At 48.6% G+C, this 71,507-nt stretch overlaps 1 protein-coding gene across 1 annotated transcript; it reads right to left on the reverse strand.

Moving 5' to 3' along the window:
* Nucleotides 1–11,635: 11,635 nt before the first annotated feature.
* LOC136309435 (uncharacterized) lies at nt 11,636–19,284 on the reverse strand. The gene is made up of 5 exons (XM_066237575.1): nt 19,258–19,284; nt 18,910–19,013; nt 13,071–13,547; nt 12,009–12,738; nt 11,636–11,806 (listed from the first exon to the last, which is right to left on the reverse strand). Exons 1-5 carry the CDS (start codon nt 19,282–19,284, stop codon nt 11,636–11,638), a joined length of 1,509 nt encoding a protein of 502 aa, XP_066093672.1.
* Between the last annotated feature and the right edge of the window lie 52,223 nt (nt 19,285–71,507).

The following is a 71,507-nucleotide window of genomic DNA, read 5'->3' on the forward strand; positions in this document are numbered from 1 at the left end:
AGCCCCTTCCCAAACCAAAGTTTCTATTACTCCTTTAGGAACTATTTATTAAGGGCCTATGATGTGTCAGGCATATTGTTGGGCTCCACGAGACAATCGGGAAAATAGAACAGGGAGGCGAGTAATCAATAGTTGAACACATGTAGCAGATCTTGTTGCCGAGTAAAGTACTAGCCCTCCATTCACACCTCCTGGGCCTGGCATCTCTGGAAATCCAGGTAACAGCAGGTCAGGAAGGTGAAGCATGCAGTCTAAGTAATCAGAGCAGATTTACTGGCAGTTGAAGCGTCCCATGGTGGTGGATTCCAACGGTGTTTTTGTTCCTGTGTGAGGTCGTGTCATCCTGTGGTGCTCATGTCTTCACCCACTTTCATTGGCAGCCCTGGACTGGGCAGGAGTGACTGACCACTGGGCAACCATGGGAACTGGAAAAGGTGTGGCCTCTGGGTCAGGGTGAACAACGGTCCAGGTATCAGGAAGGCTGTGGGAAGCTGGGGACAAGGGTGTGAGCAGTAATGGGAAAGAGAGAGTCTGGCTAGTGTACCTGGTGACTCCAGAGTGGCTCCCTGGATGATGGCACATCCCATGGACAGCTTGGGGAGCATATGACCAGAATACCCCACCTCCACCCATTTCTCTGCCATGGTGAGGTACTGTGAAGTACACAGTTGAGATCTGTTGCTTGTTGCCGAGTAAAGTACTAGCTCTCTTGTCTTCTTCTTGTGTTTGCTTGGCCTATTTATTACGGACTGTAACACCCCCTTCCTTGTCTGATAGGCATATTCAGCTAGAGTCGTAGTTCTGAGATCTTTGAGCCACTCAGCATCTGATGGCTCCTGAGCAAATCATTTCAGCACCCTGGACAGCTCCCTGCACCTAGTGAGCACTCCATCAATATCCATGTAAAGACAATATTTGATGGGCACTGCCACGTGGTGCTGGGGGATGTGAAGGAGATGTGGAGTGAGGTCCTCAAGAGTGGCAAGGGCAAGAAGTCCAAGCCAGTCAACAAGGACCCCTATATCTCCAAGATATTCCTGCATAGGGATCTGGTCATTGCTGGCAAGTAGGGGCCATCTCCCTGCTGTCAGAACTCATTCCCCTGTCCTGCAGAGACTTGCTCTTTGACATGAGAATAATAAAATCCTGTTTTTTTTTTTGTTGTTTTTTGTTTGTATTTTTCTGAAGTTGGAAACGGGGAGGCAGTCAGACAGACTCCTGCATTCGCCCAACCAGGATCCACCCAGCATGCCCACCAGGGGGCGATGCTCTGCCCATCTGGGGCATCACTCTGTTGCAACCAGAGCCAGTCTAGCGCCTGAGGCAGAGGCCACAGAGCCATGCTCAGTGCCCGGGCCAACTTTGCTCCAATGGAGCCTTGGCTGCAGGAGGGGAAGAGAGAGACAGAGAGGAAGGAGAGGGGGAGGGGTAGAGAAGCAGATGGGTGCTTCTCCTGTGTGCCCTGGCCAGAAATTGAACCCAGGACTCTTGCACGCCAGGCTGACACTCTACCACTGAGCCCACCGGCCAGGGCCTGTGTGTTTTTTTCTTAACCAGAAAGGACTGATTTGCTGTCCTTGAACAAACCAGGTGGGGCTCGTGGTTTGTTAGTTGATGGTGCTGAGGAGAAGTGTGGTCTCAGCACAGTGGCTTCAGGGCTTGTGATCCCCTTTTAGTGAAGTGGGTGAAAGGAGAAAGCTAGGTTTTAGACATGAGAGCCACTGGGAAGGGCCCCCAAATTTGAAAACAGGGGTTTCCACCCAAACGTCAGGGTTGTGCATGGGATGTGACTTCGGTGGCATGTTGGTAACCTGGTGCTTTGGGGGAAAAAGGACCCTGACTTATAGCAATTGCTGACCTACCTGATGTGAATTCTCCTACCTGATTCCAAGTAGCAGTTGGTAAAATTTCTGAACATTTCACAATCAGCTCTCTGAGCTGTCTGTCTTCTGCACACCACTGGGTGTGAATGACCAGGCGAGTCACCACTGGGGGTCCCAGAAGATGTGGGGTTGGGGGCACCATGAGGCTGAGGGTGAGCTTGTGTGTCTCATCACACCACAGGGAATCTCGGCATCTCCTCAGTCTCCACCGCAGCCTGTTGGCATGGATGAGAACTTGGGTGGCTTGGCTGACTTCTGTCTTAGGGCCCTGGTCACATCTCAGGAGAAAACGGAGCAGGCGGTCAGGAAATACTGAGGAAGAAAGTCTGGAGTGGGCAGCAGGGGTCTGAGGGTCAGTCGGCCATGGTATCTTGTTCAGGGTGCCCGTCCTGGTGTAGGGCGTCCAGGAGAAGCCTCAGGGTGCGTCAGGAGTCACACGGGCCATGGAAGGACCGGACATGGGGCCACGATGAAAGCACCTTCTTTTGAGAGTGTTGGTTGGCAAGCCGCAGCCGGCTGGGTATTTCAGATTCTACCAGGGCTGCGGGTTGGCATGGGGAACCGGGGGGCACAGGGGCGCCTCCACGCAAGTAACCTCAGTGCCCATGGTGTGTGTCCCCACAAAGTGTTCAATTAGTGAAGTTCCTCTAGGGGAGGAACCCAAGCCTCTCTGTTTCATCTGTGTTAACTGTGGGATGAATGAAGTATTTCATTAAGTAACACAAGGAGCGTTTGGAGTAAAAAATGGAGAATTAACTAAGAATAGGTGAAGCGGTGAAATTCAGCCACAAGGACGTTTATGAATAATTAAGGGGCCGACGCGTGGCTGTATTTCAAGGGGATCTCATCTCTGCCTGTTGCTTCTCCCTGCATGGCACAGGCAAGACTTTGTTGTTCAGCATGAAGAGTCTCTTAATTAAATTTTACTTGTCAAGCAGGCAAGATGCATTTATGTTTCCTTCGGCTTCCATTGTTATAAACTTTGCAATGTCTTCTCTGAAAAAAATGCTCCTTTTCTGCTCAAAAGAGCTGGATTTTGCTTTTTCCCTCTTGCATTGTGGGGAGGAAATGCTTCGAGTTCTTTGTCAGATAATCAATTATCCTCCTTAAAGGACCCCTGAAGCCATCATCTGAAAATTATAGCCTCTGAAAAATATGAAAATGCCCACTTTAACATGTTGTCATGTGTGAGTTTTTATCCCCTCATAGTCACAGAGCCTGTCAATTGCCTGTGATAATGACCTCTGGCTTCAAATGCGGTCACTTCCTGTCACTTCTGGGGTCTCAGCGTGGAAATCATGTCTCTTTTAGCTTCTCAGGCTCCTGTAATGAGCCCAATTAGTAATGCAGCTTTCTCTTTCTTCCAACTAACTCTAGTTGCTCTAATTTTGTCCCTCGACAATAGTTCCACCAGGAAAGTCATCTGTATCTCTGTGTGGAGTAGGAAGTTCTCAAGTTCAAAGTCCCTGGTGGGTAAACAACACAATTTCCAATTCATGAACATCATCCTCAATCAACATCAACTACCCTAACAAGAACACAAGACCTTGGAACTGTTGGTGGACAGCAGACAATTTATGAGCTTCTCAGCATAACCCACAGTCCCTGGTCTGTATCAGTATGAAATAAGAAATCATTTAAAGAGGTGTCAGAAAAACTTGACATGGCCCCCCCCCCTTCTCCCTACCATTTGACATCAAGGCATTCATGTATGGAAGTGGGTCTTTGTGATGGGGAAGTATTAAAGATCCTGTGTAGTCAAATTAATATCATGGAACCAGAGAGTGGAAGCAGGGTTTTTTTTTTTTGTTTGTTTGTTTTTGTATTTTTCTGAAGCTGGAAATGGGGAAAGACAGTCAGACAGACTCCCGCATGTGCCCGACCGGGATCCCCCCGGCACGCCCACCAGGGGCGACGCTCTGCCCACCAGGGGGCAATGCTCTGCCCCTCCAGGGCGTCGCTCTGCCGCGACCAGAGCCACTCTAGCACCTGGGGCAGAGGCCAAGGAGCCATCCCCAGCGCCCGGGCCATCTTTGCTCCAATGGAGCCTTGGCTGCGGGAGGGGAAGAGAGAGACAGAGAGGAAGGAGGGGGTTGGGGGTGGAGAAGCAAATGGGTGCCTCTCCTATGTGCCCTGGCTGGGAATTGAACCCCGGTCCCCCGCACGCCAGGCCGACGCTCTACCGCTGAGCCAACCGGCCAGGGCGGAAGCAGGTTTTTAAATGTCCGCTAGTTCACCCTGCTCCTAACAGGCGGAGAAAACACACAGAAGCCTTAGGTGCACGTGTGGATTCATTGCCAAGAATTTACAACAACCGATGTAGACTGAGAAAGGAGAGCTGGGTAGAGGACCCAGGGAATTTGGGTTAAAAGGACTTTTATTAGAAGCCATCATGGTCATTCAAGCACAGCTTACAAGCTGTCTTCTTGGGAATGAACCTCAAGGCTCATGCCAGCATTTACGGCACATGTCACAGCGTCACTGAACTTCCCTGAGCCACAGGCAGTTCAGGATCACACTGGGCCACATGGAGAGTTCTCCCAGACGGGACGTCTCTGAGGTTCCTGCTTTCAGGGCTGACTTTCTGGGATGGGTTGGGGTTTCCCTGAGGACTCGAGGAAGGGGCGGCTAGTAGAGGCTGACCATGCACATCTCCAGGGACACCCCTCACAGCCACCCCAGTGGGAGTACACTGCCCCCTAGAGGTGTGCGGTGAACAATCCACATGGTCGCCTCTGCCGGCCTCAGAGCCGCTCTTCAGGGGACGGGGTGCAAGGCACCCCAAACGGGCTGCTCGGCACCAAGCCTCTTGGGCCTGAAGGAAGGAGGTCACTACAGAGAAAATGGAAATCTGACAAATGACACCATTTCCCAAGAAATGTTGGCAGCGAGATGTGCATGTTGGCTGTGTGTACACAAGGCGATACAGCAAGTAATTTGTCCCTGATCTAATTGTGTTATGGACAATTTAAGGGACAGTCTGCAGTGGAATGGACAGTCTAGATGGACATCTGGAGGTGGGGGGTTTCCTGAGACCCACTGTTCTGACATGTTCTGGGCACTGACCACAGCACTGGAGCCACAGAGGGGACCAAAGTGTGCAGATGACTTGATTAAAGCCATTTGTACCCATTAGCCTCATATTCTGGTTTGTTACTCTCAGAAACTGTAGCTTTTTCCCCCAGAAGATGTTGTTGTGATGGCCAGTTTGCTGTCAGTCAGGCCCTGGGACTGTGCTGTCCCCTTGAGAACTTGTATTTCTGAGTCTTTCCTTCAGCAATGGAGGGATGTGGGTTTTTAGATTCCACACTTTTCGTAACCAAGTTCCTCTAAGTGACAGGTTTTTGTCCGTCAGGTATGATTTCACTCATTCACTCTTTCATTCATTTGCTCCCTCACTCATTCACTCCACAAATTTTTATGAAGTGTCTGCTATGTGCCTGACAGTGTCCTAGGTACTTCGAACAATGCAGTGAACAAAACAGAAAGCTCCCTAGGAGTTTATATCCTAATGTAGAGAGAGGAACACAGACGTGTCAATCAAAGACACATTGAGTCAGGTCCTGGTCAGTGCTTTGGTGAGAAATAAAGCGGGAGGTGGCTAGTGAGTGTGGAGGATGTGTTATTTAAAGAGTGGGATCAGGGAGTCCTCCCTGAGAAAATGACATTGAAGGAGCAACCCTGCAACTACCTAGGGGAGGAGCTTTCCCAGCAGAAGGAATGGTTGTGCAAAGGCCCTGGGGTGAGTTGACCCAGTATTTTCAGGCACATCCAGGAGGTCATCATGGCTGGAAAAGAGAGAGCAAAAGTAGAGGGGCTGCGGGAATCAGAGCAGCGAGGGGGGCCAAGTCAGCCCCACCCTCAGCCACTGTAAGGACGTGGCTTTCACTCTGAGTTGGCTGGAGTGGCAGAGAGCTTTGATCAGAGGACTGACTGGATTTCACTGCCACTGTAGGCTCAGTCAAACTCCCTTCTTTAGCAGGACTTGGACTTGACGGTCCCGAGTCTGGTGGCTGAGGGCTGGGCTCTGGTGTGGCAGCTGACACGTCCACTCCCGGCTCCCGTGTGGCTCGGTGGCCCAGGGGCTGCTCTGCCCCGGCCTCTCATTTGTGGCATTTCTCACATCCTCCTCCTGAGTCTGGCCCTTTATGAGCCTCATTACACCTTGGCATGGGGAATGAGGCTCAGCAAATGGCTCATAAAGCATCGTTTTAAAGGTTAATGGTCACTGGCGAGGGAAGAAAGGGCCACTGAGCATGGAAGCTGTCTTTGATGATGTGGATTTTTCAATTAAGTGAAAGGAGAGTCACGCCTCCTTACAGGTGCCTGGACTGATTACCCACAGCCGGGGAGGCCTGGGGTGTCTTGGACCTCAGCCCCGGGTGAGCTGCAAACGCAGCTACATCAGCGGCTCCCGGCTCTGTCTGCAGTCTGCTCAGCCCCTGTGAGCTCCGTGTGTGGGGATGTGGTTCTGGAGGATCCCACGCCCCGGCCAGGGAGATCCAGGAGGGCAGGGACAAAGTTGGTTTTCAGATTCCTTGTGCCTGGTGCCCGGGACCTGCTCTAGCCACGGCAGGTGTGCAGCAGGTCGGCCGGAATTGGGTTGATCTCAGGCCTCCGGGTCCTGCTCAGTGGACCTGGGGCAAGGAGAGAAATCAGCCTGGGTGGTCTCCTGGTCACACTTCCCCAAACTTAGCATTTTCTCCTAAATTATATCATCCATTCTGTTGTTTGGTGATGACTTATTGGATACCCCCTATATTAATGATGCATTGTTTTGTAGTGCCAAATTATCATAAATGTAGCAACTTAAACTATGCTCATTCATTTTTCATATTAATAGTTTCTGTGGGTCATTCCTCTGAGCAGTGCTTTTCTGGGTCCTCTGCTCAGGGTCTCTTGCAGGCTATAATCAAGGTGATGGCCTGGGCTAGGGACTCACCTGAGGCTCAAGTGAGATTGATCTGCCTGCCAACAGCGGAAACGTCATCCGCAGAGAACGGGCTGTGAGGAGGGAGCCGTTTCCCCCTGTGGAGCAGATGGAGCCCTTGGCACCGTGCCGGCTGTGCGGTGGGTGCTCTGGAATGTCAGGTGCTGCTTACACTCATCATCTCTGCTGCTGCCACCACTGGCACCATGACCGAAACCGCCATGTCTGCCTCCGAGGGCCGTCGTGAGCCTGGGCTGAGGTGACACGTAAGGGACCCAGCACTGGCTGGGGGTGGTGAGCTGAGAGTAACCACATGGTAACAGTAAGAACAGCTCTGACTAACAGTATTAACACCCACATTCTGCCTGTTTCTCTGTCTGCAAGCTCCTGAGAGCCCGGACCCCAGTGTGGGTCAGGGGATGGGTCCGGGGTTCTGGGGAAGGGGTGGCTGGGCCCAGCTCATGGCCTGCTGCTCCCCCAGGGGCATGTCTTGGGGGCCTGCTCCCTGCTGGGTCCTGGAGGCTTCAGGGCTAAGCGGCCACAGGCTGGTTACTTCCTGGCTTCTGCCATCTGGTTTGTGCCTCTGGAGTGACGGCCCCACCCCAACACCAGCTACTGCCATGGCGCTGGAGGTCGTGACCTGTCAGGGTCTAGTGGTCACAGCCCTCCTCTTGTTCCCCCACTGGGGAAGGAGAAGGTGCGTCTCAGGGTAACCCGGCCCCCCACTCTAGGATAAATGGCACTTGGTGGAACATCCACACCACTGTTTCCCAGTGCAGAGTTGATCAGATCACAGCTTGTGATTCATTAGCGGGTCTTGGAATCAATGCAGAGGGTTGTGCTGGCATTTAAAATCCGCAACGGACCGGGATAGACTAGACTAGGAAATACCAGAGTGCGAGGCGTGTGGTGAGGGAAAGCAGTGTTTGGGGAAACGTCTATATAATTAGATGTGTATGTACCTGCGTGTGTGGGTTGTGTTTTAAAAATGTTTGAAAAACTCCGACTTGTGGCCTTACTGTCACAGGACCCAGAAGTCACCCTGGGAACTGGACTTTGTTGATTTTGGGGAGGAGATGGTAGAGCCTGGAGGATAAAAGAGAGGAAGATGGCAGGATGGGGCCACAGTGAGACGCACGTGGTTGGCATAGTACCGAGTCCCTGGGCGTCTCCTCAGTCCTCCCTGGTTAAGCCGCTCGGGCCCCTTGTTGTCCTACTTTGTACCTCAGGTCCCTGCCTTCCCTTCTTCACAGTGCCTGTCACAGTGCTGGGACATTAATGGAGGCGCTGGAAAGGTAGTGCTCCCTGGGGACCCCACCAGGGCTGGTGGGGTGACACCTCGCTCTCTTGGCACTCGGATGGGTAACCCTGTGGCGTCTGTCTGTGCTGGTGGCTCACCAGCGGGACTGGACTCTATTTCCCACGCTGTTAACTTGCTGGGGGTGGCACGGCCAGCCCTTGCCAGAACCTTAGGCCCATCTTCTGCCCGTGCCTGCCGGCCCAGCCCTGTGGCCTGCAGACAAGCCCGTGGCTGTTTCTGAGGGAAGCAGGCAGCATGCTTATTGGCCACATCCTTTCCTGTCTCCCTGCCCCACTGGACTAGTATTGTTTGGGGTCACCTGCCTAATAAAGTACTTGAACTTGAAACCTTGCTTCAGGGTCTGCTTCTGGGGAAGCCAAAATTAAGACATAGGGTAGAGGGCTAGCTTCTGGTCTGTGTTTACATTCTGTACATGTGACACATGCATGTATGCACGCATGTGCATGCACACACATGAGTGTTTCTGTGTGCATATATGCAAGTCTGTGTGCATGCATGTATATATGTTCATATGTATGTTCTTTCCTGAGTTGGGATGGATTGTTAAGACAATAAATGGGCACAAACCTGTGTCCGGGTTTCTATATGACAAGGTGGCAGGATGTGAATCCAAGGACAAAGAAGGATGTGGCCAGAGAAAATGAGAGATGGAAGAGGGGAGCCCAGGAAGGCGAATGGAGGGGAAGAGGCTGGTGAGAAGGGGGAGGGGCCGGTGAATGTGAGAGGGGGCGGGGAAGGGGCACCTGTGGAACTGGGAGGAGCAGCTTTTCTTGGTGCTGAATCAGTAGCCGCCCTGACCCAGAGCAGGAATTGTCCATTCAGTGACCCCTCAGAGCTTAAGCCCTCGGTTAGAACAGGAACGTGTCCAACAGATCTTGGGACCGTTCAGTTTTCCCCCTGTACATGTGGGGTCTGGACATACATGCGTGTAAGCTTACACACACACTCACGCTCTCTCACACCCGGACACCTTGGTATACTCACAGCAGGTCAGGTGTCATTGAAACGCCAGGTCATGCCTCTGCCTCCCCCCAGAGCCCCGTGTGACCCCGCTAATCAGAGGATGCCATGAGTCCCGAGGGTGGGTCCTGGCATCGGTCCACCTGCTCTCCATGGCAACCCAGCCTGCTACCTGTTTGTAAGTCGAACAGCTTCAGGGCTCCCACCATCTCTCACGTTAATCCATGCGGATCAGCAGCTCACTACTCAGCACTCCCACTGTTATGTGAGGCAGCGGAGCACAAAATTGGCACCTGCTCAGTGTGTGTGTGTGTGTGTGTGTGTGTGTGTGTGTGTGTGGTGAGTTTGACACACAGGATGAGGTTGGGGGTGAGGTAGCGTGCAAAATACAGCCACTAGTGATTGGATTACAGTTGTTGATTGCTTTCAAAGCACTTGAGATGGCATATTACATCCCAATGTTATGTTACATCCGGTGAGTTCTGAAGAGTCCCACTGGTAGCAGGTGGGAGAGAAAGAACATTCTTGCAAACTTGATTGAACCTCCCGTGCCGCCCTGAGATGACTGGGGACTGAGCGGTTAACATCCAGGGACACGATGTGCCAGAGAACCTGGGCGTGTCCATCAAAGGGTCTGCAGTGACTGGCAGTGACCAGGACCCTGGCAACCCGGGACTCCCGGCAACAGGGCTCCAGGCTCTGCTGTCCTCTCCCTCTGGGTGAGGAACACAGTGGGGGTGGGGGTGGCGGAGGGGAAGGTGAGGAGGAAAGACCAGAGAGAAATGGCTGGATTTGGTTCCTCCGTCTACTGCAGCGTCTCAACCCCAATGCGAGTAACGAAAGGAGGGAGGGGCCGGACCCAGCCGGCCAGCAGCCAGCACTTCCGGGGGGACTGCCAGCTGCCAGACCCGTTCCCAGCAGGTTCTGGGTGTTGACTCAGCCCAGCCAACCCCCCAACCCTGTGGGGGGTTATATTACAGTTCTTGTCATAGAAGGGGAGACACCAGGACGGGATAGGAGCTGTCATATAGCTAGCACATGACATGTGGATAGAACTTTGGGTGACAGATCCTGACCCTCCATGATGGGAGACACTGGGGAAGGGTAGAGACTGTGGCAAACTGCACAGCACAAACTGTCTTAAAGGGCAGCCTGGACTTTGTGCCACTAATTCTACTTTGAGAGGATGTGGGCCTAGGGTGGTTCCATCTCCTAAGGCCTCAAGAGAAGCAAGGAATCAGATTCTCAAATGAAATCTCAAATTTTCTACACATTGATGTTGGACTCATATTTTTCAAAAACCACCAAAAGGGACAAACAAGATACTTCTGCTGACTGGTGTTGAGCCACAGTGTGATCCACAGTGTGACCTCTGACCCATGAAAGAAACAATCATTTCAGGATGTCATGGGCATCAAGCATGTGTGTTGGGTGTGTGTGTGTGTGTGTGTGTGTGTGTGTGTGTGTGTGTGTGACAGAAACAGATGAGATGAGGACTCAGGGTTATAGAACATGGCCTTGTACCTTACTTACTGATGTACCTCATAGCCCTGGAGTGGAGTGTGATGTCCATTTTCCTAGGGTTGCCGTGGCACCCACTAGCTGGGGACAGGCTTCATCCTGAGGGCTAAGACCCTTTCCCTCCCTTACTTTTGCCCCTATATGAGCCCTCTGACCCCCAGGTCTATAGGCATTTGATCTGTGTTCTCTCCCTCCACATGCAAAGCCCCCAGGCCCCACTGGGCCAGGGCAGGGGCAGATTCGGGGCACTGTCCTCTTCCTGCACGCCCTCTCTGCTACGGGCAGAGCTGACCCCTGCAGAGGATGGGAAGGAAACCCCACAATAACCATCTCCCTCACAACGGCCATCTCTTGGTCAAGGGTCACTTCTGAAGAATGCCAGGTGGCAGGCGCCAGATTTTGGCATCTGACCTGCTTCCATATGCTCCCTGGGACCAGAGTAATCGTCTTTTGTAAGCTCTGGTGGGCAACCACTGGCCGCTGTCCTTTAATTAGGAGGGACATGCTAAGCTATGACCACCTGCAGGCTCCATAAATGTCCATTAAATTGGCCTGTGCACGCTGTAACCCCCTGCAGACTGTGAGGGTCCCCTGAGGCCAAGGCGGAGCCCCCAGCCCCAATCTGGCTCCCATACCTGAGAACAGCCGCCAAGAGCAATGCCAATCAGCCAGGACGCCTGGCAGCCCCTCAATCCGGCAAATTATTTCTTGCAAATTACTTCTTAAAACTGAAATCCAGGCAGGACTCCGCAAGTTCACGGCGCCTATTATCTGCTGGTTTTCAGCCGCCTGGGCACATCTGAGGGCCGGCTGCTCACCCGCGCGTGGGAGGTTTGGGAACCATGGCCGCCCTGATGAGCCAGGGGCCTCCCCTCTGCTCTCGCCCCCTATGAGCAACGGTTATGTCGAGGAGGACGCGGTGCAAAGTCCCCTCCAGGGCATTTCCAGGAGCCCGGGTATCAGGGTGTCAGGAGTGAGGAGAGAATTCAAGCACCATTTCTTCTGCGCCATCTGGAGGGGTCACCAACGGGGTCCTGGGCCCGTCCAGTCCTGAGGGGCATCTTCTGAGGTTGTGCACGGGCACGAGGCTGGTCCAGGTGTGGGGACACGAGGCAGGTCCAGGTGTGGGGGACACGAGGCAGGTCCAGGTGTGGGGGACACGAGGTTGGTGCAGGTGTGGGGGACACGAGGCTGGTCCAGGTGTGGGGGACACGAGGCAGGTCCAGGTGTGGGGGACACGAGTCTGGTCCAGGTGTGGGGGACACGAGGCTGGTCCAGGTGTGGGGGACACGAGGCTGGTCCAGGTGTGGGGGACACGAGGCTGGTCCAGGTGTGGGGGACACGAGGCTGGTCCAGGTGTGGGGGACACGAGGCTGGTCCAGGTGTGGGGGACATGAGGCTGGTCCAGGTGTGGGGGACACGAGGCAGGGAGCAGGTTTTGGGTGTGGGGGACACGAGGCAGGGAGCAGGTTGTGGGTGTGGGGGACACAAGGCTGGTCCAGGTATAGGGGACACGAGGCTGGTCCAGCTGTGGGGGACACGAGGCAGGTCCAGCTGTGGGGGACACGAGGCTGGTCCAGGTGTGGGGGACACGAGGCTGGTCCAGCTGTGGGGGACACGAGTCTGGTCCAGGTGTGGGGGACACGAGGCAGGTCCAGGTGTAGGGGACACGAGGCAGGTCCAGGTGTGGGGGACACGAGTCTGGTCCAGGTGTGGGGGACACGAGGCAGGTCCAGGTGTGGGGGACACCAGTCTGGTCCAGGTGTGGGGGACACGAGGCAGGTCCAGGTGTGGGGACACGAGGCTGGTCCAGGTGTGGGGACACGAGGCAGGTCCAGGTGTGGGGGACACGAGGCTGGTCCAGGTGTGGGGACACGAGGCTGGTCCAGGTGTGGGGGACACGAGGCTGGTCCAGGTGTGGGGGACACGAGGCAGGTCCAGGTGTGGGGGACACGGGGCTGGTCCAGCTGTGGGGGACACGAGGCTGGTGCAGGTGTGGGGGACACGAGGCTGGTCCAGGTGTGGGGGACACGAGGCTGGTCCAGGTGTGGGGGACACGAGGCTGGTCCAGGTGTGGGGGACACGAGGCAGGTCCAGGTGTGGGGGACACGGGGCTGGTCCAGCTGTGGGGGACACGAGGCTGGTGCAGGTGTGGGGGACACGAGGCTGGTCCAGGTGTGGGGGACACGAGGCTGGTCCAGGTGTGGGGACACGAGGCTGGTCCAGGTGTGGGGGACACGAGGCTGGTCCAGGTGTGGGGGACACGAGGCAGGTCCAGGTGTGGGGGACACGAGGCTGGTCCAGGTGTGGGGGACACGAGGCTGGTCCAGGTGTGGGGGACACGAGGCTGGTCCAGGTGTGGGGGACACGAGGCTGGTCCAGGTGTGGGGGACATGAGGCTGGTCCAGGTGTGGGGGACACGAGGCAGGGAGCAGGTTTTGGGTGTGGGGGACACGAGGCAGGGAGCAGGTTGTGGGTGTGGGGGACACAAGGCTGGTCCAGGTATAGGGGACACGAGGCTGGTCCAGGTGTGGGGGACACGAGGCAGGTCCAGGTGTGGGGGACACGAGGCTGGTCCAGGTGTGGGGGACACGAGGCAGGTCCAGCTGTGGGGGACATGAGGCTGGTCCAGGTGTGGGGGACACGAGTCTGGTCCAGGTGTGGGGGACACGAGTCTGGTCCAGGTGTGGGGGACACGAGGCAGGTCCAGGTGTAGGGGACACGAGGCAGGTCCAGGTGTGGGGGACACGAGTCTGGTCCAGGTGTGGGGGACACGAGGCAGGTCCAGGTGTGGGGGACACGAGTCTGGTCCAGGTGTGGGGGACACGAGGCAGGTCCAGGTGTGGGGACACGAGGCTGGTCCAGGTGTGGGGACACGAGGCAGGTCCAGGTGTGGGGGACACGAGGCTGGTCCAGGTGTGGGGACACGAGGCTGGTCCAGGTGTGGGGGACACGAGGCTGGTCCAGGTGTGGGGGACACGAGGCAGGTCCAGGTGTGGGGGACACGAGGCAGGTCCAGGTGTGGGGGACACGGGGCAGGGCGCAGGTTGTGGGGGCTGGGAGCATGGATGGAGATGTTGGTGCTCCCTCAAGTCATGAATACTGGAGAGGAGAGGCCGGGAGCCCTTGTACCAGGGACTGAGACATGGGTCTTCAGGGCAGTGGGGGGCTGGGACGTGGGGTCCCAGGGCTGCTGTGAAGTGACGACATGGAGCCATCCCTGTTGAATTCTGCTTCCCCTGAACCCACTGTCTGTGGAGACCTCCTGGGAGGGGCCTGCTGCCCCCGGACCTGCTGGTCTCTGTCGCTTTCTCTCCCTTTGGTCACTGCAAAGATGGATGCTCACAGCCCCCCTGCTGGCCTGCTGGTGATTCCTGCTCCCTGCCTTTTCCCATGGCCTGCCCCTGCCTGTTCCCTCTGCTCCTGGTTCCTGGTGTCTGCGCAGCAATGACGGCCCAGGCTGGCTCTCAGGACTGGTGCCCACCTCCTGCACCACTAGGGCCCCGGGCAGAGCAGGGACTGGGTAGGGGAGGGGCTGATGCATTTTCATCTCTGCTTCTTCCCTGTTTTCCCATTGCAGAGCCTCTGCCCCAAATCCTGATGACTCTGGGAGCTCCTGGTGACACCTCACCCCTGTACACATGTCACTTCAGCCCAGCCACCAAGGCCAGCACACCTCCCTCCGCTCTGTTGCCTCTGCTGACCCCACAGTTCTCCCTTCTCCCTCCCTCCCACGTCCTATGGGAGTGCAGGGCTTGTCCTGGGGAAGCCAGTGGTCCAACCACACAGTGTACCAACCCCCCCAACCTGAGCCCTGCGCAGACCCCACCAGTCTATTTCCTGCTTCTGTCCCACCTGCAGCAAACAGTCCCCCTCCGGCCCTTTGGGTGACACATTAGTGTCTCTGCATGGAGCTGCATCTGTGCAGAAGGCCAGAACACTACTGAGAGCCGAGGAGGGGCTAGGCTGTTGTGAAGAGCGCAGCCCCAGGTGTAATGGGCACCTCCAGGACCCCTTAGGGGTGGGTGGAGGAAGGCAGAGTCCAGATTAAACAGAAAGCACAGGGAGGGGCAAGCAGCAGGGGTAATTAATTTTTCTTGAAGGTTTATCACGCCGTCATTAATTTCCTTGTCACATGTAAAAATGTAGGCACAGGCTCAATTAAGAGTGATGTTCTGGTGCCAAGCATGCTTGCCTTTTAATCACACCCTTTGCATATTGATTTTGACATCTCAGGCGATTTAATTGCAGGCTATTTCGCTGCTCTTGTGGAATCCTTGTGCAGTGCATGGGGCTTTTCTGCATCTCCCAGAGTTTGTGGTGGGACCAAAACCAGCCCTCAGCCTCCCTCCACTGCTGGGTTTCTGTGCAGCAGAAATGTGGGGATCCCGTGACAGTGGTTACCTTGTCAGGCAGTGGTCCCCAACCCCTGGGCCACGAACCAGTACCAGTCCATGGGCCATTTGGTACCGGTCCTCAGAGAAAGAATAAATATATTATTTTCGTTTTATTTATATTTAAGTCTGAACGATGTTTTATTTTTTAAAAACAACCAGATTCCCTCTGTTCCATCCGTCTAAGACTCACTCTTGACGCTTGTCTCGGTCACGTGATATACATTTATCTGTTCCACCCTAAAGGCCGGTCCGTCAAAATATTTTCTGACATTAAACTGGTCCATGGCCCAAAAAAGGTTGGGGACCACTGTTGTAAGGGACATAGGCCCAGAACACCTTTGGAGGTTTGCAGAGGACCTTGCAGTATGAAGTTTGGAATGAGGACTCGAGTAAGGGCAAGAGTGCAATGAAGGAGCACTTCACAGTGAAGGAAAGGTTGACTAGGCAAGAAGCTTGGTTGGTGGCAGTCCCTGAAGTCTATGTGGTGGAGGAGTCTGGGATGAGCTTCAACAAAGTACAGTGGGTATTGGGTAGGGGCTGTGGAGGCTCAGTGGCCTCTCTCTGGGCTCCTGTGATTCACATGGTTAGTGTGGGTCTCCCTCCACCACCTTTGAGGACCTGTCTGCAAACCTCACCAGCACAGATTTTCAAGCTGTCCACTCATTCTGGGTGAGGGCAATAAGATGACAACTCACATTCATGTGAGGATAAGCTATATGAATATATGGAAGAATGAATGGATTTAGGAAATTTGTTTTCTATAACCACTCTATAATTATTTCCACCATTCTACAGATGAGAAAACTAAGGCTTAGACAGGTTAAGAAACGTGTTCAAGGTCATACAACTGGTAAAATGTGGTCTGGGATTGGAACGTGGTTCTGGCCTCAGAGCCCTGCCTTGTAACCACTACATAGTTCCAAAGGTCCTTCCAGGTCTTAGGGTCTATGCCTCATCCACACCTTCCAAAATCCCCAGTGAAGACAAGCCTGGTCTTCACTAACCCTCTTCATAGGGCGAGCCTGATCTTCTGGAGGATCATTTGGCATCAAGACAGAATACAGATGTCTGCAAGTCTGAGCACTAATTTCCCCACTCATTTAGAAAAGGAATAATTTTTATCCTTAAAGATGCCCCAGAGGACCAATTTTAATGTAGGCTGGTTTAAAAGTACTCACTCTGGCCTCGGAGGACAGCTGATGGTGTCCAGCCCCCCGAGCCCCTGCCGTGGGGACTGGTTCATTTATTCTCACTGGAGTTCTGCTTTTATTATCCCAACTTTTAAATGGGGAAACAGGCCCAGAGCAGTAATTAAATTAATTAGTAAGTGATAGGGCTGAGATTTAAACCCAGACAGCCTGGTGCTGGGTCCACAACTTTAACCACTTTTCTGTGGAGCCCCTGGACTTTTGTCTGGGTCCCCCAGAGGGGCAGTGTTGACTCTCGGGTTCCACTCTCCTGCTGTCTCTGCCGGGAACACCCTCCCTGAACCCTTCCACCATCTGCTCCTTCTTCTTCTTCAGGACCCAGGATAAATGTCCCCTCCGAGCTCCACGAGTCCCCAGCCAAGCCCACCCACACCCATCACTCCACCACTTCAGCCTGGTTAAATTTCTCCCCTGCATGTATCATTCTGTGAAACTGTCTCAAGCGTTGCTTATTGTGTGTCTCCTGCTACAAGTTCAAGGTCTGTGATGGCAGGACCAGGATCATGGTCATGGCTGCATCCCCAGAGCCTGGAGTGGGGCCTGGCAGAGAGCATGTGCCCAGCAAGGCCTATTGGGTGAACTCCATGCTGGCCGCTAGGGGGTGCTGGAAGAAGCCTCCAAAATCACCCAGTCCAACTGCTCACTTGACAGAGGAAATGGGGGTGAGTGGTTGAGCACCACAAGCTGTGCCCCTGACCACTGAGCTACACTGCCACTAGGGCACACAGCCTGGATTCACATAATATGGGTCATCATGGAACCCAATGACCTACCAGCAAGAGTGAGGCTGTCTGTGGACACCCCCGTCATCAAACCATTTCCCTGTGCCCTCAGACAGACACTGGTGGGGGAGGGGGAAGAGGTGTAGGAGGACCCCTTCCACACACCCCTGCATGTGGGAAACTGAAAGTGATGGGTGGGGGAGGGAACAGCTCATCCATTCCAGCCAAGACGGGGCTCCAGTCCACTCCAGTTCATTTGGCTTCTCTCTTCTGGGAGAGATCCTGATATTTATATATATATATTTGGCTCTTTTAGTCTGAGGAGTGATGGGCCACAGGCTGTGGTAGAATAAAAACTTGGAAGATTTGCTTCGCTTGTCACATCCTGAGCTCAAACCAGGTGGCCTCCTTAGGAGTTGACAGCCGATAGCGTTAAGTGTCACTGTCGCCGGAGGAAGTTTTTCTCCCAGGAGAGGAACGTGGGGACTTTGTACCCATAAAATCCTGGTGGGAGGAGCGCCTCTTTTCTAAAACCTAAGTGAGTCTCTCAGCCCACCTGTCATTACAGAAGCAGCTGGAGATGGTGTGGGGCGAGGAACGTGTGTCACAGGCAGCAGAGACTCTGGGTGACATGGGTGACGTGGGTGACTCTCTGTCCCTGCTGGCAGGACCCTTCTGGGTCGGAATCTGGGGCTTCAAGACTTAGTCTTGTGGCCGCTGGCTGGATGACTGCAGAGAGTCTGGCCGGGTCACCATTTTCTCATCTTTGCAATGAGAACGACCCCGCCCTGCGCTTCCCAGGGTTGCTGGGGAACCAGGAGATGAGTACCACATAGCTGCTCCTCGCCTGCAAGTTATTCCAGAATCTGACATCATGTTTCCAGTTCATGACATGTTTTAATGCCTGTGTTAAGGCAATTATTGCAAAAGTAGCAGCTCCTTACACTGTAGCCCTTTACCTTGTATTTCCAAGCTCTTTTTTTTCTTCAATTAACCACAGTATGAAATATATTTTGTATCACAAGCCAATATAGACTTATATTTACATAGTGGAAACAAAATGTATAACACCACTTTTAGTATCTGAAAATATTCCATTCCATTTCATTCTGTCCCATCTTTAAATTGCTGTCCAAGACGCACTAGATGTGAGGACCACAGTAGCCCCCACCTGCCCGTTTCAAACGCCACCTGTCACAGGGCTCTCGCTCTCATGACTGCTGCCGCCGTGGGTGACGGTGATTTTTCTCTGTTGACCAGACCGTCAGCTCCCTGGGTCCAGATCTTTGTGTTGCTCATACCAGGCAGAGTCTGGTGCAGAGTCAGCGCTCCAAGAACGCTTGCTGGCTGGGGACCGTGACTCTTTCTGTCCTTGCCCCACATTTTGTTTGAACTGTTTAATTCTGGGACATTGAATGCTCAGCAAATAGCACCCGTTTCGCTTTGCAGTAATGATGAGGGTTCACTGGGATTTTCTGACAGGCATCAGAGCTCAGAACGGCAGGGCTTGGCGCCCAGTGAAGAGCTTCCCCGGGGCAGTAAGGCGCTGGGACTGTACCCCCTCCCATCCTGCCTCCACCCCCACACTAAGTTTCAAAGGCATTTGGAGTGTCACATTTGCATGCTAACCCGAGTGAGTGGAAATGAGCCCGGGTGTTTGGACTGTCACAGTGGGTAGAGAAAAGAGTAGATCACTGAGATCTATTGGGCATGTGCCAGAGATGCTAAATGTCCTGGAATATCTCCGAAAGTTCTGCACATCGAACACTGCCCTGCACAAAACGCCAAGAGCACCGACTCCCGAGACACTGGAGAGAGAAGGTCACAGGTGAGTTGTTTGGCTTCGTTTCCCCCACTCCCCATCCTCAGTTTCCTTCTTTACAAATATCAGTGTGTGTATGGCTTACACCCAGAAAAGCTGGCCTAGGGACAGGTGGTGGGCACATTTTAGAGAACCCCCCCTCCACATGCCCAGCAGGTGAGGCCGCAGCAGCAGCAGCAGCAGCAGCAGCAGCAGCAGCAGCGAGTCCTGACAGATCCGAGCTCCCAGGCCCTTGGCGGATGGAATGTGCTGGGGGCGTGGGGAGAGGGAGCCACGCCCCTTTGGGGTAAATCTGCCGCAGTCCATCCCTGACCCAGTTTTCTCATCACATGCCTGCCCACGGGAAATGCGTCCCCTCCCTACACACAGAGGCTCAGGGCTTTCTGGGCACAGCCCCCTGGGGAGGGGGAGGCAAACGCTCTGAGTTCGCTTCCGGCTCGGGCAAGTGGACGGTTCCTCCTCGGTGTCCTGGGTGCAGCCAGCCCTCACCCACCTGTGCTTCAAGCCGAAGGCCCGGCATTCCTTCGGTTCTTTGTTTTTCCTCTAATCAATTCATCAGCACGTCTTGGGATGACCATCTGCCCTGGTTTGCCTGGGACTCAGTGGGTTCCCAGGATGTGGGTCCTTCAGTGCTAAAGTCAGGAAGTCCCAGGCCAACCGCAGCAAGTTTGCTCACCCTCTTTTGCATAAAAGCCATTGAGCTGGAGTGTGACTAGAGTGGACTGACCCAGGTGGAGATGGTAGCCAGAGTGAATTTCCTTCTAGAGACCAGTGAGAGGGCGGGTGCATTTGTGCAGTGGCCTAACATCCTCAAGGGAGATGTCACGGAAGCCTACTTCCTCAAACGGGGCAGCTGCTTGGCCCTTACAATGACACTGGTGTAATACAGGGGATCTCTACTGGGGGTGATCCCCCCCCAGGAGACAACGGCAGTGCCTGCAGACATTTTTGGTTGCAACAATAGAGGTGGGGGACTGGCGGGTGGAGACCAGGGATGCTGACAACGTCCTACAGTGCACAGGACGCCCCCCACACACACACACAGTTATCTGATATAGCTCAGTAAAATATCAATGAAGTTGAGAAATTCTGGTGTCGGACAAGAGGCTGAGCCCTCCAGGAGGTCATCGTTTCACTAGAGATGAGCATGGAACGATCCAAATGCAAAGCAACACATCCCTAAAAAACAAGGGATGGCCCCACTTTCCATTAGTGAAGTCACACATTTGCCTCAGAGACACTTACTGAATGCCCGTTTTGCCCCTGCTGTGTGTGTACCAGAGAGACAAGGTTCATCTGTTTCCAGGAGTTTCGGTCTACTGGGTGGGGGGTCGGGGGGTGGGTGATAGGCATTTGCAAACAAACGTAATTTCAGGGTGTGAAGATGCGGTACAAGGAAAAGGTTGGGTGCAGGGATAAAGGATGACTCGGGGTGGGGCTACAGTCTCATTTTGGGTAGACTGGGAGGGCCTCTCTGAGGAGGCAACATATAGGCTATGTTCTAAAGAGTAAGAAGAGATTGCCATGGGGAGGTCTGAGGGAACAGTGTGCCAGGCAGAGGGAACAGCAAACACAAAGGCCCAGAGGAAGAAACAGGCTAGGAAGCTGCAGGACCAGAAATGAGGCCAGCACGTGTGGAGCCGAGGGAGCAGCAGGAAGGGGGGGGGTAGGGGACATGGAAATACTTCACAAACTGTCAAGTGTCAAGTGGGGCAGAAAGAGAAGGGAACAGTGATGTTTGACTCCTGCAGCCACAGTGGAGTTTTAGAGTTCTTAATCCTTTCTCTCTTTTTTGGTCCACTCTTATCAGAGATAGAAGAGTCTTTCCACAATCACCCCAACTTTCTCTCTTAACTTTCTACCACTAACGAAGACCATCTTCCCAAGCCAGTTACTGCCCAGGGCATTATTCTTTGCTTAACAGAAGCTAAGAGCAGACATGTCCAAGTTATCAGCCCAGCCCCAAACCAAATTGAAGATTTAGACAGAGCATTAAATCAAATGGAGCCAATGATCCTCATCATACAAAAGTAGACATTCTTTCTCTTGACTGAGGAATTAAGGATCCAAATGGCAAGTTTAATATTTAACAACAGGTAAATAAAGCTTAATCTCTCTACAGAAACCAGGGATTCCGAGGAAAAGAAGGATTTACTGGCTTTGGTCTTTGGCAGTAATTTCCAGACTGCTTTTTGTTTGCATAATATGTCATACGTGACACACATTCCCCTGTACATTTTTCTTCATTTCTAAGTATTTACATGTGACACATTGTTATGATTCTTTTCTTGATCAAAGAACAACAATTACAAAATGCCCATAAGTTTCCAAGTGCTATTGACTTTCCCTTTCCTTCCTTCCTTCCTTCCTTCCTTCCTTCCTTCCTTCCTTCCTTCCTTCCTTCCTTCCTTCCTTCCTTCCTTCCTTCCTTCCTTCCTTCCTTCCTTCCTTCCTTCCTTCCTTCCTTCCTTCCTTGAAGAGAGGCAGAGAGAGAAAGAGAGACAGAATGACAGGAACACTTAGTTGTTCCTGTATGTGCCCTGACTGGGGATTGAACTGGCAACTTCTGAGTTTCAGGACGATGCTCCAACCTCAGAACTATCCAGCTAGGGTTTTGTCGACTTTCTCACAACACAGTCTTTCCTGTGTCCAGTTGCAGCCTCCATTTCCCACAGGATGGGTGTTCCGCACTCTACATGAGTTTCTTTCCTGCCTTACTCACTCACAAACATGTTGTGGGAACAGCTGTTGGTTTTGTCTGCCCAGTGTCTGTTTCTTCTCTTGGAAGTCCAGCCTGATTTTCTTTTTGGTGACTTATCCCTTTCCTGTCTCCCCATCATTCTACATGGGAGAATTGACTCCACTAGCTTTCAGTTCTAGGCAGATACAGGCTCCTGATCTTGGCCTGGCCAATCAATATATTCTCCTTGGCTAAAGTCATTTACTGATGGTCACATGACCCAAACAAGGCCAATGAGAGCCACTAGAAAAGAAAACCCAGGACCTGTTACTGTCAGGATATAAAATTGAGCCCCTGTGTGTGTGATACCAGCACAGAGGAAGACAAAGCCGAGAAATGGAGCCATGAAAACATGATTGAACTACTGGATCCAGCCATGCCTGAAGCTACATTACCACTGATTTTCTGCCCTCAGGAGAACTGTACCTTTGGGTTTTGTACTATCAAAACAATCTTTGAATCATCTGTGTGAGAGGTAATGCCTGCATTTTAGAGACATCAATCAAGAGAAAGGCACCAGATGGGTTGTGGATAAAGGACAAAGGAGGCAGTCAAGTAACAGGCACTGTAGACAGGAGAGGAGAAGATTCAGAGGGGCTGTCATGCTCAGAGAAGGCTTCCTGGAGGAGGTGAGGTATGAGTTGGTCTTAAAGGGTTCATAAGAATAGCTGGGAGCAGGAGGTGTGACGGCCAGGGGAAACTTGTGCCCCTGAAGGGTTTAGTTCAGGAGAAGGATGAAGAGGCATTTGGCCAAAGAGACATATGTTTTGAGCACAGGATAGAGCTGGGAGGAAGATTGGCTCAGAGACTTGATACCTTTGTGCCCAACTAATTTGGACTTTATCTTATGGATCAGGGTTTTCTAAACTTGGGTAATCTGTTTACGATCACCATTATTTTTCCATCCCTGCATTCCATCTGTATGTAAATTTACTTGTATTTCATTGGACAGACTCTTATTTTTTCTTTCACTTAGCCTACAACTGCATCCTAAACATTAATATTTGTGAAAACATGGGTTTTATTTTCTGATTATATTTTCCCCCTAAAACTCATTAAAATAAATATCAGCCTCTAAAAAAATTTCCTGTAATGCTGGAGATGATCTTGTATGTCCTCAGGTATCTTCTTGGGGACATATTGCTGGAGGAAGAAGAATCGTGGAAGGCTTTGGGTCAAGGGAAGGAACATGATGGAAAAATACTATTGTTTTAGTATACATCACAGTAAAAGAGTGTACGGAGCAGGGGCGTAGCAGTGAAGACAGAGTGGAGGTAGAGTTTGCAACAGTCAGCAAGGACTGATGAGGAATATACTTCTGTGGAAGTGTGAAACGAAAAACAAGCAAATAATTCAACTGGATAGAGATGATGAATTATCAGGGCCATTGCTGATGGGACAGGCAAGAGAGCCAAAACCAGGTGAGAGCAATGTGCCAAGGAATAATGGGGCTGCTGGATCAGTGGTCATTTATGATGACAATAATATAGAAAACTAATATGACATCCCTGGATCTTCCCTCTTGACAGGGGAGCCCCATTTTCACCATCTTGAATAAGGGAAAGGTAAGGGCCTTGTGGTGGGCTGAATGATGCCCCCCTTCCCCCCCGAGAAAAGATATGTTCACATCCTAATCTCCAGAGCTTGTGAATACAACCCCAGATCGTAAAATATGTAATTAAGTTAAGGATTATTTTGAGAGGAGAAGCTTATTCTGGATTATCTGAGTAGGCTGTAAATGCATTCACAAGTGTCCTTGTAAGTGAGAGACAGCGGGAGACCGGACACAGGCACGGAGTAGAGAAGACCATGTGACCACAGGGGCAGAGAGTGGAGGACGCAGCCACAAGTCAAGGAATGCCAACAGCTACCAGAAGCTGAAAGAGGCAAGGATTGGATTGTCCCCTGGAGTCTCTGGAGGGAGCACAGCCCTGTGGACGTGTTGATTCTGTCTTCTGGCCTCCAGAACTGTGAGAGCAGAAGTTTCTATTGTGTTATGCCGCTATGTTTGTGGTAATTTGTAATAATAGGCACGAGAAGCTAGTACAGGATTCAAAGCTGCTGTCTTCACCTGGGAAGCCCCAGTCACTAAAATTTAGGATGAATGGTATTAATATCCCTGTAGCAAACCCATTTCACTTCTAAATGTACAACAATGCAAACTGGCTTATTAAAAAATTCTAACCGGCCAATTTAACTTAGAAACAAACTGGAAGATTTTTGATATATCTGCTGAACCACACTGTCATAATATTCTCTGATCTGCATAGTTGTCCCGTCTGGACCGAATCACTGATGAAAAGCACAAGCAAGTCAGCTGACCACAGTAACAATCGAACCCTAATCCCAAATATAACCCTGTCTGGCGTTCATAAATCTAACCACCAAATTCTTACCAATTCTTACCAAGTCCCCTCTCTGTTGTGATGCCTGCCTTTCCATCAACTTCAGTGGTTCAGTCAACTTCGACTCAGCCCCTATTTGTCCCACATGACTCTCCCTCCGTGTCTTACGACCCATTCCAGAAGAGAAGATTGTATGTCTCAGATCTGCAAAACCCAGAGAGGAAAACTCACTAGCTTTATGATCTGACGGAAGATGAAAAGCATATTTTAACAGCACATTTGAAAAGCATTTCGTGCTCATCACAGAAGCATCCAAAGTGCCTACATTATTTAGAAAATGGCAGGAGAGGGAATAACAAATGCAGAATATGTGAACCATTCATTTTGATTTAAAAAAAATGCAATCCAATCTAGTGGAGGAAAGGTTTGCAAAATATCTAAATAAAAGACACAATAAAAACCGGTGCTGTTTGCAACGTCATGAAATTAAAGAGATGCTTAACAAAACCAAACCTGATTACTTAACCTTAAAGGGACTGAGCATTTTAATGTTTTAAAAGGTGGCAAGTGGATGCCATGAAAGGGTGTCTGAAGGTTAAGGAAACTGTAATGAAAATGAGAATTACGTGCCCTGAGCTGTTCGCAGCTCTGTCCCTGGAGTGTGAAATTAGCGACTAAAGGCAGATTTCACAGGCGCTTCTGGGAGTGTGCTGGTGCCGCGGCGGATTGGTGAAGGGGCCTCTCTGCCAAGTCCTGCCCACTTCCAAGCTGCTGTCATTATTCATGCAAAGCACAGATAATCCTGAGTGTCTGGAGCATTTTGCATTTATATTGAACGCAGCCTCTCCTTCCACTGGAGCGAGTCTAGTGCCGAGTGCACACGAAGTGCAAGGGGGTGGGAAACAGATCAAACAGACCCAACATCCTCACTAAGGTTCTTTCTCTTTTAGAAGAAAGAAACCCCACCCATATACATTACATTGGGAATTCTACTGGGAAATCTATCGGAAGTAGGAATATAGTTAAAAAGTTAAACATTAAAATCTTCCCAAGGGATTCCCCTGGCCTGGGGTCGCAGGACCAAAACAAACAATGACATTTTTTTTGTGTGTCTCCTTCACATCCTCACACCTGGGAGTGGAGTTTAAATGGAAAGTTTAACAGATAAAAAAAATTGGGAGATGATAAATTTGGAGAATTGAACTGTACTTTTCTCATTCTGTCTCTCCACGTGTCCCTGTACATTTGGGTTGGGCACGTGCAAACAACAATCAAACAGCTTTTACTTTTTCACACTTTTATTACTGATCCTGGTCAGCTGGGCCGACTTGAAAAGGTCCCAGGAAAAAAGATAATTTTAAGTAAGCAGCTGCCGTGGAGTCAGAGAATGCTCTGGTGAAAATCATCTTACTCGGTTTATCATCTCAAGAAGCATTTGCGTTAACACAGTGCTGAACGGGCGTTTCCAACCTCAAAACAATTCCTCAAAAGATGTGCAAAGAGTAAGAACCACAAGAACTAGTTCTCGCGGGCCAGGAGGAGTCAGAGTTGCGTGCTCCAGATCAATCCTTCTCTTTCTCTCTGTCCACAGGGGGCACACTACATTTCAGGAGAGACCGCTCTGCTTTCGTCCCTGTTACCCAGTCTCTGTTCCGGGGCATGCCACGCACCTGGGGTCTGGGCCGGCATGGCACCAGGAGCTTCATGCTGCAGAACCACCACTCACGGGAACTTCCCACCTGGACACCTGTCTGCTTCCCAGGACTCTATACACTGAGTTCAATCTCCTTTTCATGTTGTTTTTGCCACATCAAGGATCGTGGCATTAAAAAAGATGGTAACAAAGGAGGAAATAAATGAAACTGCCATTGGGACAAACCGGGATGATGGCATCGGCTCCCCCCTCAAGTCCGCATATTGAAAAGAGAACAACAAACCCTGGGGGTCTCCGGATGCAGCTGCTTCCTCTTTTCATTTCTCCATGTAGTTGACATTTCTAATGATTTATTGGAGAAGAAAGTATCAGTAGGTTTACATTCTGCGGTGAGTGACCCAGTCCCCAGGTAACAGAAGCCTAAGCACAATAGTACAAATTTATTTTTGTTTCATGTAACAGGCCGGGGGCAGGAAGTCCAATGCTGGGCTTGGAGCTGTGCCCTAGCAAGCTCCCAAGGAATAAATGGTGACAGAAGGAGACTTGACTTTAGGTGATGAACACACAATTCAATGTACAGATGATGCATTATAGAACTGTACACTTGAAACCTAGATGATTTCATTAACCTGCGTCATCCCGATAAATTCAGTAAATTTATTTTTAAGTTGTAACTATGCATGGTTATGGATATTAACAAGACTTATTGTGGTGAGCATTTTTGAAATAGATACATATCTTTCAAATCCTTATGTTGTACACCTTAAACCAATACAATGTTATATGTCAATTATATCTCAATAAAAATAGAAAGAATACTTTTTTAAAAAGTTCTCAAGGAGCTATATATATTTTTAAGATTTATTGATTTTACAGAGATAGGAGTGGGGAGCGAGAAGTATCAACTCATAGTTGCTTCACTTTAGTTGGTTAGTTATCCTATGTGCCTTGACAGGGCAAGCCCAAGGTTTCGAACTGGTGACCTCAGTGTTCCAGGTTGACGCTTCATCTACTTCAGCACCACAGGCCAGTCAAGGAGCCATATTTGTTCATTTTTGTTCCTATGCCATGAGTGGCCTCCCTTCCTGAGGTTACCTCATGGTCCAAGATGGTAGCTCCAGCTCCACCCATTGCACCCAGTGCCCAGCCAGTAGGAAAGATGAAGAGATGAAATTGAAAGGGGACAAAGGAGAAGCACCAGGTTTCTTCTAAGGAAGTTTCCACTTAGACCCCTTCAGTTACAGACCATACCTGGCTACACATTTTTTTTTTTCTGACAGGTTAAATATTTTAACAATTGGTATATGAATACAGTGTAACAATAATCAGAATATTAATAGTTAATACTTAACTAGTGGTTACTATGGGGCAGATACCCTTCTAAGCATTCAACCCATTTAATCTGAATTAATCTTATTGTGGCTGCTGAATAATATCCCCCCTGAATATGTCCACATTTTAATCCTAATCCCCAGAACCTGTGAATATACCATATTTCCCCATGTATAAGATGCTCCCATGTATAAGGCACACCTTAATTTTGGGGCCTGAAATTTGAAAAATATGTATTACATAAAGTTATTGAACTCAAGTTTTATTCATCATAAAATTCATACAACTCATCATCACTGTCAAAACTCCCATCCATTAGCTTGTCCTCATCTGTGTCTGATGATAAATCACTGTCTTCATATATCGCCTCATCCTCAGTTCCATCTATGGCATTTGAAATGCCACAACCACTGTATAAATAAAATGCACCCAGTTTTTCGACCCCAAAATTTTCAGAAAAGGGTGCATCTTAAACTTGGGGAAATATGGTATTATTTCACGTGGTAGAAGAAACTTTGCACAGGTGATTAAGTTGAGGACCTTGAGGTTCGGGAGAGGCTCCAGGATCATCCAGGTGGGCCCAATGTAATCACTGGGGTTCTCGTGAGAGGGCGGAAGGAGGTCAGAGAAAAGAGAAGTTTCTACACTGCTGGCTTTGACAATGCAGGAGGAGACACGGAGCTAAGAAAGGCAGCCAATCTCAAGAAGCTGGGAAAGGTAAGAGACACTCTCCCTGAGAACCTCGAGAAGGAACGCAGTACTATGCACTAAGTTTGACTTCTGACTCCAAAACTGTAAGACAATACATATCAGTGTTGCCTTAAGTTTGTGGCCATCTGTTACAGCAGCTATTGAAAACGAATACCCCTACCATTTAGCTACTATTATTATCCCCAGTCACAAAGGAGGAAACTGAAGCACAGAGGGGAACAGTAACTTGCCCAAGGTCACACAGCTTAGCAGGAGGGGGAAAAGTCAGAATCTGAACCCAGGCAGCTCCACTCTGGAGTCCACCCTTGTAACCACCTCTCACCACACTGGATACATATGTCATCTGGGGTTTGCTTTGGTTTTGGTTAAGATTCTTGTGGAGTAGATATTTTCAGCCTTTTAACAATTTATATTTTGGGAACTCTAATAAAACATACATGAAAGTAAAGAGAATAATGTAATAAATGTCCATGTACCCTTTGCATTTTTTTGTAGCCAGTCACGTCTGGGAAAGCCATGAACTGTAGTAACCACCTTAAAAATCCCACTGAAGTAATTGTAGGAGGGAGAAGTGATGTGCATGGGGTTGAAAAGTTTGGAATGTCAGTGCAAAGTCAGTAATTATGATACAGATAAGCTCACTAAATATGCATGATTATGCAAATCCAGGTGGCATGTAGAATGCTAATTATGTCAGCATCTCTGGCTAAGAGGGCAGCTGTCAGGATGACAGCCTTGAACTGAGGAAGCAGGAGGGATGGACGGGCCAGAAGGGGCAGGAGCCCTGGGAGCTGGACATGGTCCCCATGGGCTAGCCGCAAGCATTGAGAGGTCCTGCACTCAGAAACAGCCAGGGGGCAGAGTGGGGGAGGGGTCTGAGGTGGAAGTAATGTGCTGCTCTGCTAGCTCGGGCAGGTCCACCCAGGTGAGGGGTAGGGGGGGTCTGGGGCTAGGACCATGCTTCCAACATTGTCATCTTCTTGCCACGGTGCTTCGTGAAAGGAGTTTAGGTGGCACATGGAAATCTTTCTATCTGGCAGCTACGTTTGTGGCTCTGGGAGCAGGTGACTCGATTCCTTCCTTCTTTCCTCACCAATGTCCTCTGAGTTTCTATGTGTCAGCACCATTTGAGGTACTGGGGACCCATCGGTAGGAAGCCCTGCCCACACAAACTTTCATCCTGGTGCAGGGAGACAGACAGACACCTACTTATACTTATTCTACTTATATGGTAGCCGAGTCTGCATCTTTATTTAAATGAGCTTCACAGTTTTTGCCTCTGGCTCCAGGAAAGTCACACCAGGGTGACATGCTTTGACACTTACGTGAAAGGGATTACATCCTGTGTAATTCCAATCTTCTCTACCACCGGTTGTTTCTTTGGTGCGGTGGGGTGGTGGGGTCGTTTTAAGCATCAAAAGGAAAAACAAGGAGAAAACCCAAAGAGACCACCCCCAAGTCTGAAATCCTGTTAAACTTCAAACAAAAACCAAATCCACCAGGGCTTGACGGCATAAGCTCATAGAGAGAAAAGACCACGGTCTCTGCGTCTTCGCGGTGAGATTCCGGGGGTTCCTTTGCAAGCTCGATTCCCTTCATCTGGACGGCAGGCGAATGGGAGGGTTTCCTATTTTCCAGGCATTCTGGTCGGGCTACTTGGAATGGAAGGGGCCATTCTTTAATCATTGGATTTTATTCTTATTTTAAGGTTCCTTAACAAAATTTGTCATTTTTTTAAAAAAATAACCCTGTCTTTCTAAAAGGAAGGGGCAAAAATGATTATGTAAGGTATGTAGTAAAGCTGGAAAGAGGCTTGGAATTATTTTATTCTCTGCTGTTTGAAGGGAGCATCTTGGTAAACTAGGGGCTTGCCAGTAGGAGGTAGGGAGGGAAGGAAATAGCCTTCAACTCCTAAGGTCTTCATCCATGCAGGACGTTTTTCTAAAGCAGAGCTTTGCTTTGATCTAAATTAACACTCTTCTGTGATATTCTCAAAAAGAACCTAAAGATACAACAATCCAAAAGCTTGAAACAGCCCAAATGTCCTCCAGTGGGTGAACGGATAAATAAACCACACTGTGGAATATTAGGCAGCTATAAAAAAAAGAAAGGCGCTATTAATCCAGGCAAGAATTTGGGTGCATGTCAAAGGCATCGTGCTGGTGACAGAGCCGGTCCCCCAAAAGTTACCTACTTTATGATGATCCCATTTATGCGACATTCCCAGAAAGACAAAATGATAGTGATGGACAACAGTATAATACTTGCCAGGCGTTTGTTAAAGGCCTCGCTTGGGGGGATACTTCGGGGGTGATGGAGTGTCTGGACCCTGACTGTGGTGGTATTTGTTTGAATCTCAACATGCATTAAAATTGATAGAAATGTACACCTAGAAAAAATATCTATCAATTTTCCTGAATGATCATTTTTTTTTACAATTATTTCGGAAAACCTCCAGGAGTGACCTTGGCACTCACAGCGGTATATCACTCAGGTGTTAGTCCCACATGCTGTGCATGTGACCTTCGTATTGTCCCCCAGAGCTCCCTGGCTTCATAGGCTTCTCCTTCCCACAATTTCCTCTCCAGGTAGCCATGCTGGGCCTGGTCTTCCCCGAACAGATTAAACCCGCTCTCCATTCGCTCCTTTCTACTTGCTGGTCCTTCTCTGGGATGCTCCTCTCTCAGGCGGTTCTGGTTTGCTGGGGGCCAAAGCTTTGAACCATCACGTCACGGGCACCAGTGAACCTCATGGCATTTGAGATGCTAACTCAACATACCGGATACCCATCTGCACTTACAACTTCATCCTTTCTTCCAGTGTGGTTACTGCTTGAGCATTTGCATGTTGAAATATGCCTTATTTTATTGCAGATTACTGTACATAAGTTACTTTTCTTATATTTCTCTTAATATTATGGTTGACACATTAAATTGAATTTTAGAAGATACTTCGGTAGGTTATATTATCTATCATTTCAAGACATTAAAGTGGAAATGAGCAAATATTTGTTATATAAAAGCTGGTATTGGGTCTGATAGAACCACATTTCTAAAAACCAGCAGCCTCTCTTTCCTGAGAAAACTACCACTCATTTAGAGACATGTTGGGGCTTATTTTGTTGTTAAACTGAGCTAGATTTTTACCACAAAAGAGGATCTTCCCTTTCCTTCTTATCCATAAGCCTTCCATTGTCAAGATCCCTCTGAATAAGTTTGCTGAAGACAAAAGTAGTTTACATGTACAGCCCTGGCCAGATATCTCAGTTGGTTAGAGCATCGTCTCAATTTGCAAAGGTTGCTGGTTCGATCCCCAGTCAGGGCACATACAGAAAAAAATCAGTGTTTCTGTCTTTCTCTCTCATCCTTCCTCTCTCTAAAATTAATAAAAAAACAAATTAAAAAAAATGTTCCGTCCCCGGGCCAGGTAAATTCTCCTGGAATCATTTCTATCAGGACAAGTATGGCTGTCAGGCTCTGGTTTCCTGCAGACACTGCCAAGGCTTCTGCCCAATTTAGGCCACTGCCTGGTGGGCAAATAATTTGTTTCTCCACAGGAGACAGATCAATAATCAACAAGCACACTTTAAAAAATAACAAAACAAAAGCAGAAAGCTTAGTCATGCAAATCAAGGCAGAGAAGAGAGGGGGAAAGAAAGGACCTCATTCATATTCTGCAACTTCAGTGGGGCCCTGGCCCATCAGCCAACTTCTATTAACACCCTCGCCCAGAACAGCAAACACCCTGGCACGTTAACGCACATTAATAACGGGTTGTCCCAACCGGAGGAAACAGTACCCATTCCCAGGACACCAGAGAAGCAGAAAATTTAACCAGGGGTTTTCTGTGTCATTAGCTGTGACACAATATGCTTCCTTCCAGGTGCAATTTTAGTCCCTTGAGCTGCAGGCTCCTGATACAGCCGTGGTCCTCACAGCAGGGGGCAGTGACAGAGCAGCAAGTTGAGGTCTCCTGGATACCAGGATGGAGCCGTCATTATGATTCACGGCACCTCTGACATCACTGGATGTTTTTTGTGATGCAAAGTTACATGTCGTCTATACACACACAGACACACACACAAGGGGACCAGTGAATACAGTTGGCCCTTCCTATCCCTGGATTTCGCATCACTGGATTCAACAAATGGCGGGTCAAAATATTTGGGGGAAGAAAACAATCCCAGAAAGTTCCAAAAAGCAAAACTTGAGTTTGTCACACGCCTGGCACTGTGCTCAATCCACACAAAAGAAGTGATGGGCAGGCACACTCAGTTGTAGCCTCGATGCAAATACGGGTCTTACGCAATTACTACACTGGTTTATATAAGGGACTTAAGGACCTGAGGATTTTGGTTCCTGGTGGATACCGAGGGATGACTGTATGCATGTCATGTCACTGTTAAGTGCGTGACCACAAAATGGAACACTTGTTCCAGCCATATTTCAAGTGCCCTATTGCATACTGACACGGGACTAATGAGAGACTGGGTAAGATGCCGTCCATCCCTGTGAGTAGTGGTTAGATCACTTTCCCCAACGAGGGTGAGGCCAGGCACTTGGTAGCAGCTCAGTAAATATCTGCTGCATGAGAGGAGATGGACGAGGTTCAGAGAAGTAAGGAAGGTGACATGAGGGGAACCATATAAAGTGCTCACATGTGACCGTTCTGACCTACGAAATAAATTTAATGTAAGTGAAGCCCGAAGCATAGAATGTGACCCTTGGGAGGCTCTGATGAATGTTAACACTCCTTCTTCTCACTTTTCACTTGACTGTGAATGAACCAGCCGCCTCCCAATTGGCTTTGAAACATGCTGGCCTCCTGAGAGCTGTTAGAATCTGATGTCTTTCTCCCAACAAAGTGGTGAGAACTACACGTGAATTGTTTGCCAAAGTGGCTTCGGGATGGAAACACCCCACGTGGTGTCATCCCCCGTACATGCTCTGTGGTCAGGAGGATGACCACAGTAATACCGGAAGGGGGGCAAGGGAGCAAGGAGGTGAAGAATGAGGAGGAGGGATATTTCCTTATCAGGAGGAAGTGGGTCTTCCAGCTCAGCTGGATCGATCCGAGTCAGTCCCAGGACTTTTGCTAGAATGGTGGGAAGGAGGCTTTTCTTTCTACCACCCTTGCCAGGCTGGTAGGATGGGAGTCTGATGCACTGGGGCATCTTTGCCACCTTATAAGAAATGTGTGACTGAGAATAGAGCTGATCTAGGAGGAAGTAACTGAAAGGATGAGTGGGAGAGTCCCCTTCCTGCTGATGTCATTCTCCCCAAGACCCAGTGTACCTGCAGCCACGTAGTGCTGGGCCAGTGAGTTTCCACAGTAAATATATTTTCTCTTTTGGCTAATTTCAGTTTGAGTTGTGTTCTGTTCCCTGGGATCAAGAGCCCTGGCTGATATACCCCAGACCCTTTTTAGTCTTAACTATTTCTAGAGTTTTGGGGGAACCTTTGTTAGATAGCCCAGACTACCAGAAGGAAATTCATTTTTGTCCTGTATTCTTGGGAAATCTTTGACCTGAGACCAGACCGAAATGGCCTCCTGAGTGGACATTTTTGGGGTGCGCAGGGCATTTTGCCCCTTCAAGGGCAGTGCAGGGGTCATGTGATGTCACCAAGAGGTGGGTGAGCTCCTCCTGCTCCTCTGCCCTCCATCCTGGGCTGGGCCTCTGCTCTCACGGTGTCCTGTGGCTGCAGATGTGGCTCCCCAGCCCACGTCTGTCCGCAGCCAGGAGAGGAGGAAGAGGAGGTGACAAGGAGGAAGAGGCTAAAGGAAACAGAATCCCCGGCAGCCATGTGCTTCTACCTCATGGCGGGAATGGTGTCACACGGGCACAGAGTCAGGGAGCTGGACAAGCTTTAGGGAGCGAGTGACCCTCTCTCTGGTCCTGTTAGTGAGAAAGAGGACATGCCCCAGGTAGAGAGCTGGCGGTGCCCATCACAGTCCAATTAACTGGCTAAAACGATGTGCATTTCTGTGCGGAGGACACATGGAGCTGTTTTCAATCAAAGAAATATAATTCACATCTTCCCAAACACAAATTCCTGCTTCTGAGTAAGGAAGGCAACTGAACCACACGATCCTGCTGCAAACATTCCTCCTGGACACTGAGTTACTCCGGTTAACCATCATGTCCATATCCAACAGAAACTGTCCAAATGCCCCCTCCTTGGGGTGCACAGGAGCTCTTGCAGCAACCTGCTCTTCTGTGCCAGCTCAGGTCACCCTCACACCTGCCACCTCCACAGGTGAAGCCTCAGCTGTTCTCCACCTGCAGATAAGCCGTGAGGCATGAAAACTTCCTCACTGGCCAGGACGCCTGGGACGGTCTCCAACAGCTCCAGCCGGGACGTGGTCCCAGAGATAAATAATAGCTCCTTAAAAAGCCACAGTGGCCCATTATTTCTGCTTGAAAACAGCCCTGGATCCTCCCTTGAGAGCTGGGTGATGGGCCTTGGGTGTCGTACTCAGCTCTGCATCAAGTCTCCGTCAGCGGTCCACTTCTGCCATGAGCAAGCTGACAGCTTCAGATAGAGTGAGACAGAATTCCTACCCCCGCATCTGGAACTGGGCCGAAGGTTGCAGAGGGTCCCGTCAGCAGAAGAAGTGGGAATGTCTTCAGCTGAGGGCTCGTGCCCGTGTAAAGTGCCCTGTTCCTGCCCAGTTAACATGGGATGAGCCTGAATGACAGGTCGGTGATTTGCAATGTTCTGCAATACTTCTCAAGGAAACAGCGATCTTAAACAGTACACTGAGCACCTTGAGCAATTACTATGTGTATTTTCAACCGAAGAATATAATGAACCACCATATACCTACCCATCACCCAGGTTCAGTGACGATCAGGGTGTGCCCCCGTTCCTCCAGCTTGCCCCTCTTTCTGCCAATGTGTTTTAAAGCAAATGGATGTTGTCTAGTATAGTGGCAGGATCCTCACCACCTCAAATGGTCAAATGGCCTCATTTGTCTCACAGTGTCTTGTTCTCATTGCTTTTCCAGAATCTGGAGGCAAACAAGGGCCACTGGCCTTTGGTGGGTCAGTGGCTAAAATCTCTTGAGTGCCGTCCACTCCCTTCATCCTTCCTTTTCATGTCATTGCTGTTGAATTCCCTGATCGGTGGCCCTGCAGGGTGCCCCACATCCTGGACATGTCTGTCTGCCGCCTTGTGGCGTCACATTTTCATTCCCTCCCCCTGGAAGATGAAGCAGAACCCCTGAGCATCCCTGAGGAGGTGTCGTGGCTTCAGACAAACTCAGCCTGGGGGTTGGAACTCCGGGGAACCAGCTGCAAGCAACTGCTTTAGAAAGTGACCGTGTGTTAGGAACGTGTCTGGAACTGGCAAAGCCAGTGTTGCTCCCAAGCCCCACTGCCTCATTCCACATCAGTCTGTTCCCGGGGGAGCCACTCTAATTAGCTGCCCTGCCTTTCCCAGGCCAGATGCGAATTAGAACTCACAGTTCAGATACCATGGCCACAAGCTCACACATGGAAGAACTGCTTTTGTCCCCAGAATCCTTGAGACAGCCCACCAGGTAGTCGCCTCAAAGCAAAAGACCTTTCCTCCCGAGCCCGACCTCCGTGCAGAGCAGGTCTCAGCAGTCCTCTGTGAGTTCATGGATGTCTAAGCCACACTAGAAAGTAGGCCAGAGGCGGCTGTGATGGAAATGCAAGAACACGGGCCTGGACTGGTTTGATTTGCTTAGAAAGAGAAGGTTGAAATGCTCTCTGCTTGGAAAACTATTTGGCAGGGTCTGCTATAGCTAAAAATATGTGTGCCAGGTCAGGGTGTGGCCGGTGTTCGGGGGATGTGGCCAGGCTGGAGGCTGGGCCAGAGTGGTCATGGGCCCAGGCCCAGGCTAAAGGTGTGATCTGGCCGGACATAGGGGTCAGCTTAGGAGGCAGGTTGTGGCAGGGACAGGGCTTGCTATGGGCTGGTAATGGGCTGGGACCACACAAACGCTCTCCTAGGTATCTCCCCAGGCATCTCACCTTCCCCCCACTGGTATTTCACTACGACCTTTCCCACTGCTTCTGCTAACATTTTCACTAGTTTTAACAACTGTTATACTAACACATTCCCTTAAAAAACACTATGACAGGCCCTGGCTGGTTGGCTCAATGGTAGAGCGTCAGCCTGGAATGCAGGAGTTCCAGGTTCAATTCCCAGCCAGGGCACACAGGGGAAGCGCCCATTTGCTTCTCCACCCCTCCCCCCTCCTTCCTCTCTGTTTCTCTCTTCCCCTCCCACAGCCAAGGCTCCATTGGAGCAAAGGTGGCCTGGGCACTGAGGATGGCTCTGTGGCCTCTGCCTCAGGCGCTAGAGTGGCTCTGGTGGCAACAGAGCGATGCCCTGGATGGGCAGAGCATCGCCCCCTGGTGGGCGTGCCGGGTGGATCCCGGTCGGGCGCATGAGGGAGTCTGTCTGACTGTCTTCCTGTTTCTGGCTTCAGAAAAATAAAAAAAAACAACAAAAACCCCCCCCAAAAAACACTATGACAAAAGGCACTTAGGAGGAGTTTGCTTTTAGCCTTGATTACTTCTTAGATTGTGGGAAATTTCTGGAATGGAGTAATTCAGCTCAATGTTTCTTTAGTATAGAAAGGTATCAGTGCTCAGAGCTGACAAGGCCATAGTATATCCCCCTAATGAAGAAAGGGCAACAAAATTCTGTCATGGAACCATTGAGGTCTATAGGTCCAGCACCTTTCAAACATTTGGAAAATGACACCCAATAAAGAATACATTTCACAATGGATCCCAGTATGCACACATGCACATACAGGCATACATGTAAATTGGAATAAAATTTCCACAATATAATACGTATCCTTATTCCATGCCGTGCATTGTGATATTGTCTAACCTACTTTATTAATAGTTTATGTGGTGGTTTCAACTCATAAAATTAGTTTTATGACCCACTGACAGGTGACAAAGAATACGTATGCTCTCAGCTAAATTCCTAATCAATCTATGACCAACTTTGTGAAAATCCCACGATTTCTGTTAGTTCTCTTTGCTTCCCCTTTTCTTCATTCTCTGTGTGTCTGAAATTTCACCATTGCTGCAGGTGAGCTGACATCATCACTATCAGAGTCAAAACAAGCCTCTCTTTTAATGAAAATATGAATGCCCAGAGGAGCTAAGTGACTTGCCTGAGGGATAACACATACCCTGTTTATAAAATAAAACTAGGCAACAGAAAGGACTTTTCATGACTCACTGACTTAAATGTGTCATAGGATACAGGAAGGCTGAATTGTTTCCATAAACTGGATTATATACAGCTCATGACCCTTTTCCACAACTAACAGCCAAGCCTTCCTTGGCCACCTGGTCGACCTGAAACGCGGCCCCTGGCACGGTCTCTCCCATTGCTCTGCCTTGTGGGTCCCCACAGCATTGATCTGCACTGGATGTGCTGCACATTCACCCTCCGATCTGTTGCCGTCCATCATCCCCAACATCGTGTCAGCTTCTTCTGACCTGCTCATGGCCACGTCTCAGCGCTCAGAGTCTGCACCAGCTGCATCATTATTGCATGTGTGAGTAAATGAATGAATGAATGAATGAATGAATGAATGAAAGAAAGAAAGAAAGAAAGAGAAAAAGAGGGAGAAAGAAAGAAACATGTATTCTCAACAGGGTGATACATCTCCCAGGGGGCAAATGTTAGTTCTAGGGAGGGAAAAGATTTTACCTTCTTTATATGAAAACACAGATGTACCTATAGTACATAAACCATTGTATGGTATTTCTGCAGTATTAACATTTCATGAGAGAGGATAAAGAAAAAAAGGGTCTAAAGTGGCTCTGTAGGGGTGGTGATGAAATTAGAGTTGAGACACACTGAATTGGAGGCAAACAGTTGAAACTACAGCTGTTTCCTCCCCCGTCCTGCCGAGGCGTTGGTGGGAATGTGGAAGACAAACCACGATACTAAAAGCAGGTAAAGCATTTCTGGGCATTTCGTGGGGTAAGGATAGAAGGAAGGCCTCATTGCTTTGGGGAAACATTTTTTTTTTCCTGCCAAGGGACAGACTTACAAAGCATGATGTTTACATTTTCCCGAAGCCTCTAATTTTCTCATTTATCATTTGTCAGAGCCTGAGGCCCTTCCACAGCACGTGGAATGTTTGCACACATCTAATGATCCCTTTTACCAAACACACCTCACGTCTCCATGAGGAAATGTGCTCGTGTTGCTGAGGCTGCTAATTTCATCCATTAATGTCACACTGTGCCACCGCACGGGGTTCTCGGGGCAGCGCCTGGCGACTGTGTTTCCCCAGAGCTCCTGGAAGACAAGGGGAGCCATGGAAACCGTCCCCAGCGCAGGGTTGGGGAGAGGAAGAGCGAGGGTGGACACTGCTCTAGTCGACGCGGTGAAGGGGGACGTGGACTGGGGCTTCCGCAGTGAGGGCTGCGGTTCTAGCCCTCCACCCACGTGGAGGTCACGGGGCCTGACCCCGGCTTCCTGGACTCCCCAGTGGGGACTCTAAGGAGGGGCTGTAGCCAGCCTCAGGGCAAGGCAGGGCCACTGGTACCTCTGCCCCTGGGACAGGTCTCAGGCACCAGGGAGGACTGCCCAGGGCCCCGGGCATCCACCTTCCTGCCCCCCCCCATAGTTCACCCCCACGCCTGATGAACACCTGCCTCTTCAGGTAATTTCAATCCAGGCCCCAGGGCCGTGGCTCCCAGGTTCCAGCTGACCCTGCCGGGAGCATTTGGTTCCTCCTGGGTCCCAGGGTTCTTGTGACAAAGGGACCCAGGACCAGCAAAGCCTCTTGGACCTGTCCTCATAAGTCACTGTCGGCTGCAGCACGCTGTAAAACTGCCCGATTTCACCACAGAATCTTAGAAAAGGGAAAAAAAAATTTAAGTTGGTAGACAGTCATGAGTCCTGGGCCCTTCAAGAGCCTGAAACCATCTCCAGGTTGGGTTGGGTGTCCGTGTGACGGGATGGGGTGGGGTGGGGGGATCTTTCCTTTTCACAGTAGAATCTCGGACTGTCCACAGAGAAGCTAGTTTCCTCCTCACTCAGAGAAAAGCTAGCACGTGTTTATTTTGCACAAACTGGAAGCTGGGTTGTGCCAGTCACAATGGGGCTCCTGCCGTCCGGCCCCACTGAGGTCCCCACTCAGGGCCTCTGACAGGAGTCACATTCCTGGACTCCTCCAGACCTGCTGATGTAAGCAAATCGGTTGTTCAGGGGATCAGTGAGTGTGAGGGGCTGCCATGCTGGTGGTTTGACCACCCCGCAGGTTGGCGGGTGACCTGTGTGGGCCGAGGACGGGTGGGCCAGGCAGGCCGCAGAGGGGACTGGGTGCCCGCTCTCTGCAGGGCCCATCATCACCCTCGTGCCCATTTCCATGCCTACCGCGCCCCCGGTGGGGCCTTGCGTTCCCCCTCCCAAGTCCTCCATCAGGGTCGTCATGGCTCACGCTTGGCCTCCGTGTCCAGGGACTTTCATGTCTGTCTCTTTGGTTCTGACAAGCACACAAGTCCGATCCGATCACTGTCCCCACTTTCCAGGTGAAGAAACACAGTGAAGGGGTCAGCTGGGTGTAACACAGTCTGATGTGCCGATTTGAGGATTTATACTGAGAAAGAGTGAAGGTTGATGTCACTACCTCTTGGGAAGTTTCCCTTTGCTCTGCGGAGAGTGTTAGAGTCACTGAAGACCCCCGTGTCCCCTAAGCTTGGGGAAAGAGCACGGTTTTGTACAGAAGGACGGTTCATCTTCCCCACTGTGTTGAGATGTTGACGAGACCCTGTCACCATCTACGCTGCATCTGGCCCCCTCTGGACCCTCAGGTTCCACGGGGCCTGGGCTTCCTGCCGGCAAGCCGGTGTCACACAGGAATCCGGGATTGCTCGGACCCACCACCCCAGACACAGTGATGTTCGGGGTGACCCCTGACCCAACGCCGGTGGTGGGAGTTTCAGGAAACAGGAGGCCAGGGCTGTCTGAGCCAGAGGCGAGGGGACAATGAAACCTTTTGTGCGAATGATCCTGGGGGAAGGGACGGGGTGGGGAGACCAGGGGCTTAATTGCAGGGTCTGTGACACAGGCCTTCATGAGCAAATTCAGGAAGTGACCCCTGGAGGTCAGGCCGCAGCAGAACAAAGCGGCTCTGAAATACAAACCTACTTCATACGTCACGTAAAGTGGCCGCTGTGGGTGCAGGTCCAGTCTCCATCAGAGACACGAGTGGAGGAGCTCAGGTCGGGCGTCGGGGGCTTTGTGCTGAGTCCCCACGGTAACAGGAGTGGCGAGGGCACTGCAGACACCTCGGGGTTTCCTGGACCGCTGGTCGGTTCATTTGTGCTTTCCTGAGAGGAAGTGTGTGCCCCCCCTCACACCCCATCCGCAGCTCTTCCACGCGTGGGTGACTCATGTAACTGATCCACTTTCCTCTGGAGACCTTTCTTCGCTCCTCTCCTGGGATGATCAACTTTCTGATGGACACGTCTTTTTTAAATTAATTTTCTGCTTTTCACGAGTCACTTCCAAATTATTTCCTTTTAAGTGAGAAAAGCATACATTTCAGCTACTCTCCAGCCTATTTTATTTCTCACCGTTTCTCCAGGAACAGAAAAATAGCAGTGGGAAGGAGAAAATTACAATCAGAAGAAGCCAGAGAGCCAACAGGAGAATTGATCTCTACATGGCTTTGGTTCTGCATGAGGCTGGTGACACCCAGATGACAAGCCTCCAGCTGCCTGTCACTCTGGCAATATCCAGGTGCTGGAAGAAATGTCAGCTGTGGCTCTAAATCTGGGCTTCTCAGGGCTCTACTGACATTCTGGGCAGGGTCATGCTTTGTTGAGGGGTCGTCCTGTGCATCGTGGGACATTTAGCAGCATCCCTGACCCCTTCCCACAAAATGCCAGTAGCACCCCCTCAATTGTGACAACTAAAAATGTCTCTAGGCATTGCTAAATGTCCCTTAGGGGGCAAATTCAGCCCTTCTTGGAAGTTCTACCCCACAGGTTTGGACTCAGGCTGTGCCTGCAATTCCAAGCTGCACGTGGCCTATTGTAAATGCATGAAATGCTGCTGAATTGGTTGATTACATCCTTAAGTAGCCACACCAGGTGTAATTATCTGTAATTTACCATCTTGGTTATGTGGGGACAGACACGGACTCAGGAGAAAAAATAGGCTAAGACCTATTTATTCCTGGTCAACTCCCCACTGACTCAATGCTACTCTAAGGACGGATCTTTGCCCCCTCTGAGTTGTTAAAAACTGAAGTTATTGATGGCCCAGAATTGACTCTGCCTCTGCATCTGTTTAATGGGCTCACCTGCAAATTACAATAAAAATCACCTGGGGTTCGTGAAGCTATTATTAAATCAGCCACTGACTGTCACTCGGAGGATGTGCCATTGTTTGTTTCGGCACTGATAGTGAGATGACGTCTATGGAAAACAGAGACCTTAGATTCTGCTGAGACACTAATTGGCCAACGTGTGTCACTCACTATGTTGAAAATGAAGTCACAACTATGGGTCTGAAGTTCACCTATGAATTCCTTCTAATGACGGCAAGAGAGATTTACAACAATCTGTTGTCATTGGGTTTCAGCCGACAGCCCTCTCTCCTCCCGGCCGCGGCTACACGTCTGCACCTGGAACCCCGGCCCGAGAGGCCAGTCCTTCGCCCTGGTGACTGGGGTTTCAGTCATAAACCAGCAGGAGGTCAAACTGGTGGAGACCAGCAAATTGACATAAAGAAGTCACCACGCTGGCTGGTTGGGACCCATGGATGTTTGTTTATTTTGTTCTCCTGAGAGCCTCCTGTTAGCCCACCTGCAACAGTGTCCCTACACTTCTTTGTGAGCCTGGCAGGTTCCCCTGGAGCCACTGACCTGGGCTGGAATCCAGCTCTGGGACCCTCCACGGGTCACAGCCCTGCTCACCCCTGTCGGTAAATCCTGACCCTTCCCCGTGACAGGAAACACACCCGAGGCCCTGAAACCCAGGGCACAGGAAGAACTCTGAGGAAAGGTGACAATTGTGACTATCTATGTTGTTATCGTTTATTCAACTGCCATTCTTTCTCAGCAGTTTCATCTTCAGAGAATTATTCAGTGGCCCTTTCGGAATTCGGATTGCCTCGATGTCAGGTGTCCTAGAGAGAGGCTTTCATGGACGAGGTGTCTGTAGTGAGGTTCTTTTAATTAAAGTCACTTGTTCCCACAGGGAGCACAGGTCCCTCACTCACTCGGCAGGTCCTGTGAACCGGAGCAGGAGTCACAGGGTCGAGTTAGATGTCACTCTTCAGGAGTGTTCCACACTCGGGTTTCTCACGTTACGAGGACACACGTGGCTTTCGGTCATCGTACTCATTAGTGCGTTGTGGGCTGGGACGCAGATTTCACACCCACGTGCTGGTGGGTGGGCAAGGGGGAGCTGGCTGGGAGAACACCAGGCCTGACTTCATTTGGTTCTCAACTCAAAGACTTGAAGTTGGGAGATGGTAGCTTTTCCTTGACAGTTGAATAGAGCTCAAAGCCAGGCTCACGGACTCGGGAGTTAACTCTGAAATCCCCTCTCTGTCTGGTTTTGCAGGGAGAATCCCGTCCATGGAAGTCACATGTGACCCAAGGTCAAGTTATCATCTTCAGCCTCAGGAGTAGCAGAGCTGAGGTGTCCTTTTCTACTGTTGATCTCATTTCTATTCTTGGGGTTCTGAACCAGGAGCAGGGGGTGGTGTGTCACTCATTACCGTCCCCTCTCTGGTTTGCAGGGAGATATTCTTGGGGTTCTGAACCAGGAGCAGGGGGTGGTGTGTCACTCATTACTGTCCCCTCTCTGTCTGGTTTTGCAGGGAGATATTCTTGGGATTCTGAACCAGGAGCAGGGGGTGGTGTGTCACTCATTACCGTCCCCTCTCTGTCTGGTTTTGCAGGGAGAATCCCGTCCATGGAGGTCATACCAGGAAGTCTGTTTATGGCCCAGGGTCAAGTTACCATCTTCAAACCAGCCTCATAAGTAACAGAGCTGAGGTTTTTCTCACACAGGGGGAACCCTGGATCTATTTCTCAGGGTTCTGGACCAGGACTAGGGGAGGCACGTGACAATCGCTAACTCATACAAACGGCTAACTGTGATTGGACTCAGAGCAGCCGTCATAGCATCTAAATCTCCAGCTTTCAGCTCCAGGGGAAGCAACCCATCTCGTCCCCTTCATACCCGACGCTGGGTCCCTGACCGCCATGTCACGTTGGCACGTGCTCCCAGGCGGCAGGCACCAGGACCTTCTGGTCTATGCTCAGTGCAGCTCCATCTCCGGGCACATGCCCGGCCTTCGTCTCTTTCCTTTTCCTCTAATCAGATCTTCAAGGCTCATCAAGTCCCACTAATGCTGAGAACGTTGTGTGGCTACCATTATGTCAGTTCATTCTTTACTTTCCAGTCGTTCTTTTTTTTTTGAAGATTCTTTTTTTTTTTTTTTTTTTTTAAGATTTTATTTATTCATTATAGAGAGGGGGGAGAGAGAGAGAGAAGGGGGGGAGGAGCAGAAAGCATCAACTTCCATATGTGCCTTGACCAGGCAAGCCCAGGGTTTCGAACCGGCAACCTCAGCGTTTCCAGGTTGACCCTTTATCCACTGTGCCACCACAGGTCAGGCAACTTTCCAGTCGTTCTGCACTACGCATTTGTCATCCCTAGAGTTGGCCTCTTCTCAGTGACCAGGAAATAGCAGGGGAGGTCTGTCTCCTTGGGATCACACATCACTCTGTTTCCTGTGGTTTATCCTGACCTCTGCCCTGGAGAGAATCCAACTGTGTCCACTCCCGATGACTGCTCTTATTGTGGAGCTTGTTATTAAGTCACCATCAGCGTCATCGTTGTTCCTCCTTTTTGGGTGGGGTAGGGGGCAAAGCTGTGTTCCTGCCTCTTAGGAGTCAAGAGAGAGAAGTGACAGAAACAGCTCACCAGCGAGTGCTTCCCCTGAGACGTGCTGGTCAGGCTGGGTGGTCTTGTCATCTCACAGTTTAGGCTGACGGTTCCATAGGACATCACTGTCATTTATTATTCCCATTGGACAGGAGTGGGAAGTGAGTCTCAGAGAGGTTATGTAACTAGTCTGAGGTCACACAGCTCCTTCTAAAAGGAAAGGGCACTTGCGAAAAGTCATTCAGTGATACGTCTGTAAAAGGGGCAATTCAGTATTAAGCTATCAGGGAGGAGAGGACACTGCAGTCACACATCTTGGGTTGTGGCTTTAAAGCCACTGCCAGACTCAGAGGCTCACAGCTCAGTACCACATCTGCATACAGTGCCAAGTCCCTGACCAGGAAGGTCCTGTCTACTTAGGACACCCTCGCTGGCTGCCGCGAATACAGTTATCAATGGATCCAGTGGAAACACAAACCTCCTGGCACCCTGCAACAGTGACAGCCACCAGCTGGCCCACCCTTCTGTGCTCCAGACACAGCGTTCAGCAGCCCTTAGCACGCACTGTCTCCTTAACAATGAATCAGGCACCACTGACCAGTTATCAGAGATGGGAAACTGAGGCTCAGAGTGTGTCAATGTCCTGTGCACATCTGGAGTGAGCGGGGATCAGACCCAGGGCAGGGCTCATCGCTGCAGTTCTCACGGGCTCCACGGTCCTCAGTGTCCTTGAGCAGCAGCGTTCTCCATGCCGCGCTTAACTTGCAGGAAATGAAGGCGTTCCCCACCCTCACCTGTGTCCATCGCTGACTCCCCTAGTTAGCCCAAAGCCTTTATTCAGTCAGAGTTACTGAACTGGTGGACGCACCGCTTTACTCAGTCACCCCTGCAGTGATCAGAGCTACGTCTTGCCCACCCCTGTGTCTCAGCCTCTAGCAGAATTCCCGATGCATGAACGAAGCTCATCTTCAGTTGCCTCATTTGATGGAAGTGTAGTACCTTCCTTCGGACAGTTTATCACACCTAACAGGGTTTTGCAGAGTAGCTGATCAAAAAATACTGAATGACTCTATGACTGATCAATTAGCTACTTTTCAATGGAGCAGTTACATTTGTTCTTACATGTGAATAAAATAAAATGGCTACAAAATTGCTTTTATGTCTGTACATCCATTATCGCAATTAAATGCTCCTCTGAGCTTCAGAGAAGATGATGACCGGGCTCCTTGCATTGCAGCTCAGATCTTTCCCGTTTTGATACGTGCAGGTTTGGGAACCGGTGAAATTTGGGATGTGGCTGCTGAGAAAAGCATAATGCTGGTAGCCAATTAAAAAAAAAATTCTTAAGAAGATGTGTATGCTTTAGAAATGGTGGCATGTGCTGGAAGGGGATTCAACAACCAGTTTTAGGGGATTTGTTTCAGGGCAGGAACCGAAGAGCAGCCAGCTGAGACGGGACTTGTCCTGATGGATGGTGCCAGCCAAGCTCCGTGAGTGCCCGGGTCTGTTAGCTGCACGTGTGTTGTGGGACAAGGAGGAAGATTGTGTTTAGCCCTGAGAGGATAAAAGGGTTGTCCTCTTCGCTTGCACACAATTCGGCTTCTAAGGAACCTCCCGGGCTTATCTGTGGTGAGATCCTTGGGTGTCTAATGACAGCCTATTATGGCTGAATGGAGGACTCTATGGGAGGCAAAGCTGGGAGGCAGGAGAAGGGCGGGTCAGTTCTTCCCCTGAACACATTCTCCAAGAGGGATCCCTTTGTGACAAGGCTTTGAAGGTGATATATGCTGACCTGAGCCGAGCGGAGCCAGCCGAGTGAAGGCCGAGATGAAAGGGCATGAGAGAGAGAGCAACGTGGGATTAGCTGAGGAGTCCGGAGGGCAGCTTGCAGCTTGCTGCTCGCTCACTCCCCACCCTCCAAAGAAGCAGGCTCTGCCCAGTCCTGCTCCAGCCCACGGGGCCCTGGTGGGATCCCGCCTGTGCCTCTGAAGTGGATACACACCAGAGAAAAAGCCTGGGAGAACCGCCCTTCCTGGAGGAGGCAGGATTCAGCTGTGAGAGCAGCAGGCAGCTCCTCCTGGCTGTGTTCAGCGGTGGCTCTGCTACCATCGCAGCCCCCTGCGGTGACAGGCAGAGGTTTTAGAGCTCAGGACTCCCTCCTTAGTCACTGTCACCAGAGCTGCTTCCCTGTCTGGGAGTCTCCTCTCCCTTAGGGAGTGCATCACACTTGCCCCTGGGCAGGGACCTGAAGAACTAATGGAGTTCTTCTACAAATCACTCTGCAAGGGGACCCAGGACACTCTGGCCTCTCCAAGGAACATATTCAGCAATCTCATCTCTGCACAGGAGAGTTCCCTCCTGTGACAAATGCTTGTCACTATCACAATCTGTTATACCCAGTGACAGCCACGCTCTAAAACTACCCTTTGAGTTATATGGAAGGGTCAGTGCAGTTCGAAGTTCCAAAAACTCGAATGCAGAGCTTAGTACTGTTCCCATCAATTGATGAATGAATAAGCAAATGTGGTCTATCCATTTAATACAATATTCAGCCCTAAAAAGGAATGAAATACAATGACCTAGATTAACCTGGAAAACATGCTAACTGAAAGGAGCAAGTCACAAGGGCCGTGTCTGTATGATTTCATGTGTGTGACATGCCCAGACAGGCATATTCATAGAGACAGACACCAGATTCATGGTGGGTGGGGGGAAGAGAGAGATGGGAAATGACTGCTTAGGGGTCTGGGGTTTCTTTAGGGGGGGATTCAACTGTTCTGGAATTCAGTAGTGATGACTGTGCAGCTCGTGAATATACTAATAGCCACTGAACAAGGCAGATAGATGAAATTAGTTAAAACAGAGGAGGAAAGTCCCAATTTTAGGCACTCATTGAAAACAGGATAATCTTATAGAATGTGGGTCCTTGTACTTCTAGGACAACAGGAGGCTAAAGCTGAGGGGCCAGTGATCCTTCCGAGGGGGCTTAGGCTCAGTCCCTATTGTGCCCAGTCCCTGGCCTCCCTGTATTCATTTGTTGATGTTATCACAGGGTCCTGAGGGCATTGCATTTCATGGAGTCACCATGGGGGACAGCTCTAGCAGTATGACCGACTTTGCACAGTGTCCCCAGGAGTATCCACAGAGATGGCTCTGCAAAGTTATCCTGACGTTTTCCACCCCAAGAATCTCATAGCAGTTCATGCAGGATCTCCGAGGACCAGTGAGACGGAGCAGGGAGGCCCAGTCTGTGGCCAGCGATGCAGAACTGCTTTGCGTTTTCTCCATCTTCCCCTGTCTCATTTTCCTTCTCCCTCCCTCCCTCCCACACCGTGGGATTGCACTCCACCAAGTTGCATCTCCGTTTTCTGGGGACATAGGCTAATCCAGTTATCACCACTATGGTTGGTACAGTGTTTTTTTTTTTTTTTTTTTGTATTTTTCTGAAGCTGGAAACAGGGAGAGACAGTCAGACAGACTCCCGCATGCACCCGACCGGGATCCACCCGGCATGCCCACCAGGGGCGATGCTCTGCCCACCAGGGGGCGATGCTCTGCCCCTCCGGGGCGTTGCTCTGCCACGACCAGAGCCACTCTAGCGCCTGGGGCAGAGGCCAAGGAGCCATCCCCAGCGCCCGGGCTATCTTTGCTCCAATAGAGCCTTGGCTGCGGGAGGGGAAGAGAGAGACAGAGAGGAAGGAGGGGGTGGGGGTGGAGAAGCAAATGGGCGCTTCTCCTATGTGCCCTGGCCGGGAATCGAACCCGGGTCCCCCGCACGCCAGGCCGACGCTCTACCGCTGAGCCAACCGGCCAGGGCTTGGTACAGTGTTTTGTGGGACACTCTGTCCACACTGAACCGGGCTGATCAGAGACTCTAGCCCTGAAGTTGGACGCATGACCGTGGTTTATTGGAAAGAGCTCTGATCCAAGATCAGAGAGGGGTAAGGGGTCCCACTTTCTTCACTTGGCTGCCTGTTTTTAAGAATGACTAGACATGATCTCACTGTGTGGCTCTGAATCCAGGATGCAGTCAGGGCTCTGGGGGCTCCACAGTTTGTGTCTGCATCACATTCTCCTCCATGAAGCCATCTGCTCTGATTTGAGATTCTTTCGGCTCTTCTCTGAGATAATCTAAGGGACAGATGTCAATCTACCCAGTTGGCTGACAGGGAGACTGAGCTACTGAGAAAAGAGAAGGTTTGACCCCATGCAGAGGGGCGTGGAGAGCGGGGACTGCGGTCCAGGTGCTCCTACTCGTGGTTAGGCAGATGGCCAGTCACAGGGAAGTACTGGCCACCAGGACGTTGGCAATCATTGATGGCCTTCCTGCCCACCTGGCCATTAGACCAGTCCTTGTCCCCATCTGAGGGGAGGTCCCTGGCAGGCCCCATAGGACCCCAGCCCAGGTTTCAGCAGGTCTATGGAGCAGTCAGCCACACCACGCACTGAACACAGCTCGTGTCAGTCCCCACTGGAGGGAGGGCTCCGAGTCCCCCACGTCCGCGGGAGGAGAAATCAATACCCGGCACCTGCAAGACTTAAGTGCCTAAGAGTTCTTTGAACAGGCTTTGGGCTCGGCTGACTTTGGGGCCTCTCCCTGCTCCTCTGTGCTGCACAGACATCTCTTAATAACCCAGTCAAGCCGACGGAGAGAGAGAGGCACTCAGCGCTTTCCTCCCGGATTGGCCTGCCCCTCATGACCCGCTTCAAGAGGCCCACAGCTCCCCTTTCTGGACAGTTGACCTGAAAGGAACATCCCCAGGTTGTGACATTTGCCCAGACGCCCCAACTCATTTGATCACCTCTGATTTCGACAGGAGTCGGTGTGACCTGGGGCTGCGATCCGTCAGCTCGGCCGTCTGCCCCTGAGCGTCCCTCTGCACTTCTCCCTCGACTGGCGCCCCAGCCCACCGGCCGGGAGTGCAGACGAGAGACCCCTTCTGTCTCCACCCCAGAGAGACCCCTTCTGTCTCCACCCCGGCTTCGAGACCCTCACGGGAGAGGGCTCCAGCAGGGGCCGTGGGGGCGTGCTTTGGGGAGCCCGGGAAAGCAGCTGGGTCTCAGAGGGGGTGATTTAAGGTGAGCTGGAGGTTAGTGAACAGGGAAGTGAGAAAAGCAGCGATGTAGGAACAGTGAGTTGGCACCGTGCTCAGCACGAACGAAACATGGGTTACTCTCAGTCTACTCTTTATTCATTAATCTCTTGTCAACTCACACCCTCTTGTTGCAGGTCTGTACAATGTAAATAAGGAGTTGGCTGGTGCCCGGTTTATCTGTGCCCACTGCCCACTAGCTATGCCGGCCTCAGGGCTTCACGCTGGAGCCTGCAATGTCTGCTCAGAATAACACAGGGGGAGGCATGTCCAAGAGCCTGAGTGTGTGTTGGGGGGAGGGCGGGCCTCCCAACATTAATATTGAAAGATTACTTCACTTTTTCCTCTATGTGGGATGATAAATCATCTCAGACTGTTAGGAACAGGGTCTTTTTCAGCAGCTGCGTCTGACCAGGCACAGATGGAGCGCCGGGCTCAGGTTTGCACTGGGGTCACTCCCGGCTTTGACATGAAGCATAGGTCATATTTCACTCCTGGGCCCCGTGCCCGAGAGCAGTGTCAGCCTCCGAGAAAATACAGCCCCCGTGCGGAGGAACATTACAATTCCTTGTGAAATGAAGACTTTCTCTTCTTTAAACCCTCGCCAGTCCACATGGTGATCTGTCTTCTCAGGCTTTCCAGAGTCATTAATTGTCCACCGAACTGACTGAGGACTTATTATTCTCGGGTTCAAGAGGCAGTAGATGCTGCTAAGATCATTATAAATGAGACTGACTGCATAGTGTCTGTGGTTTAGCTGGGCAAGCACGAATACTTATAAATTTTTCTATTGATTGATTGATTTTAGAGAGAAAGGAAGGGAGAGAGAGACAGAAACACTGATCTGTTCCTGTATGTGCCCTGACCAGGGATGGAACCCGCAGCCTTTGTATATCAGGACAACACTTTACTCGAGTATCTGGCCAGGGCAGGAATACTTAATTAAAACACAGTTTATAACAGAAGCACCTTTCTGGAGTGAAGGCCTCAGGGCATCTGAATTTTAACATGTTCCTCTGGCACGCTAACAACACACAGACACATCCTTCTTATATGTTTTAAAATCTTTTGTCTAAATCCTGTGAGTCCCCTGAAGAGAGAGAGATTTCTCCTTGTGTTTCTTTCATAACCCTCGAAGTGTTCCCGGGACACTTAGTAAATATTTCTTGACTTGCCGAGGTTATGAGCGGTGGCCAGAAAGACTCCCTTTCTCCGTTACTAGGCAAATCTACACGAGAAGAATCGTTCTCAGAGAGCACTGGAGACCCCTACGGCCATCCGGGTTTGTTATCAGTATCTTAAGGGACATAAAGCGGAGTGTTGCTTTTCTACCACTTTCTGTACCTCTGCCTTATAGAGAGCTGAAAACCAGGTCATTCCTCCACCAGTGACTCAGCACTAAAGAAGTTATCAGTGTCAGGTTTCAAATTAGCAGCAAACTAGGACAGAGACACTTACTTCACCTGAGGGTGGAGGTAAGCAGTCAGCACATTTTGCAATGTTTCAAAAATAAAAAATAAAATAAAATTCTGGAATGTCAATCTGGAAATCTGGTAACTGGAGGTGGAAGCTGCTAATTTGGGGTAGAAAATGTTTTGTAGTTTAAAAACCCTTTAGGAATATTTTATCAAAAGATCCGCTCCCTGTGATGTTATTCTGGGTACCTCTTTTATAAACCAGCATTTCACTGACTTGAAAATCACAGCATCTAATTATAGTCTCTATCAAAAAAAAAAAAAGGAAGCAGGTTTGGGAGCAGCTCCTGATCGATACATTCATTTCTATATCCTTTTCTGTCTTGTCTCAGATGATGAGAGTGAAAGTGTTCAGCAGTTATGTATTTTAGGAGCAGAGAGCAGGAAGGTGGAAAGGAAGAGAGCCAGAGACCATCCCTCCCTTTCTTCTTTATCTTTTTCTTCCTGGGTCAGCCACTGTAAGTAAGGGCAGCTCTCTGGACATTGCCTGGCTCAAGGGAGATAGTTTGTGAGCTTGGCTGACCTGCTTGGAGGTAGAAGGATTGAGAAAACTGAGAAGACCTATGGTTTTTCCACTAAAGGCAATATGCCGCCTACCCACTGCTTCTGTCTAGCTGTGGGCGAGGGACTTCTTTGGAGCCAGTCTCTAGTAAGGGCCGGCAAAGAAAGGCCCATTTCTCAGTAGAAAGGTGCAATAGTCTGTTTTTGCAATAGTGCTATGCAACAACATACGAGCTCAAAACTCAGTGACTGATACCAACAACACTTATTTTCACACTTAGGGGTCTGTCGCGTTGACTATGACTTGGCCACTCTTCACTGGCTTTGTCTGGTCATCTGTGGCTCAGCTTAGAGACCAGCTGGGGGTGGCTATGGGCTATGGGTGGTCTTAGTTCGCCTTCATGTATCTGTTGTTTTGGGACTCTGGCCGGAACGGAAGCAGCTGCCTGGGGCATGCTCGTATGTAGAAAAATGGAACACAGGAGGCCCCTTGCAAGTCATGGGGATAGAGAACCTCTTCTCAGTGTGGGCTACACAAAGTCTGTTTCCATGGGCCGAAGCAAGTTACATGGCCAAGTTCAAAGTGAGTAGGAGAGGGATGTCCACTCTGCCCATCTGGGGGGCCACAGTGAGGTACATGGCAAAGTGTCAGTGTATCCTGCTATTACGAAGCTATGCAGGATTGGCTATACCACAGGCACCCACCCCCAGTGTGCCTTTAACTAGGGACTCCTTCCCCCAAATGGCTTGATAACTGACCCACTTCAGTGCTGACATCCCAGATGATTTTCTTTGGACCAAGGCACTAGGTTCTCCTGGAGACCTCCATGAAAATCATCCCTGAGACACCTGTTAAGGAGAACCCAAGAAGTGGGTCACCCGAGAAGTGACCACCCTATTGGTTGTTTTAGGACTCATCTGAGTTCAGGTATTTCTGGATGGCTAAGTTTCTTGAATTACGATTTTAAGCATTTACTCAAGAATAACTCAGCAGAGTTAAAATGATAATCAGATTTCCTAAGGAATCCAATTAAAATATGAAATGAAGATTTTGTATCCTGTAGTAAAAATTTATATACCTAACACCTTTTTTCCCAACCAATGTTTTCTAGTGGGTATTACGTATCCACTGGGACATGGGAGTTAACTTCAGGCATTTGGGGAAAGATTCTTTTTAAAGCTCTGTATTTATCATTATAGTTACCTTCAATTGCTAGCAAAGAATAGTGGTTTTAGTTTTAGAGTTGTGATAACAAGTTTCCTGTCTGAATGCATTTATTTGTGTAAAATAAAAAAAAAGTCTAATTAAAGAAAAAAAATTAAGTAAATCATCATATAAGGGAGGTATATACAAGGCAAAGAAATTTGAGGAAGTTTTCAAAACACTCCTAAATCTGTACAAATGCAAAATTCAGACCACGCCATATTTGGCACATATTTGTATGAAAACTATGTGTCATTACAGGGTGAACCTTCTGTATTTTTTCATTTGCTAAATCTGGCCGCCCTAAGAGAGACCCCCTCCTTTTTTTTATATAGAGATAGAGAGTCAGAGAGAGGGATAGACAGGGACAGACAGACAGGAATGGAGAGATGAGAAGCATCAATCATTAGTTTTTCGTTGCGCATTGCGACACCTTAGTTGCTCATTGATTGCTTTCTCATATGTGCCTTGACTGCGGGCCTTCAGCAGACCAAGTAACCCCTTGCTCGAGCCAGTGACCTTGGGTCCAAGCTGGTGAGATTTTGCTCAAACCAGATGAGCCTGCGCTCAAGCTGGCAACCTCGGGGTCTCGAACCTGAGTCCTTTGCATCCCAGTCCGATGCTCTATCCACTGCGCCGCCACCACCTGGTCAGGCAAGAGAGACCCTTTTAACCTTAGCCCACACAAGTGATGGATCTCTGTTGATCTATGCTCTGGAGTCGGTGCTCTGGGTTAAAGATGAAGTGATATCACTTACCAGCTAGTTGCATTTGTGCTTGAAGTAGAAGTTAATAGCATCTTCTTCCGAGGACGCTTGGAAGGGTCAAATGGGTTAATACCTGACATGCACTTAGGAGAGTTTCTGGGCACAGAGTAAACTTCAGGTTTCCTGATTTATGAACCAGGTGGCATCCTCTCAATCCCCAGTGTCGTTTGGTGGCTGTAGGTGAATCCAGCCAGCATGGGGACACTCTGTCTTGGGTCTCACCTGTCCATCTGGGGTCTTTGTATCTTGGGGTGCCCTAGTACAATCATTGAATTTATAACAAAAACTTACTTTTAAAATATCTTCCCCTAAGTAAGGTAAAAAGTAAGTCAATCAGAGGGTGTCTTTGAAGTGATGTCTACATCGGTGAAGATTTCAAGCATGCTAACTGCTCTTCAGTGCTGGCAAGTTGCAGGTTGCTCCTTTTTGGGAAAGGGAGGAAGGCCAGAATCTGAGAAGAGCACCCCGAGGAAATGGTGAAAACTTTGAAATAAACCAGGGCCGTGTTTGACCTCCATTTCTGAACTTAGCATGTGCGAGGTGGGTGAGGGCAAGCAAATCAGCAGCTGAGAGAGCAAATTCTAACTCCCGGGGGATTTCTTTCTATGGAGCCACTCAGATGCAGAGTACAACTTGAGTCAAACCAGACCCTGCCACATGGGGACAAAGGGGCCGAAAAAATAAGAGGGAGCAGTTTTTCACCTGCCTTTGATACATGCTGATGCACCACAAAGATGGAGAAAGAATTAAAAGGTAATTCAAAAATCCTTCCAAATAATGCTAGGTTCCGACAATGCAAGCAGCCATTACCGGGAGAGATTTATAAGCTAGAAGATAAAGTCATCTTGTGAAAGAAAGCAGAGTATGTGTTTATGTGGAAATTTATTCCTGGGCGAGTTTGCTTCCCTCTCCAAGGCAATCCCACATTCTAACCGAAGTGGGTTCAATGCAGAAATCATTTCTTTATAAATGAAACCTCATCTGGGATGCCTGGAGAGTGTCCAAGTTGCTTTCAGGTTGAAGCTGTTCGACAGTCTTCACTTTGGTTCGACAGAGTCTTCACTTTGGTTCTCTGACAGCAGAGCTGGAGACCAGGGTTCGTAGGCAGGAAGGTGTTTTGGAAAGTGATCTGGGGCCTGAAAAGGGTAAAATGGGAAATGAGGAAAACCCATTCTTAGGATGTGTTTTGAGCCAATCATCATCATGTATGGTGATTTTTAAAACATGGTTACATGTGCCCTGGCCGGTTGGCTCAGCGGTAGAGTGTCGGCCTGGCGTGCGGGGGACCCGGGTTCGATTCCCGGCCAGGGCACATAGGAGAAGCGCCCATTTGCTTCTCCACCCCCACCCCCTCTTTCCTCTCTGTCTCTCTCTTCCCCTCTCACAGCCAAGGCTCCATTGGAGCAAAGATGGCCCCGGCGCTGGGGATGGCTCCTTGGCCTCTGCCCCAGGCGCTAGAGTGGCTCTGGTCGCAGCAGAGCGATGCCCCGGAGGGGCAGAACATCGCCCCCTGGTGGCGTGCCGGGTGGATCCCGGTCGGGCTCATGCAGGAGTCTGACTGTCTCTCCCCGTTTCCAGCTTCAGAAAAATACAAAACAACAACAACAACAACAAAAAAACATGGTCACATGTTTTGGGACACTCCCCCATGAGAGGCATTTCTATGTCCCCTCTCTTTGAATCTCAGTGGGTATGTTTTGCTATGTTACCTCCAGAATTGGGTATAAAATGCTATGTAGGAACCTGTGAGTTCTTGCTTCTCCTTCCTTCCTGCAGCTTAGCTCTTCTAAACAGTAAAGCCTTGCTTCTAAAGCTTGAGGCTAGGTTTTTGTTCTGCAATAGCAGTGAGCTGGAGCCATTAGAGCAGTGGGTCTCACTACTTTTTAAAGTCGGGGCGCATTTAATATCCTACAAATAGTGGTAGGCACACTATATACAAATTTCTTAAAAATATGTTATAATAATTAAGTCAAATATTAAAGAAAAAAAAAGGTCCAAACTTGCTTTTATGGTAATTAAATGAAATAAATATGACAAAATTAAATTTATTCTGACATTAAAAAACATTTTTATGTTACATTTTTTGAGTTATGCTTTTTAGAATTTGTAAAAAGGAAGGGTTAAAAAAAAACTACAGGAAAGTTATCTTTTTATATATATAGATACATTCTTAGTAAGATTTAGTAAATTCAGCAGGTCCCAGCGCGAATGTGTTAAGTTTTTTCATTCTTGTGTTTATGAGAAACATGAGCCTGATGTGTCCTAGTGATTTCTTCAATGTTTGGGCATATATTTGAAAGGCAGACTCTCATTTCCTCGTCAATACATTGAAGAATTCCTCTCTTTTTACTCTTAATTGTGGTGAGTGCAGAAAACCCCCACCATATTATCATCTTAACTTTACACCAAACAAAGGATAGAAGAAACTTGCCTCCAGTCTTTCTGGGGAACATAGGGGTAGTGTAAACAATCCAGCACCACAGCTTAACAGCCTTTTGCAACCTAATCAGGCAAGTGAGGTGGGGGGTTGGGCAACTGTCAGCTTACAGCCAATTCTCACACCTCTGTCCCCCAAAAATCTAAACTCCAAAAACCCTGTTGGTTTTTTGGTCCCCAACAGGCACATATTTCTCTGGAATACCATGGGGCGCACCTGGAAATCTTCTAGGGCACACCAGTGCGCCCTGGCGCACGCTTTGAGAACCACTGCATTAGAGTATGCCATGCCATTGGCCAAAGAGTTTGGATCAAGATGAATATGGGATTCAGTGAGACTCAATTCTAGAACTTCTCTTGAAACTGTAAAACAGAAAAGTCATTTTCTGGGCTGCTGAGGATGTGACTAGATGACAGGGAAGAAGAGCCTGTCTAAGAATGAGACCACAGCAGGCAAGGCAGAGCCATAGGGTGGAAGGGGATCCCTTTTGGATACCACCATTTGAGTACCTAGATCTAGCTATACCTGAAGCTGTTTACTTTTGGACTTTTTAGTGACATGAACTAATAACCCCACCCTTCTGCCTGTTTTTTTTTTTTTTTTTTTTTTTTTTTTGGTCATTTTTATTTAGATTCTGTTTGTAGTAATCAGGATAGCATGACAAATACAACCCACTTATAAAAGATCTGAGATGTGCTGACAGATGCTAACTTATTGATGAGAGACTTCAACTATAAAACCCCACAGAGAACATCCTCTCTGGTCAGAACAAAATGTTGCATTGTAATTGGGGCTGATTGAGGTTCTTGTCCTAACAATGTTCTCATGTCAGCAGAACTTGGTTTGGAGTGTGGTGAACTGGGTAAGCCCAGATCCTGTGAAAATTCACTGTGGCGTCCTGTGACCATGGAGATATCACAGGCTGATCCAAGCCCTGAAATTCATTGCCTCATTATCATTTATCTTTTCCTATAAGACAGAAGAAAAATACACCATACATAGGATTAATGTTTAGCAGAGAAAAAGTACATAAAATTAAAATAGAAAGCTTAATTTTTTAATTTTTTTTTTTTGTATTTTTCTGAAGCTAGAAACCGGGAGAGACAGTCAGACAGACTCCTGCATGCGCCCGACTGGGATCCACCCGGCACGCCCACCAGGGGGCGAGGCTCTGCCCACCAGGGGGCGATGCTCTGCCCCTCCGGGGCGTCGCTCTGACCAGAGCCACTCTAGCGCCTGGGGCAGAGACCAAGGAGCCATCCCCAGCGCCCGGGCCATCTTTGCTCCAATGGAGCCTTGGCTGAGGGAGGGGAAGAGAGAGACAGAGAGGAAGGAGAGGGGGAGGGGTGGAGAAGCAAATGGGCACTTTTCCTGTGTGCCTACACGCCGGGCCGACACTCTACCACTGAGCCAACCGGCCAGGGCAAAGCTTAATTTTTTGAAACCTGAAAATGAGTCTTATTTTGTCTGGACTTCCTTTTTACAGTCTAAATGTTTTCTGATCATCCTACATGAAATAAAAAATTAACTCCAGTCTAGTTTTTTTTTTTTTTTATTCCTTTCTAAATACTGGCTTTAATTCTTGATGGTCACATGTCTACTGAAGACAATGGAACATGATGCATTCAAGGTTTACAGTATGCTTCACATGTTTTTTTTTTTTCAGAAACGATTTCCATTTTGGCAAGATTCAGAATCCATAAACACATTCTGTTATGCATTCTTTTACTGTTTACATATTTTCTTTAAAAACAGCGATTTCCCTTCTGTTTTGGAGTTATGTTCCTGCCCTTTCTTATTCGCCTCACTGCTGGCTGCTAGGAAGTGGAAGTCTGCTTTAAAAAGAATTACTCGTACCTCCTTCCTCAATAATTTCTAATAAACCTACTTTTATATTATGAAATCTCTTTTTGTTTTTTCAAAGAAATGAAACGGGCCTCGAGAATGGGAATGTTACATGTACATCATAGAGGAGGAGAGGGCGTTCAAACATTCATATCTTTCCATTCAGGCCATCGGGAGGCGTAGTTGTGGGAACCAGGATGGCAACTTTCCCACGAGAGAGAGCGCGCTCAGGAGACAAGGTCCTAGGGAAGAATAGATGAATGACTTCTTCACAGAAGCTGGAACTCTGCTTAAAACATGAAGACTGATGGCTCGCTGCTTTGTCTAATTGAATATGTGTAACAAGAAAGAAGCTCTGTCGTGTACTTATTTTGTTGTAATTATTTTATACCAGGGAAAATGTACCATTACCTTACAGAGTGGGGGGCTGAGATGGTCACACACAGGCCAATGACTGTGGGGCCAAGAGCAGAAGCAGCTGAACCCATGAGGAGGCTGTGATGGGGCAGGGACAGGAAGGTCACACTATAAGGTCACCAATACCAGCGTTGGGATTATCTATGAAGGTCAGGCTGATGGACGGACTACAGGAAGTAGGAGGGAAGCAAACAAGTCAAGGACAGCTCCCAGGAGGAGGCTGGAGCAGCTGGAGAAGGGCGGTGCCATGGAGTCAGGTGGGGGAGCAGCAGCAGGTGGGGGTCAGACGGGGGCTGAGAGGCAGAGACCCAGGGAGGGGCTGCGACCCGGAGCTGAGACCCAGAGCACAGAGAGAAACCTGGAAAGAGCTTGGGGGGGAGGGGGGGGAGGCTGAATTGACTTGTCTCTCTCTCCCCTCCCCCAAGATCTTCCTTCATTTGAGCCATAAGGACGACCACCTGTGTTGTCCCTGAGCAGGTGAAGTCAGCCAGACTCTGGGCTTGTGTCTCCCTCTGAGGGACAAAGGTCAATGTCACAGCAGTCTGCACTGATGCTGGCTTCACGCCAAACCCTTAATATTCAATGAGAAATCTGCATTGATGAAATTTTCATTAAAGAAACATTATTCCTTTCACTCCCCTTGTTATTCTCTGGCTTTGAGTACCAGGCTAATTTGGGTTTGATTACCCTGATGATCTGAAGATTGGAGCATTATTAAAAATTTAGATGAGCAACGATATGTCTGGGCCTCCCTCTCCTCTCTCAGCCGGAGCACAGGGGGCTCTGCTAATGATCACGACGAATTCGGGGCAGGCATGGCAATCAGGGAGGTGCCTATAGTCGGAGGGAGCTTCGACCTCTCTACCTTCATCGGAAATGAGCTGCTTGGCTTCCAGGGCACAGGGATTTAATTGATGAAATGCATTCAAAGGCAATTCCAGTTCTAGACCCAGTTTTAGGACTAACAAGGTATATGCCTGCCCGAGCATGTCCCCTCCCCTCTCTGTGCCCCAGACGTGCCCCTACCTGTCGAGGAAGGAGGTTGGACCAGGGCAGATGCTTATTGCTGCCTGTGGGCTGAGATCAGCTTCAAGAGGGAATGTATGCTGCAAACTGTTTTACTTGTTTAACGAACATTTCCCTAGGCTCATGATCTTGGTTCTATGTGTTTCATGCATATTAACTTGTCTAATTCTCCCAGCACTCCGTGAGGTTCATACTTATCATTCCCACTTTACAGATGGGGAAACTCTGCCCAAGAGGGGTTCAATGACTTACTCTGGGTCACCTGTTACGTAGGATTCAAACTCAGGTGGTCTGGCTTCCAAATCTATGCTGTAATACCTGTGCAGCAATATTTTATTCTTGAATATTCCCCCCCCCCAAGCGCAGTATTTCCAAAAGTAGTTAGAAATTTAAAATTTAAACCATTTGTATTTTTTTTTCTGTAAAAAATATAATTTACCTATTAAAAAATTGGAAGCTCTGGCTAGGTGTTCTCTATGGGTGTTCATCTCTGGACAAACGCTATTCTGTGGGTCTGTGAGACTCTAATCACTAATATGACTTAACGGTTTGCCTGGCAGGAGAGACGGCAGCTTTTGCAAACAAACCCCATCTTTCGAAAGACCAAGGGGAAAAAAACACAGCAACGTGACAGTGGAAAAACCTATTTCAATGCATCAGAGAGCAACTGAGGCTGCCAGGACTTGAGGGCCAAAGTCGCAGACAGAAGGGAGATGCTTTGACAGGCGCCCTACGTTCTCCACCTTCTTTCCCTTTTGAAACATTTGCTTGTTTGTAGGTGGAGGAGGGCCAAGCGCCTCAGGAACTGAGAGCTTTTCTACAAGCTCATGAATCTGGGGGTGCAAGACCTGAAGTTTGGGGTTATAAAGGAAGCCAGGGTTTGAGGACCCGAGATCTCAGAGAAAATGGAACCTCCTGGAGGTGGGCCTCGTTTTCTGTAGCGTTCTCCCTCTTGATGCATTTGTGGTTCCAAAGCTGCCCAGGCAAAAGGCTCAGAAGGCAAGTAGAGTGAATCGCTGAGAGACTAAGAAACTAAGCAAAGACTTCACCAGTATCTGTCTTATATTCAATTTCCAGGGGCTTTAGCTATACGTAGCAGTAGCAATAGGAAAAAGTGTGACTCCGCCATCTTCCCGGATGTGAAAGTCTGAACACTGTTTTTCCCTTTTGTGTCTTGCCCCGAGCAGTAATTGTGCCTCTATCATGGCTTCAGCTTTTAAAGGAGAATTTGCGTGTGGTTCTAGCATCTTCCAGATAGCTGCAGCCCTGGATCTAGGAATTACACTCATTTTCTTGCTACCCTTAGACCTACCTACTAGTGGCTTCCTTCCATTCTGACATGTGTATGTACTATTTGGCTTCAGTCCTGCCATCACCCACGTGGCTCATTTTTGTTATTTGTTTTTTATATTAGAATGGTTTCTACTTTTCTGCCTGGGCCTTGATTTACAATAAAGGGATGAGCATTCACATCTCAGTTCTAAATAGCAATTGTCAAGTTATCTGCCAAAATGCGTGTTCCTATTTAGTTAAGCCAATAAGAGGATCTGCTTACCCTTTCAAGCTTGGCCTTGCCAATCTGATAAGTGAAAAAAGGAATGCTTAATTGTCTTTTTCATTTGCCTAGTTAAAGGTCAAATTTTCATCTTTTCATATGTTTATTGGTCATTTGCATTTCTCTCCTGTAAACTATCCGTTCATATCTTTTATCAAATTTTCTGTTGAATTATTTATGTTTTTCTTTTTCTTTTTTTCAGTGACAGAGAGAGAGAGATTCAGAGAGAGGGATAGACAGGGACAGAAAGACAGGAATGTAGAGATGAGAAGCATCAATCATTAGTTTTTCGTTGCGCATTGTGACACCTTAGTTGTTCATTGATTGCTTTCTCATATGTGCCTTGACTGCAGGCCTTCAGCAGACCGAGTAACCCCTTGCTTGAGCCAGTGACCTTGGGTCCAAGCTGGTGAGCTTTTGCTCAAACCAGATGAGCCTGCACTCAAGCTGGCGACCTTGGGGTCTCGAACCTGAGTCCTTTGCATCCCAGTCCGACGTTCTATCCACTGTGCCACCGCCTGGTCAGGCTATTTATATTTTTCTTATTGCTTTATGGGAGCACATTGAATTAATTCTTTGTTATGGGTAAGCCAGATAGCTACTCCTTGTCTTTGATTATGCAGAAGTTATAATTTTAGATGTATTCAATTGTGAAAGAAACCTAACCACAACAAAAGTACCAAAAAGAAACTGTATTGGTTCATGTAACCAAACACCTCAGAGATAGGGCTTCAGGTGAAGGTGGGTCCAGGGACTTAGTGTCATCAGGACACTGCTTCAGCTCTGTCCTTCTTCACAGGAATGTCATTCAAGAGCTCAAGTGGGTAGCAACATGGTTCCCAATAGCTGTATTTACAAGATCGAATATTATAACAAAATCTTGTTGAAAAGTGGCTTAGCTTTAAAGTTTTTATATATTTTTCTCCTACAGAAGAAGCCTTATGGGGTTAGCTCTGAAAGTGACTCACTAACTCAAAATGTAAGGGCTCTGAGTAACAATCTTTTTTTTTCTTTCTTTACTGTAAAAAATGGCTGCCGTGTTTCCAAGCATTGTATACTAATCCAACGGCATTCCATGCAAGTAGGAAAGGAAACCTCTTGTCAAGCACATCTCTCTTTTCCCAGATCAGGCAACTCTCTGCCAGGACCACCCCCATCTGACCGACACTCCCCACCACCATCAGTGCCCTCAGATCCCACTGGCTGGACTGGGTCATGTGACCATAACTCACTGCAAAGGATGATGAGAGAGCAGGTAACCCCTATCAGCCTCTAGACTGGGGGCTGGGCACTGCTGGGGTAGGAAATGGATGGGGACATTCAGCAGCGTCTGCCCCAGGGAGTGTCTCTCGCAGTCACTCCTGCTGCAGACACGGGATTCACTCAGTTTAGACCAACTCTTATGTGCTCATCCTGAACTTCAAGAACAGAGAATGGGAGAGTGACTGTTGATCCGGGTATGGTTAACAGAGGATGGGAGAATGTGTGCTACAAACTCAAAAATGGGAGGTTTGCACATGAACGTGCAATTATCACTGCTCAGAATAACGTCAGTTTCTGAGAGTGAACTTCTGGCTAACTCCTGGACAAATACTAGCTTTCTTGTCATTCTCTCATCCCTTTAGGCAGTGAATGGTGAAAAGGACTTGTTACTGAACTATTCTTCCTATTCTCTGAATTGCCCATGCTTCCCCATCCCCCAGACATGCTTGGATTGCCCGGATGGAAATGATCCTCTTTTAAGTGGTGATTCGAAGAGACTTATCCTTGACCAGAGTTACACTGGCTGAGTTTAGAGCGCAGTAAACAACACAGATATCTTTATAGAGCTTGTTCCCAGCTTTGGATGTCATTGCAAAGGTTAATGATGCTTCTTCAACTTCTGCTCAAATTTCCATTCTGCTGTCCTAAATGAAAACCATTCAATCCTGCCTTAATTCCCCCCATGTACCCATTACCAGCTTATGTAGAATCTGAGTTGCACAAAGGCTCAAAATTGCTATGTTCTAGGATAGACGCAGCTCCGAAACAATTTAAATGATCACAGCTCCAAAATGACTTGGCAGTCTGTCTATAACACGTCCTGTGGCTGAAAGGGAATGAAAACACGCATATGTTAGTGATGAATTGATCTGCTGATGGAGCTCAGTTAACCTTTGTGACCAAAGTGAGAGAATGGCTGAGACCTGATCAATCAAGGCAGCCATTAGGCATCCTGCCTAGTGCCCGGCCCGCCCCGGCTCAGGGCTCCTGGGGAGAGAAATGAAAAGGGAAGGGGTTTAGCCGTCAGTGCAGGGAATGCGCACACGGGCTGGACAAAGGTTGGCGAGGCTGAGGACCGTTCATTGTACGAGTGGTTTGTGACTTTTTCTAACCCCTCCTGGGTTAAATGCAGGGGAGCAAAAGGCAAAGTGACATCGAGGTTCAGAGACTAGGAGCCACCCTGTAAGGTGACTGTCATGCCAGTTATGCAACTACAGGTATACAGGCAGCAGAGGTGCACGTTTATGGTCAGAGAGAGAAAACGGGTGGGGGCTCTGAGTTCACCTCTTCTCAGTAAGAGGGTCTCGTCTCTCCGTTTGTTTAGACCAGGCCTGAGAGCTCCTGTCCCCAGGCCAGCCACTGACTGTGCCGGTGCCTAATGCAACAAAATGTCACAGGGAGAGTGGACGGCAAGTACCTGGAGCTTTGTATTAAATTGGAAGTGATGGTTTAATAAGTGGTGCTGTGTCTTTAACCTCGGGCATTTCAGGAGTTTTGAATGAAATCTTCAGATTCAGAAAGCAGGATTTTCATTTTTCAGAAAGTTCATTTTCACTCTTAAAAAAAAAAGAAAACAATTTTTATAGGATATGTTCTTTGTTTAAAAATTCATATTTGAGAAACACCCACATATATCAAAGAAATGTGGAGAAGAATGCTCACTGAAGTGGATTTTTTTTTGAACAGAAAACCCCAGGAGACATATCAGTTTTCTATTCCTGCTGGAACGAATTGCCACAAACTTAGCATCCTGAAACACAAGCCTATTCTCTTGCAGATGTGGAGGTCAGAAGTCTAAAATGGCCGTCAGGGCCACTCCAGGGGAGGGTCATTTCCTTGCCTTTTCTGGCTTCCAGAAGCCGCCTGCTTTCCTTGGCTCGGGGCGCATCCCTCATCTTCACTCCGGAGGAGCGGCCTCTTCCCATCTCTCTCCTTCAGTGGTCACATCACCTTTTCTGATTCTGATCCTCCTTCCTCCCTCTTTTAAGGACCCTTGAGATTAGATGGGCCTACCAGAATAATCCAGGTTAATCTCCATATCCCAAGACCCTTAACTTAATCAGACCTATACAGACCCTTTGCCACGTAAGATAGTACATTCACAAGCTGTGGGATATGGATGTGGACAGCTTTGCAGGGGCCGTGATGCAGGTGACTGCAGGAGAATCTGCCTCAGTCAGGACAGACAAGACAAACACCCCCAAGTCCCAGGGGGTGCCATACAGGCAGCAAGGCTTCTCTTCAGTGGGGTTCCATGTTTACACACTGGGGAGGGGTCAGCTAGGAGCCTTGCCGAGGGTCACACAGCTGGAGTGTGGGCAGCTGGTCTTCCACCTGAGTCCTCGACCCAAATCCACAGCCAGGACTTTCTGCAAACAGGAGTCCTTCCTGTTCGCCCCATGGTGCCCCGTCACTCTAAAAAAAATCAGTAAATGACAGAGTCGGGCTGAGCTAGTTGGACACCCTCTGCTCTATTTATTTTCCAGCATCTGCTTCATAAGCCGTTGGACGTCCACGTTCATTTTCCTCATTGCTGTTAGCCTCGCCTTCCAATTATGCTAAATGTTCCAGCACAGCGGCCCCTTATTACCTGGCCGGCTTTGGCTGACATTTGGTGCTGTGTGTCTTGGCCTTGACCGACAGAGGCAGCAGCTTCTCACGTCGGCCTCATTTTCTCCAAAGTACAAACAACTCCGTGAGCAGAGGGAAGTCTGGGTGACCCGGGAGCTCCAGCGGCGGCTGAGCAGGCAAAGAAACACCCATTAAAAAAAAAGTCAAGACCGATGTTGTGTTTACTTGGTTTCTCCAAAAAGCATGAGGATTGGGAGGCACTAAAAAGAAAAGGATTTCATGGAAATCTGTGGTTTTGGCTTTTTCTTTTTATGGACTCTTTAAAGTTCATGTGGTCCATTTCACTTGGCATTGGAGCTTCCCTGACTGCTCTGTTTTGCCCAGTTTCCCAGTTAAATCCTGAATCATTCGTTCACTCATGACCTAGTTATCCAGCATCTATTATGTTTCAGGTGCTGTTCTGGGCTCAATGTATAAAGCAGAGTGTCCCGATGCTATGGAACTGGTTAGGGATATTCCATAAAAGGATAAAATGTGTCTAGAATGAATCAGGATATGGCTGGTGCTAAGAAGGAGAGAGAAGCAGGGAATGGTGGAGTTGGATGTTCCTCAGAGGATGTTGACGTGAAGCAGAGACCTGAAGGCAAAGAGGAAGGGAATTAGTTCAATATTTGAGGAGAGAGAGTATTCCAGGCAATGGGAATAGCAAGTGCAAAGGCCCTGAGGCAGAAACATTGAGCATAGAGAGTGATCAGTGTGACCACAGCAGAGTAAATGAGGGAGACAAGTATACGGAAAACTTAAGAGAAGTAGGGAGACCAGACCTACTGCAATGTCACAATGGACCTACGAGGCCCATTGTGCAGATCAGCATTTTATCCAAGTGAGGTGGGAAGACTTTGGAGGGTTTTGAGCAGAAGTGTTTTCTGTTGATCTGGCCATTTTGTTAAGAATAGACCGAAGGGAGGGGCAAGTGCAGACCCCAGGAAATCAGTGAGCTTGGACAAGGCAGTGGCATGGGGGTGTAAGTGGTTGAAGTGGGAATATCTTAAGGTAAAACCAGCAGTTTCTATAAAGTGGATCAAATGTGTTATGTGTAAAAAACAAAACAGCACAAGTGTCAGAATGGCACCAAATTAGTTGGACTGAGCAACTTGAATTTTGAGCTTGGGAGCCTGTTACGAGTTTATCTAGAAATGTACAGATTTCCAAAGAATTAGTTTTGTGTTTGAAGAAGTAAAGGCAGATGTTTTCTCCTGCTTTACGGTTTCTGTAATAAAAATTTCAGTACATTATTTGCGCCAGATGGACACTTACTTTCACCACAAGGATTCCAAATTGTCATCTCTCATTTCTGGCAACATTGAGAAGGAATATGAGATCTCCTTTAGCATCTTCAGAATTATTCTGCTATTGGTTCCTGCAAAAAAACTGTAATGCTAGACAATCAGCCACAGTAATTTGCAAAAAGGGACACAAATAGGTTAGGAATTGGCTTGCCTAATAGACTTCAACTTGAATTAGATGTAAGACAGATGAGTCGAATACGGCTGTTGTGCGGCAGAAAGAATTGCAATGTCACATGGGGCAATAAAGGTGTAAAAATTGAGTCAGAAACATATGCTCTCCAGATATTTGCTGTTAGGTAGGCTTCGTCCTCTTGTTGATGTTATTGGTATGAAATCCAATATTATCCCGGGGAAAGGAAACAAGGCAACTAACTGTCAAATGGTGAGGAGTATTGCACGCCATCCGGTCCCCTTGGTAACTGACACATGGCTTGTATTGCTCAGGAAGGCTAGAGAAATTGGACCCCTGTTTTCCTTCATGTGGAGAGTTTAGGAAGAGATGTCAGCATTGGTATGGTGCATGTGACCATTCAACACCGGCAGGTCCTGAGCCTGATGTTCTGTATCTCCTGACTCTCTGCAGATACAGTAACAATTCCCATCAAACTCACTAAATGCTCTTAGGAGGAAAGTCATGCCAATGTTTCCATTTCAGAGGGCAAGTTGAGTAGCACTGGCAGGATGGCCCACCAGCATCAAGAGCAGATTCAGATCTGATCTAGACTAGATGTGACAGGAAAGGTGGAGGAGGAACAGGAGAGGTGAAGGAGGAAACGGACCTTTCTTTTTGTTCCATCTTCTTGACCCAAAGATGAGAGGTTTCCATCTCTAAGGCTCCTGGGCCGAACTTTTAATACTAGAGAGACAGAAAGTAGCTTAAATGCTAAACCACAGATAGCTGCCAGTTATACTTGAAGTACTGGAATTTTCCAGTGAATGCCAGGGGAAAGTATGAGGTCAAGTCAGTTGTTGTGCTCAACAATTTGTCCTCGCTAGGTTTTACCGAACAAAAGGCAAACTCCAAAAAATGTGATCGCAATTCAAAGGGGCAGCTGAGCAGGGGGGCTTCCCCTGTGGCTCCCCGCTCAGCATCCTGTGCTGCAATTGTGGTTTTAGGTATTTATGTCTCCTCCTAAGACAGCGAGCTCCTGGAGGAAGGGACCACGCCTTATGCATCCCAGAATCCTCTAAGCCCAGTGTGGTGCCAGGCACCTAGGGCATTCAGAACTTAGGACGAGCAGATGTCCTGGTCTGAGTGGGGAAGTCCCAGTATGGGCCTGTTTGCCTTCTTCATTATGAATAGCAGACTCTTTCACTCTTCAAAGTGTCTCAGTATGAACAATAGGTTACTTTGTCAACCTATCAATAAGTCCCAGAACTGCTCTTTGGCTAACTTAAGCAGAAGAAATTATCAAGACTATATAGATGGCTTTATCAAGAAGGGGATCTGTGGTCTCATGTGACTGAGAGGTCAATCAAGAGTTTTGCCCAAGACAGCTTTGATTGCTGCCTGCTAATTAATAACTGTAATCATTATGAACTGTTTCCATCCAGTACCATAGTGTTTTAGGTTGGACAGTAAGTTTTATACCATCTTGCAAGGTGTCCTGTACACCTAGATTCAGTGGTCAAATAAAGTCATCAGGACATCTCAGTATCGGTTCACCCTCAGCAGGCAAGAGGGTCGCAGTGTCCGCCTCCTTCCATCCACTGAGATAATCAAACAAAGGGAAAGGGGCCTGTTTTCCAATTGTTTTCCCCAAAGATCTGGGGTTAATTGATCGAATCACCTTCAGTTATCCAAAAAAGTGAATAATTGGGAGAAATGGACTTTCAAAGATGCTTGGATCAGAAAGATTTAGGTAGAGGGGCAGGAATCTCACCCCCCACCCCCTCAAGGAATATTCTGTAATATCTACAGATCTTTCTAGGCTTGAACACGGCTCCCAGTGTGGCTTGACACCTGAAAACTTGTATAAACTTTTGCCCTCTTACATAAGCAAATGTCAGTTCTAATTACTTTTGCAGTTCCTTCCTGCTCTTGATTTCACGGTTCTGTGAATACCCTCAACACATGCATATGACTGAGGGTTATCTGAAGGCTGACGTATCAATCTTAGAAAAACAACAGTAAAATCTCCAGGGTTTGGCACAGATGTCAAGAGGCATCTCTACAGGCATAGCAAATTAAAATATATATTTATTCAAAAATTTGATGATCAGGAAATTGTTTCTTGGAAGAGCTGTCTAGTTACTGACTTCATGAAAGGATTTGTTAGTACGGCAAAAGAAAAATGGTTCACTATTATTTGGCATTTTCCATGCAAATACAAAAGTAGCAGAAAATCTGTCAGTTCAGTTCAAAAAAATGAGCCCACCTGGAGGGAAGGAACTATATACAGTACACCGTCACATGGGAGGTGGTTTGTTATAGGTGGTTAAAAAATAGAAATAACATTTCTTGAGGTTTGCTTTGGATACAAGTTGCCGAGACATTTCTGCCCCCACCGAGCCCAATTACCTGGGTTTATTTTTTCTCATGTTAAACAAGTCTAGAGGTAGGCAGTCCCATGATATCATCAGAAACCCAGGTTCTCTATTCCTCTATCTTTATTGTGAGCCCTGTCCTCATGGTCTCAAGATGGCTGCCAGAGCTCCAGAGTCCAGACCATAGACCAAATTTCAGGAGATAAACAATGGCAAAGGGTACTGGTCTGCTGATGAGTCAGCTCCTTTTAAAGAATTTTCCTGGATGTACTTACCCAGTAGCTTGTATTCAGTAACCACTGGCAGGACCTATGGTCCTCAGGTTAAAAGGGAGCTTGATAAATGTTTTTAGCTGAGAATACAGCGTCTTGAAATAAAAATAAGAGTTCGGTTAAAAAGGAAGGAGGGAAGAAGACATACTGGATTGGCATCTAGGAAACTCTGGCACAAACCCAATCGATTGTGTCTCTGCACACAGTTTTCTCTCAGATTGGACAGCTCTTTTGATTTCTCCTGCCTTCTTCCTCTTTTTTTTTTTTTTGTAATCTCTCATTTTCCATTAAAAAAAAAGACAATCAGCAGAATATGTCTTACTTCTCTTATTCTCCCTCCCCCCCCTTGAATATTTAAAATGGAATCTGTCTTACAGAGATCAGTGATCTCATCCCCAAAAGAAACAGTGAAAGAATTATAAAAACGACCAAAGCACTCGAAGCAGCAGCGATCTGCAGTGGAAAATGCCATTATAATCAAGACCTTCATTTTCTTCCTCAAAAATTCATTTTCTAAAAGTTTTGAGATGTGAGTACTTTACATATATATTTAATGATATAAATGTGTAATTTTGGTGACCTAAATTGAATCAAACACCCAAATGAACTGTGCTAAATGTCTGGGATGCCAAGCACAGAATCGAAACTAAATATCAAATTTAATTTCCTTAAAAAAAAAATCCCCAAACCTCAACGTTCAGCTCACTAAAGAATTGAGTGCCTATATTTTCTTTAAAAGATTCAACTTTAACACAAGATCATTCAAGTATTTTTGAAAGAGTTCTTGGTTCAGATGTATTTCTGAGTTCAGTAGCCCAACTTAAGCCAAATAAATATTAAAATTTAAGCCACTATTAATTCATGGTATTTCAAAAAATGACGAAATGCCCGATGCTGAGATGCAAATACCATAACACTCCAGCTATTATTCAACCTGCACTTGTTAACATCTCAAGATGTATAGACAACCTGACTTGTTTGGAGAGCTAAGCCAGGTAAACCTGATAATGAACCAGCAATGTCATGGTCAGTCCCTGGGCAGCAAAAGGACATGTCCAAACTCCCAATCAGTGGTTAAATGGGAATCCAGGGTGGGGAGTTGCGTTTTAGAGAGCAGGGATGATTCTTAGAGTCTTGGCAGCAGAGATTGGTGTGATTGACTAAGACAGTGGTCGGCAAACTGTGGCTCGCAAGCCACATGTGGCTCTTTGACCCCCTTGAGTGTGGCTCTTCCACAAAATACCACATGCTGGCAAAGGCCATCTTAGGAGTACCCTAATTAAGTTAATAAGAATATACCTACTTATATAGTTTAAGTTTAAAAAGTTTGGCTCTCAAAAGAAATTTTAATCATTGTACTGTTGATATTTGGCTCTGTTGACCAGTGAGTTTGCCGACCACTGGACTAAGGTATTTAGTCTGGACATAGTATTTTCTAGGGGGTTATATATGGTGAAGCCTCTTGAGAAGGCCCATGGTTCATCCCATGAATGATGGGGATTCTAGGGATAGAGGTACTGCATCCCAGAAGTATGAGGTATTATGTAGAGGTGGATAGATGATGGAAGGATGGGTGGATGAAGAATGGATAGGTGGATGGGTGGGTGGGTGGGTGGATGGATGGATCTATAGGAGAGTTCACTTTCTCTGTCTTGTTATGTGTTAGGAACATGGGCAAGACTTGATAAATACTATTGAATAAGTAAACAGAGAGATGAAGAAGATGTGTCTTATGTTTCCTATTCTATGGAAGTAGAATGATGAGATAGGGGAGACTCAGGCTCTAGAATCAGATGGCCTGGGCTTAAATACAGTACTTATCATGATTTGCTGTGTGACCTATGTGATCACCTGGATTACTGAGTATCTCTTCGCCTTATATTTCTCATCTATTTAATTATTGGAGAGTACATTGTTGTTATCATCATCACCATCGAGATGTGAGAATGACTATGGTAATGAATATAAGTTGCTTAGCAGAATGCCAGGCACATCCAAGTTCATCTAATATAGGTTATTATTAGTTTGAGCCATATGAAATGGTCCCTTTTTTTTTAATGGTCTTTATGCTTATGATATTATAATATTGTGATTATTTCTAAGCTTCCTTAAGATGAAGAAAAATTCTACTAGTAAGTAAGATGAAGGAGATTTTTAATAGTAATAGCAACCCATATTGGGTGATAAATACATGATAGGAACCCTTCTGAGCACTTGTACTTATTAATTCATTTAATCCTCACAGGAACACTGTTCAGTGGGTGCTGTTATCATCCTTATTTACAAACAAGGAAACTGAGGAATGGAAAGGGGAAGTCACTTGCCCAGCTCACATACCTGGAAAGTAGAGAAGTTTCAATTCCAACCCCAAAACTAAGAGTCTGTGCTCTTAGCCACATTGTGTGACATGGGGGTGATGCGCCCATTTTATAGCTGAGAAGGCTGAGGCTCAGAGAGGTAAAGCCACTTGTTTCAGATCTCACATCTTGGAAGAGGAAGAGCTAGGGTTAGACCCTGGCAGGCCAGTTTTAGCGGGCACTCCCCTCACCCCTGCATTGCAGAGGGCTTGGCTCTGAAGGACCTTGGCTGATAGTTGTCCATGCCTTGACTTCATTTAAATTTAAGATGTTTTGGGAGATGGAAAGAGAGAATCAATAACAATTACTAAGGCCTTCCTATTTGTAGGCATGGCTCAGCTGTCTGATGAACATCCGTCCATACATTAATTAATAGTGTACCAAGAGGACAAGAGGACTTGTGTTTCAGGCCAGGGATGTCTGAAAGGAATAGAAGCTTGCTTCATTTGGCAGTCTCTGACTCAGTCACTCCTTTATTTCAGGGTGGCCTTGGCCCCAGGCTACATTTTCTGATGTCCGTGCTCATAGCTGGAAGCCAGTGCCCAAATACCACTTCAGAAGTGAGACGGGGTTGACTCTTAGAATTTTTACCCTCTCTTCTATCTTTCACCAACTTTCTGCTCCACTTAGGGAGTCTCTGAGTTCTCCTGAAAGAGAAATTAATAAGTGTGTAAGTGTAGCCAGGAATTCTGAGGCCTGCAGAGAGCCTCAGTCAGCACCCTCTGTATTGCAAATAACATGAAAACCCAACTCAGCAACAAAGGGAAGTTGTTGCTTTTGTCATTGAATAGCTCAGAGCATGTGGGTGCAGGACACTGGATTATTATTCCCAGTCCTTTCCCTCTGCCATGTGGCCTCTGGGTGTTGCCTCGGAGAGTGAACAGAGCAGTATCCTCATCCCAGAGACTTTGGTCTTGGCCATGTGACTTCCGTGGCCAATGAGATATTAGTGGTTGTGAGATGAGAAGAGGATTTAAATATGCTTGTGTGGGACACTTAGGCTGTAGCCCTTTTGGTATGGGCATGTGAAGGTCAGGCTCCGAGCATCCTAAACCCACGATGGGGACATGTGGAGAGGACTCTGGCTTAAAGTCTAACGCAAAGATGACCTGTAGATCCATGAATGAAGAACAATACAGATTAGTTTTTTGTAACCCACCAAGATTCTGGGACTATTTATTACAGAGCCCTGTTGGGTTATGTGTCCCTCTCTGAACCAATCACCAAGGCTAGTCAGCATGAAATAGATTTCTGAACTAAGCCCATTGCAATTCACGCCTGGAGCTGAGGGTTAGAATCAATGCTTTGCGGCGTGGGCTGGGAATCGATCCCCAGGAAAATAAAAGGGGGACATCATTTATTAAAAGTCACGGGAATGAATGCTGGGGAGCAAAAGCAGCACTTGCCTACTATGCTGAGC

The sequence above is a fragment of the Saccopteryx bilineata genome, chromosome 6 (genome assembly GCF_036850765.1).
Source record: "Saccopteryx bilineata isolate mSacBil1 chromosome 6, mSacBil1_pri_phased_curated, whole genome shotgun sequence".
Taxonomy (NCBI): Eukaryota; Metazoa; Chordata; class Mammalia; order Chiroptera; family Emballonuridae; genus Saccopteryx; species Saccopteryx bilineata.

What these genes read in the sequence shown, in the direction of transcription:
- LOC136309435 (XM_066237575.1), bottom strand. Translation starts at nt 19,284, where the DNA reads ATGCCGGGCCTTCGGCTTGAAGCACAG. An exon ending in GCCTTCGGCTTGAAGCACAG is followed by an intron (nt 19,014 to 19,257) that starts GTGGGTGAGGGC and finishes CCACGCCCCCAG; the next exon opens with CACATTCCATCCGCCAAGGG. An exon ending in CACACCTGGACCAGCCTCAT is followed by an intron (nt 11,807 to 12,008) that starts GTCCCCCACACC and finishes CACCTGGACCAG; the next exon opens with CCTCGTGTCCCCCACACCTG.